Source organism: Populus alba, chromosome 14 (assembly GCF_005239225.2).
Source record: "Populus alba chromosome 14, ASM523922v2, whole genome shotgun sequence".
Lineage (NCBI taxonomy): Eukaryota > Viridiplantae > Streptophyta > Magnoliopsida > Malpighiales > Salicaceae > Populus > Populus alba.
This window is the reverse complement of record NC_133297.1, coordinates 15,692,805-15,764,893: the sequence shown is the minus strand read 5'-3', so window position 1 is coordinate 15,764,893 and position 72,089 is coordinate 15,692,805. Positions and strand designations below refer to the sequence as shown.

At 31.6% G+C, this 72,089-nt stretch overlaps 6 protein-coding genes across 12 annotated transcripts; 5 read left to right on the top strand and 1 right to left on the bottom strand.

Annotated features, from left to right (window-relative positions):
* Window positions 1-1,205: 1,205 nt before the first annotated feature.
* LOC118047509 (F-box protein SNE) lies at window positions 1,206-2,853 on the top strand. The gene has a single exon (XM_035056853.2). The coding sequence runs from the start codon at window positions 2,094-2,096 to the stop codon at window positions 2,553-2,555; it is 462 nt and encodes a 153-aa protein (XP_034912744.1). The 5' UTR covers window positions 1,206-2,093; the 3' UTR covers window positions 2,556-2,853.
* A 6,384-nt stretch (window positions 2,854-9,237) lies between these two features.
* Window positions 9,238-12,878, top strand: LOC118047585 (uncharacterized). Of its 3 annotated transcripts, none has more exons than XM_073404498.1 (2): window positions 9,238-9,584; window positions 10,301-12,878. In XM_073404498.1, the coding sequence occupies exon 2, from the start codon at window positions 10,413-10,415 to the stop codon at window positions 12,513-12,515; it is 2,103 nt and encodes a 700-aa protein (XP_073260599.1). In that variant the 5' UTR covers window positions 9,238-9,584; window positions 10,301-10,412; the 3' UTR covers window positions 12,516-12,878. The 3 variants fall into 3 exon arrangements, with proteins under 3 accessions (XP_073260599.1, XP_034912849.1, XP_073260600.1); XM_035056958.2 differs by having other exon boundaries at window positions 10,289-12,878; XM_073404499.1 differs by having other exon boundaries at window positions 9,762-12,878.
* A 9,877-nt stretch (window positions 12,879-22,755) lies between these two features.
* Window positions 22,756-28,190, bottom strand: LOC118047734 (zinc finger CCCH domain-containing protein 18). Of its 3 annotated transcripts, none has more exons than XM_035057134.2 (8): window positions 27,845-28,190; window positions 25,573-26,528; window positions 25,306-25,473; window positions 25,023-25,202; window positions 23,951-24,027; window positions 23,689-23,859; window positions 23,459-23,588; window positions 22,756-23,294 (listed from the first exon to the last, which is right to left on the bottom strand). In XM_035057134.2, exons 2-8 carry the CDS (start codon window positions 26,511-26,513, stop codon window positions 23,222-23,224), a joined length of 1,740 nt encoding a protein of 579 aa, XP_034913025.1. In that variant the 5' UTR covers window positions 26,514-26,528; window positions 27,845-28,190; the 3' UTR covers window positions 22,756-23,221. The 3 variants fall into 3 exon arrangements, with proteins under 3 accessions (XP_034913025.1, XP_034913103.1, XP_034913169.1); XM_035057212.2 differs by having other exon boundaries at window positions 27,849-28,190; XM_035057278.2 differs by having other exon boundaries at window positions 23,459-23,579; window positions 27,845-28,186.
* A 10,314-nt stretch (window positions 28,191-38,504) lies between these two features.
* LOC118047961 (vacuolar protein-sorting-associated protein 11 homolog) lies at window positions 38,505-43,066 on the top strand. The gene is made up of 5 exons (XM_035057478.2): window positions 38,505-38,906; window positions 39,184-39,357; window positions 39,496-39,819; window positions 39,909-41,681; window positions 42,052-43,066. Exons 1-5 carry the CDS (start codon window positions 38,682-38,684, stop codon window positions 42,439-42,441), a joined length of 2,886 nt encoding a protein of 961 aa, XP_034913369.1. The 5' UTR covers window positions 38,505-38,681; the 3' UTR covers window positions 42,442-43,066.
* A 12,373-nt stretch (window positions 43,067-55,439) lies between these two features.
* Window positions 55,440-59,595, top strand: LOC118048039 (uncharacterized). 3 transcript variants are annotated; one of them, XM_073404655.1, is made up of 4 exons: window positions 55,440-55,870; window positions 57,546-57,738; window positions 58,961-59,106; window positions 59,399-59,595. In XM_073404655.1, the coding sequence occupies exons 1-3, from the start codon at window positions 55,817-55,819 to the stop codon at window positions 59,089-59,091; spliced, it is 378 nt and encodes a 125-aa protein (XP_073260756.1). In that variant the 5' UTR covers window positions 55,440-55,816; the 3' UTR covers window positions 59,092-59,106; window positions 59,399-59,595. The 3 variants fall into 3 exon arrangements, with proteins under 3 accessions (XP_073260756.1, XP_073260755.1, XP_034913482.1); XM_073404654.1 differs by lacking the exon at window positions 59,399-59,595 and adding an exon at window positions 59,249-59,383; XM_035057591.2 differs by lacking the exon at window positions 59,399-59,595 and having other exon boundaries at window positions 55,441-55,870; window positions 58,961-59,383.
* Window positions 59,596-69,284: 9,689 nt separating this feature from the next.
* On the top strand, window positions 69,285-70,944 carry LOC118048115 (chlorophyll a-b binding protein 151, chloroplastic). The gene is made up of 2 exons (XM_035057714.2): window positions 69,285-69,529; window positions 70,148-70,944. Exons 1-2 carry the CDS (start codon window positions 69,384-69,386, stop codon window positions 70,797-70,799), a joined length of 798 nt encoding a protein of 265 aa, XP_034913605.1. The 5' UTR covers window positions 69,285-69,383; the 3' UTR covers window positions 70,800-70,944.
* Window positions 70,945-72,089: the final 1,145 nt, after the last annotated feature.

Below are 72,089 nucleotides of genomic sequence, written 5' to 3'. Positions count from 1 at the left end.
TTATTTATTTTTAGTTCTAGTTTTTTTGTGTGTGAACAAACACTACCTGTGGATAACTGGTTAGTGCTAATTTAAAATCCAATTACAAGATGCAACATGAAAAGATCAAGATGGGTAAAAAGACATTGATGTCAGAGTTAATCAGATAATATCTGGCAGTATGTGCTAAGATCATTTGCGAGCTTGAATTAGAAGTTTCCTTCCAAAAGCACCCCAAAAAACAAAGGAAAGCGCAAAAACCCCCAACCCCATGAAGGAGAAAGGAGAAATACAAGCATTTCTGGCTAAGTTTTGGGTGAAAAATGAGGATTCTAGATTCCCTGATCACTCACTTCAAGCTAAGAGAGCAGTTAGGGAAGAGGAGACATCATTAGAGCGGGCTGGCTGTAATTTCATTGTTTGCATTTCGAGTTCCTGTTCTGTTTACCTTTTATCTACTTGTTTCTTTGCCTTGTTCTTATTGCCTATAAAATATACATTTACTATTGTTATGCGTACCTGAAGATCAGGTGCTACTTTGATCTGATCGCTTAACGCCAAGTGAAAACATCTGCTCCGCTCCATTATAAAAAGAAACATGACATCCATGTAAGTCTGAGCAGAAAGTTTTTCTGATTTGTTTTTAGAAGGTTGAGAAATATGAACTCCTGACCATGCCTTGTGTTCAAAACACAACCATTTTAACACAGTCTCCAGTGAATTGTCGATGTGCACGCAGGAGAGTGTGGTGTTGTGGGTATCGTACACTGCATAGATGCTTAGGAAGGTGAAAGAACGTATGTCATGGTTAAGTCTCCTTTCCTCCATAGAAATGCGAGAGCTTTTTCTCTGTACAGGTTGACCTTGTAGCAAGTGGCACATACTTTACAACCACAAAGTACAAATGATAGTCGTCGAGTGAATCGATGAAAATACGAAATTTGCGAGGACTTCACGTGTCTCGTCTTGTTATTTTGCAATTATCAAGCCTTGCTGAGGCAAATCAATAAAAACAAAGAGGGCGTGGTGGCAGAGGACTGCTTTCTGATCAAGATCAGTTGATGTGCGTTGATGAGGCCCAGCAAGAGTAGCAAATCCGAAACAAACAAAACAAAACAACCTATGAAGGATGAATCTTCTCTCTAAATTATATGTGGGGCTACTGGTGCCTGGAACTACTGCTCATCCCCACAGGGCCTTTATAATGTCAATCTCAACCCTCTGTCTTCATGATATTATATTATGTGCTTTCTGTCTCAAAGGAATTGGGGTTTCCTTTCTGTGACAAAAGACAATCAAGTAGATACAACCAGATCCTCATCTGAAAGCTCTGACTTTGCTCTGGCTGCCGCACGAGATGCCTTAATTAATCATTTGAATCATTAGAGGCTGTAATTACTCGTCGCTAAACTGGCTGCAACACCATTGTGGTGGTTCTAAATTGCTAGAAAGTTTCTTTCTTTTTTGACATGTAATAAGAGTATAATTCACAGTATATCGCGTGCGCAGGCAGCTGTAGATTACTGAAAATGACAGCATTGAGGCCTCCTGCATCCCCTACTCAAATGGCTGACTACCTTGGTGGAAGCTACGTCCAATATAGAGTTGCCTTTAGGCTAAGCTAGAGACCACACCGTATAGACAGACTGTGGGCGTGGAAATGTAAACAGTACTCGCACAAGTTGGTGATTTCACAACGGGCAAACGGCTCTGTGACAAAGTCTCGATACATGAAAACAACAGCAAAAACAACGCAAACAACAAACAAGAAATACTCTTTTAAGTACTCCAAAACAATATATTATTCAAAAAAAAGAGAGAGAGGGGCAAAGCATCGGTTCCAGTTCCTTTGCCTTGGACCTTTTCCTTTGGCCCCTTCTCCTCTCCCATCGATACCATCCTACTCCCGTTTTTCTTCCTCTAATTCAACAAATTCACGTTGCAAGGGAACGTTTAGGTTTACCTCAACTACTATTTAAACCCACTTTGACTCTCTCTCACACTGAATTAATAACAGTCATCTTTTATTTCCTTATAAACTACATCCCTCTTTCTCTCCGCTGAAACTGAAACCCTACACCACCCAAGCAAGAATTGCGTATTCATCATCATTAATGGAAGACAATGTTAAAGAGAAGAGACCCAAGTTCTGCATCAATGACCACGTAGACATTCTTTTGGAAATCCTGAAACGACTCGACGGCCGCTCTCTCTGTGTTTCTGCCTGCGTCTGCCGTCTCTGGTGCACCATTGCCCGCAACGACTCTCTCTGGGAGCATCTGTGCTTCCGCCACGTTTCCCCTCCTCCCTCCTCTGGCGTCCGCCCCGTCGTCGTGGCTCTCGGTGGCTACAAGAGGCTGTACATGGTGTGCGTGCGGCCCGTGCTGAGTCGACTGGGCCGATTGAGGCTTGCTGGTGACTCGGACCGGGTCAGGAGGGTGTGGACGCGGGATGAGGTCCAGCTCTCGCTCTCTCTGTTCTGTGTTGATTATTATGAGAGACTTGGGAGACTCGGTGGTGGCGGGGATGCGTCCGGATCGTCTCTCATGTTCCTCTGCAAGCCTGTTAATGTTTGATTTGTTGACTTCTTTTTTTCTTGGACTTGTTCGCTTGATTTATTGGTTAGTGCTTGAGCAACAGCGATTTCATGGTGGTCAGTCCCGCACAATAAAAAAAAATGAAGAGTGGGATTTTAGGATATGCTAGCATACTACACATTAGCATTCGACCAAAATATTCATTAAAAAAATAATAATAATTTCTGTGTAGTCTAGATTTTATGGAATAACATGTGAACGGCTGTGTTTGTATAGTAAAGAGATAAGTATTTTAGTAGTGATGCATTCCATTTAGTATTAAACTATATTGATGACCGATGGCGATCTAATTTATTTGCAGCAATGTTAAAGTGCTATCATTATATTTTAAAGAATGAAAAAAAAAATCAGCTACTTGATATAATAATAATGATGAAATCAGGAAAAAAAATTAATGAATAAAAATATTAAAAAACAAAATAACAGTTAAATAAAGTGAGATTATCAAAACTCACGAATAGTATCATGCGGACATGATAATCCAATATATATATATATATATATAAACAAAGTTTAATTTTAAAAAGAATCAAAATTTGAAGAACAAAGTAAAAAAAAGATAAAAAAAAAAAAATTGACTTCTACAAAACCTGGATCACTCGGATAAACCTCTCACCTAGATCATAAGATAAGTATAATCTGATTGGAAAAAAAAAAACTGAAGAAATTAACAAAGTTTATTTTTTAAAAAATAAACAACTTTGAAGGATGTAATTAAAAAAAAAAAAAACAATGTTAACTTTTCAAATCTCTAATTTAAGGTAGTGATTAAATTGGAAGAACTGCATTTGAAAAGCAACTATTTAAAAACTTAGCTTTACCCAATGGGTTGACCCGTGTCCTAAGTAATTTTTGGCTTAGACCGACCTGAGTTTCAAAAGAAATGGGGGAGAGGGGGATTGATTCATTGTAATACGATAAAAAAAACCTGGATTCACTCATGTTTTGGTTAACCTGGGAAAAATCCTGTCAAAAATGGTAAAAAACCATTCACTATTTTTTAAAAAAATGATATCATTTTAATTTTTTTTATAAACACGAAAGGATTTGGATGACTTGGGCTAACTCGAGCCAATCCACTCGACTTGTGACTCAATAATTATCCTAGATTGACTATTGAGTAGAAACAAAGGGAAAAGGCAATGAGACTAAATCTCAATAAATAAAATGTTGAATAATGAACAAAAATTAAAAGATAAAAAATAATAATTAAAAGAATAAGAACCTCATTTGAAAAAAAAAATGAGAGGATAAACTAAAATTTTGAATTGAAATTCAAAATTGAAAAAACATTTCAAATTAACAAATGAATTGAAAATAAAAAATAAAAATCAAGAGAATGAGAATGAGGACCAAGTTTTTTAAAAATAAAAAATCAAGATAATGGATTCAAGGATGAAATTGAAAATAAATTAAAATTAGATAAAAAGACTACGAATCAAAATTAGAAATTAAAATATTGAGAGTCAAACCTTAAATATCAAAAAAATATATATTGAATTGAAGGGCAAAATAAAAAGAAAAAATCAAATTCATAAAAAAAATATAAAATTAAAAAAAAAACAATTCCCAATGAATTTAATGATGATGGATAAATGGTTAAAAGTAATTAAAAATGACTGAAGCCAACCCGGCCTTCAAAATTTATGACACAGATCATAACACCGGATCACAACGTAAAAGACAAACATGAAAAAATAATAATGTAAAATTTTAAACCAATCAAAATAATTAGAGATAAACATGAAAAAACAAGTTAAAAAATAGAGATTTGAAAAAAAAAAGAACCAAATTTGACACAAAAAAATAAATTCAAATTATAAGGGATGAAATTGAAAAACAATTTTACTTAATAAAAAGATAAGAACAACTAAAAATAACAATAAAAAAATAAGGATCATATTTGATATAACAATAAAATATTAAGAGCTGAAATCCAAAGATAAATTAATTCAAAAAAGGATTCAAAATATCACACTTAAAAGAATGAGAAACAAATCTAATATAAAAACAAAGTGTAAATGGATGAAATTAAAAAACAATTAACTTAATAAATGATCAAAGACTAAATACATTGCAAGTAAAAGAATGAGGACAAAACCTGATATAAAAATAAAATATAAAGGGATATAATTAAAAAAAAAATTAACTTAATAAATAATTCAAAATCAAATAAATTACAATAAAAAAAAAACAACTTAATTTAACTTAACAAACAAATAGCTAGATTTTAATTATTTTTTTTGTAATTATCAACACAAATTTTTAACAGGAAAGAGGGAAAAAAAGGTGGAATGAAAAAACTCATTACTGAAGTTCCTCCACGAGCCATCAAAAAACACGTGTCTCACCACCGTAATGGAATGGTGAGGAGTAACGAACATTGCCCTAGAAGACCGTGTTCGATACTATACGGGTGTTAGATGTGCCACCCGATAGCGTCTCGTTAATAGCCTTCTTCTTTTTCTCTTTTTTTTTTAATCTAAAATAGATTATTATGTTTGATTTTTTATATGCATTAAAATTGTTATGCTATATAGCATGATTTTTCTTTATTCACATTTTCTTTTATTAAAAACCACATTTTTCACTGTACGTCTCTTAAGTTTTAACAATATATATATATATATATATATATATATATACTCGCCTTGGAGACAATTATTTTAAGATAAAGAAAAAAAATAAAGAATCACATAATCTATTTAAAATTGATGTTAATAAAGTTTTGTGATAATTTTGTCTTACGAATTGAATATAATATATTTTGAACTGAAAAGCTAGGGAAGTTATTATTGGAGGGGACCATTGCATAAATTTGAAATGGGACAGAGGACAGCGATCCATCGGGTTCGTATCGTAATTTACACCGACACAAAATTAAGGATCCAAGATAAGACTGAGCAAAATAAAAGGCCCACAGAGAGGATTTTCTTACAGTTGCGTGTTCTGAGAGGAAAGTAAGGTTTTAAAGATCCTTCTTGTTTTTAGGAGAATGTAATTACAGTTATTTTTAATATTTTTTTTGAACTTTGATATAGTAACTTAAAATAATTTAAAAATATTAAAAAATATATTAATTTAAAATAAAAAATAAAATAAATTTAAATTTTTTAAAAAATACTTTTAAAATATAAAAAAAAATATAACTTTTATTTATTAAAAAATTTCATTCAAAATTTGTGTTTCTCTTTTAATGTTTTCAATTGCTACTTCGTGTATCTTTATTTTTTAAACTAGTTTCAAAACTTTAAAATTAAACAAAAATAACAACCATTTTCTCAAATAAATGTGTACTTTGAAAATGTTTTTAGCTAATAATTATGGAAATTTAAACTTGTTTTTAGCTAAAAATATAAATGTTTTTTACATTTTTATTTTATTTTGAAAAGTTCATTTAATTATATGTGAGACTGATATAAAATATGAATGCTAACTTTTGATTGTTTAACAGCGTTGATTTTTTTTTTTTTACAAAAAAAATTGAAAGGTATAAATTATTTTATCAAAGGAGTCAAAGGTAACATAGTACAATAACTAAGAGACCCTTAAAAAAAAAATCTAATTTAACAATTTTCTAATTTTGATATAATTTTATTAACTTTTGAATTTTAATTATATGTAGAAAAAAAATCAAAATATGGTCATGAATAAAATCTTTTAATATTAAATAATAATCTCAACCTAAAAAAATAAGTTATTGACTGAAACTAAAAATATATTTTTTTATATCAATATTCTATCATATCTTTTTAAATAAAAACTATTTTGACTAATGTTTGAATAACTACATCACTATTTTATATTTAATTTTAATCAAAAAAATTATTTTAATTTAAAAATTAAATTATTAGATAACATTTTAATAATAATTTTATGTTCTCTCTATCATTACAAATAATGCAACTTTTAAAATTAGTAGCGTTGTGAAAAGAAATAACAACAAATTATAAATTGTTTTTGTATAAACAAGTTAAAATAATATAAGAGAATAAATAATCAACGATTTTTTATATAAATATAAAATCAAGGACTCAATTTAACAGTTTAATAATTTTTCATTTATTTTTTTAATTTTAATATTATTGGTTTTTATGGGCCTATTTTAAAGTATTTATAGAGTTTTGATATTCAAAATAAAGTGTTAATAACTCACTGTTAGGAATAATTTAGAAATATTACAATAAGAGAGACAAAATGTTTGAGTCTATTTCTTGATTAGAACTTAGATATAAAATTGAATTTACTTGATGCTATGCTATAATAATTAGTATAAAAAAAGATAATAAGGCTATGTCATATACAAAAAAAAACAAAAAACCAAATATTTTCTTGTATGGAGTGTAACATCCAATATTTATATATAAGAGTCTAAATGTCATGTAAATAAATAAATAAATCCTTTCCTTTACGAAGTAGATCTTTTTTGCATGTTGGAAATTTTTCTAAAGTAATATATAATATATCACATTAAAATTGATATGATTTTTATTTCTATTTTTATATTTTGTTTTTATTTTCCTAAAATATTTAAAATCATATCAACTTTAAAATAAATATAATATTTTTTTCAAAATTTGTATATTGTTTATATTTCCATAAATCAATTAAAATCATATCAATTTATTGTGATTATTAATTAGCATACATGACTTAATTTAAGTGTATGGTTTCTACTCAGTTTTTTTGATTTGACTTGATTTTAGCTTGATTTTTTTTCGGTTTGGGTTCAGTTTAGTTCGTTTTGGTTTTTTTTATTTTAATTTTATAAAATCAAAAACAAATCTCTTTATTTTTTAAAAATTTTAATTAGTTTAATAAGTTTTTTTTAACAATTCGATCATTTTTTTTGCAGTTCTTAGTAAGTACTCTTAAAGTACTAGAATTATTTTTCAACTATAAATATAGTAGTACAATATTATTTATATAAGAGGCTAAATGTCACGTAAGAAAACAAAAATCAATCCTTTCCTTGTGTGATGTAGGTGTTTTTTGCAATTTGGAGAGTTTTTTAAAGATAATATACTATATTTAATAGCTACTAATAAAATACTCTTAATACCTAAAATTCCATATAAAATACTATATTTAATAACTACTAACATAATGCTTTTAATACCTAAAATTCCATCCACAAAAATATATTAAATCTCTAAAATAGGGAAAATGGTGGGTGTAATACCCAGCAACATGATTGCATCAGAAAATTCCATGAGCTATAATGATTCTCCCATCCCTCTCCTGATTTGTTTTTCTTAGAAGAAAGCATTTTGAAACAAGATTGTACATGTATTTTAAAAAAAATTAATTTTTTTAGCTAAAAATTATTATTTTTTTTATATGTTTTGAATTGTTTTGATGCGTTGATCTCAAAATTAATTTTTAAAAATAAAAAAATATCATTTTAATGCATTTCTATACGATAAACACTTTGAAAAACAACCACAACCACAACCACATTTCCAAACAACTCCAAAAAACTATTGGGTTACTCAACATTATATATGGATCACTACAAATTTCACATTAGAACTTCCTTGATTATTTTCCCTTTTTTTTTTTAGAGACAATGAGTAAGGATTAAACAGATGAAAAAAATTTCCAAGTCAGGATTTTATTTTGATTATCTCATGTGAAGCAAGAAAAGAAAGAAAGTGTAACTTGCCTTTTTACTCCACAATCAAATAAAGTAAATTACAGGAATATTTTAAAAGCAAAAGTAGAATGAAACCATGACCTAATTCCATATATACCCATCACCAAACCCTACCCTAACAAAAAAAAAAAAAAAAAACAAATTAAAAGGGCAGAACATTTACGATATTGTTTTTATTGTTGTTGTACACTCGTAATTATTACAGATTAAAACAATAAAATTATAATTTTATCCTTGACAAGAAAACACAAATAACCTTGAAAACAATGGTAAAGTGATCTTTTTATTGTTCTGTGTAAAGTTTAATAACTTATATACCCTCAGAAAAAAATGAGTTTGCTAGCGGGCAAGGTATTTACAATTTTTTCATTTCATCAGCACAATAAAATTTCAAGAACAATTGTTTTGATTATTAAGATGTTTTTTTTTAATAATTTTCTTAATTAAATTATATTTTTAATTACTTTCCTTAATATTTTATTTTATTCTTTTAATTGAATTATTTTTTCAATTGTTTCCTTTAATATTTTAGTTTATTTTATTTTTTATCAGATTTAGTTATTATTATTTTTTATTATTATTTATCTTTTTTTTTTTATTGAAATTTTTTTTCAAGTTTATCCCTTGCTATTTTACTTATTAGGATTTTATTAATCTTTCGGGTCACGAGTTTAAATGATTGAACCGGATTTACTTATATTTTATATGCTAAGTTACATGTTTTGTGTGTTAACCTAACTTGACCTTGATGTGACTTAATATTATTTATTTTAGTTATTATTTTTTTTTTATCCTATCATCAAGGTTTATACTCATTTTTTATTTTATCTAAATATATTTTTACATGTTAAAAAAAATTTGATCTAACTCAGGCGCACCACTAAATACCAATCTAGTATATTCCAAAAACAAAAAAAAAGGGCAATACGTACAATACGCACTCATGCGCACTATAGCAATATCCAACATTAAATAGTATTAACCTTTTACTTCCACTGAAAATTATCATTTTCCTTTTATTTATTAATTTTCTCTCATTTCTGATCGGCGATTAGCGGGAACCTCCCTTCTCCTCGCCGCCGACTCACCCAAATCCGACCTGAATTGTTCACCCAATTTCACAAATCCCTTAAAAACCCTAAATCTCTTACCACTTTGTACTTGTTAGCTTCCAAAAATAATAAATAAATAATCCTTAGTGAGTAACTTTGTGCTTTTGTGTGCGAGAGGTAATCCTAATAGTACACTGAAATTCTCAAAAAAATCAGGTCACTATCTTGATTTGCCCGAGCTCTCAAATACACGTGTCGATCTGGCTCTCGCTTCATTTCCCATTCCTTGCTTAAATCTCAGTTGAGTTTCTTTATATATATATATATATATATATATATATATATATATTTTCATTTGTTTATTTACTTTAAATTATTTGTAACTGAGTTTGTAATTTTGTTATTAATTAAGGATTTAGAGTTGATTATTGATATTCTGAGGTTAATTGAGGTTCGATCTATGTGCATTTGTTTCAGATATTAAGTAGTGGAACTTGGGGTTGATTTGGGGAATTTGAGCTAAAGTTTCTGCTTCTGGCTTTTGGTTTTGAACTGGGATTTTGGTTTGGGAGCTGTGTAATGAAATGGGTTTCGATTTCGGAACTGGGACTGTTTGGTTACTGAGAAAATTGAAGAAATTTAATGCAAAGTTTCTATCTTTTTTCTTCTTATTTTTGTTTCATTGCGGAAAGAGTGAAGAGAACGAGTAATTATCATTTCTTTGAACCTTTTGATTTGGATTATAAATTTTTTAATTTAAGTGAGCTCGAATGTTGGACATTTTTGGTTATGATTTACATCTTTTTTTCCTTTCCTTTCCTTTCCTTTCATTTCTTGAGAATTGAATCTTCTGAGAATTGAAATTCCAACAAATCGTGTCTGCATCTATAATGATCCTGAGAATCAATCCTTTGGATTCATATATTACTTGGTCTGTTTGAGGTATTACTTGGCATTCCCTTGAAGCTTAACACCTATAATAAAGAGCTAAATGTTTCTGACAGTAATTTGTGCAGATAGCTGATGTGGTTATGCATGAGAATCGCGTGTCTTGTGTTTTTTGGCATATTGGGTCGGTCATAGCTCTTGCTTCAAGATTTTGGCTTTGTGTTTGATTTGAAGCTCCAGATGGAACCAAACACAGAGGAGGCTGTCATGGCAAAAGAGATTGCTGAGAAGCGATTTGCTGAAAGAGATTTTACTGGTGCAAAGAATTATGCTTTGAAGGCAAAAACTTTGTGTCCTGGATTAGAGGGTATATCTCAGATGGTGGCCACTTTTGAAGTTTATATTGCATCTCAGGCCAAATGCAATGGTGAAATTGACTATTTCTCTGTTCTTGGATTGAAGCCTTCTGCAGATAAAGATGCAGTGAAAAGGCAGTATCGAAAGATGGCCGTGTTGCTCCATCCTGATAAGAATAAAACTGTGGGAGCTGATGGAGCATTTAAACTAGTATCTGAAGCATGGACTATGTTGTCAGATAGTCTTAAGAAAAACTCTTATGATATAAAGAGAAACAAAAAGATGGCATCTTGTGTTGTTCAGACAAACCTATCTTCAGTTCATGCTGCTGGGGTTACAGGATACAGCCATTGTTCCAATTCACCAACTGCTCATGGACTTGATACTTTCTGGACAGTTTGCACCTCTTGCAAAGTTCAGTATGAGTATCTACGGAAGTATGTGAATAAGAGACTTTCTTGTAAGAACTGCCGGGGTACTTTCATTGCTGTGGAAACTGGGGCAGCTCCAGTCAGTGGTTCTTTCCCCTACTGTCCTTGGTCATATGTCCCTGGTAATGGGCATAGAAGTCATGGATATGATGGGGTTGCATATGTCCCAACCACCTCTACCTTGTACTCAGGAAATGGGGTCTCAGGATTGCATACTGGACATGGGTACGAGCATGTTTCAAATTTATCATTTCAATGGAGCTCATTCTCTGGAACTCCAGGGAGTGTTGTTGGTCCCAATGGATCATGTGCATTATCTGCCGATACTGTTTATCAGGCTAATGGAAGTGCCAGTGCAGCAAAGGTTAAACCAGCAGCCAATGGAAGGCGATCCATGAAAACTGCCACGGCAAAGATATACTCTGATGTATCTGCAAGCTGTAACGAGTCTTCAGGCTCCAAGACTGGTAGACCTGATAAGAAAAGGAAGGTTGTTGTTGGATCCGGTTTTAGAAGTGGGTGTGAAGAAAAAGAACCTAAGTCCGGTCCTGAAGTAGGATTAGCTAATGGATATACAAATGTTGAGCATGATGCCAAGCTTTCCAGTCCAATTGAAGTTCCAACAAGACACAGCTCGATTGCTCCAGCTTTTGATGCTAGAAAGTTGTTGATTGACAAGGCGAGGACTGACATCAGGAAGAAGTTGGAGGAGATGAGATTAGCTTCAGCTGCAGCAGTTAAAGAGAACATGGAAGATCAATCCACAGAGGTAGGAGAGGCTCCTAAACAAGCAAATTCAGATGTTGCTGGTCATCAAACAAAGCCAAACAAAATAGGGCCAATCTCGATAACAGTCCCTGATCCTGATTTCCATGATTTTGACAAAGATAGAGCTGAGGAATGCTTCAAGCCAAAACAAATATGGGCATTGTATGATGAAGATGATGGTATGCCTCGCCTATACTGTTTGATTCGCCAGGTGGTCTCAGTTAAACCCTTTAAGATTCTCATCACTTACTTGAACTCTAAAACTGATGGTGAATTTGGGGCAGTGAATTGGATAGATTCTGGGTTTACTAAATCTTGTGGACACTTCAGAGCACAGAATTCTGATGTTGTTGATCAAGTGAACATTTTCTCTCATGTTTTGAAAGGTGAAAAGGCTGGTAGAGGTGGCTGTGTTCGGATATACCCCAAAAGTGGAGATGTTTGGGCTGTTTATCGAAACTGGTCACCTGATTGGAACATATCAACCCCAGATGATGTGAGGCACCAGTATGAGATGGTAGAGGTCCTTGATAATTACTCTGAAGAGCTTGGAGTTTGTGTTGCTACTCTGAACAAGTTAGCTGGTTTCAAAACAGTATACCAAAGGAACGCAGGCAAGGATGCCATGAGATGGATTCCAAGAAGAGAGATGGTACGCTTTTCTCACCAGGTGCCTTCTTGGTCACTTGAAGGAGAAGCTAGTAATTTGCCAGGAAAGTGCTGGGATCTGGACCCCGCTGCTACTCCAGACGAGCTACTTCATGCTGCAACAGAAGCGAAGGCTTAGCATAGCCAGGGTACCAGAGTCAAGCGGGAAAGCAATGTTTGTTTGGAGTTCAATTTACCATTCTTATAGAAAAATTTTAGGTTGACTGTACCATATTTCACACTTGGTTCAAAGCCATTGCAACATTAACTCCATATGATTTTAGACAACTTGATGTTTTACTGAGAACTGTTGTATCTGGAATTCTGAGTCTATTGACTGCTTGTAGACAGAATTGTACTTCTGGTGTTCTACGCGGGTTGTTGTAACATTAATTAAGTGGTCAGAACTGATTGAGAACTCAACAGAAATGTAGTATCTGTATCTCGGCAAAGATTTGATGCCAGAAATCGAAAGATTCAATATACTTGAACTTCTTAGCAATCTGAGAGACTCTTGAGTCTGCTACTCGGTTTCTCCTTTTTAAATTCACGGCAGCACCCAGTAGGACAAGCTGATTGTAGGCCAGCTGTCTGGATCGTGATTTTTATTTTATTTTATTTTTGGGTTCATGATCGTGATAGTTTTGCCGAGCACAAAAATGAACTTCGATTTATACTGTTCTTGTCGCTTGTCTCTTCATGAGTTCATGTTCATCTTCATATACCCCGTTTCGAGTAAAAATTATTCACTGCTTCCGTGCTGACTTGACTGTAAATTATGTTCCTCGCAAACAGTCCTTGAAAATTTCCATCAGGGTGGGTACACACAATTGTCTGAATCTCATGTTCATAAACTAATCTGGGTTGATGATGAAAAGTGAATATTTTACTGCCAATTAGTAATTATTGAACTGAGAAGAAACAGGGTATCGACAGGCGACAATAAATGGAACTGAACATGTGCATTTTTCATGCATGGATTACAGATCTGTCAACAAAAAAGGGATGATTTATGAAATGGGCCTCGACAATGATACACCAAAAGGGGGCCAGGGCCATGAACATTAAGAAAAAAAACCCAGGTATGGTAGCTTCAGATAAACTGGGCCAGACATAGTGAAGGCTAAGACAGGCTGCTCATTAAGGAACAAGCCTAAGACTTCGTGGTCAGCACATCAACAATATAATGTCCCCAGCTCGGACCCAAGGTGTCCCCTTCACGAAGGGCTGAAACCATGAGGAATACGCGGGCTCTCGCAGCATGCAATTTTCGCTATTCCAAAGATTGTGTCTCCCTTTAACACCTACAAAGAACAGGTCTCAGGTCATCATGGACGGGCTTCGTAAAATTAAATGTGTTGAATGTCCCCTGAACCTTCAACAACCGCCATTAAAAGCACGTCCCTTGTGTATAAATACTAGCAAAGGGAACACATATGGAGGCGAGACAATCCACTCCCTTCAGTTTTCTGTCATAATTTAAGCATTGGAGCGTCCTCTTAGTACGATGAGGGGCTTGTTTTGCATATTGTATTTTGATTCTCACTCCTAATTTAAGCATTACCTTATTCAAGAGAATTCAGGGCGAGATGAAAAGAAGGCTTCATCTCTTAGAAAAATGTAGTTTGCAAAAATAACGTATGTTTTTTTTTTCATAGTTTAATAATACTCTCAAGAAAATATCTTACGAAAACTAGTAATTATGACTTTTGAGTTTTGACTTTTTGAAATTTGAAGGACACCCCCTCCCCCTGATTTTCACCCTTAAACTATAAAGTATTTTGATCGACACCTCTTCCATCATATTCTGTCTAATTTGACTATTAAATATCACAAATTTTCTAAAAAAATCATTCAAAAATCATCTTTAAAATTTAATTGTTGATCAATCAAATACTTATAGATTAATTTTGTTATCTATTTTGAGAAACTATAATTAAAAACTAAGTCCCTATCATAGAAGGATTATAGCTTCGTAAATTAAATGAAGTGTAGGATTCTCTGCTTGACTTTAACACATTAGAAATAACATGGGTAGACTAATCTATAAAAATAAAAGAAATAAAAGAGAGATAAAAGTTGTAGAGGAAAAGAAAGATAAATTGCAAAAAGAAAATTACATAAAGAAATTGTGTATATTGGGATGGTCATCATTTTCAGCCAGTGGATGATTTATTTGTAATATTATAGAGATCGAATTTCACACATTTGAAATCATAATCATATGAAAATTATCTATGACATATAAGAACTTTATAATTTATATCTTAGTACAACTCAACTCATACTCCTTATTTATACATATCCTTCTAACAATTATATGTGTTATTGTTATACTACTGTATGTATCTGTCTAACTACTAAAGACTTCTATTTTGAATAGATTTGATAAATCAATCGCTTAATATGAATTCTAATCTCCTTAGTTGATGGTCAGTCTCAACTATCTTCGCTAGTTGATGGTCAAGTCTACCAAACTACACATGTTTGTTTATTTTTAGCATAAACAATGCTTCTTATATTTTTTTATTTTAAATAAAGGAATGTTGACCTACTATTAATAATAAAATCAATCAATAAATCGATCATTGTATAATTGATTAGTCTATTTTTATGATGAATTAGGTTCAATCTTGTTTTATAATGATTGTGTTTATGATCAATCATCAACAATAAATGTTAGTATTGTGATAAGTGTTTGTCATTGTTGATTATTGATCAAAGGAATTATCTTGTAATATCCCCGACTTTAAGCATCAAATCATTTTATGATCTTTATAAATGCATGGAAAGAACAAGAAATTTATTTTTATAAATCAATTTCACAACCCATAATTCTTAATGACTTATTTGTAATCTTGTTAAACATGGTTAATGATTCTACAAAAAATCTAGCAGAGTTTCACTTGCATCTTGACATGCCAAATTATCAATATTTTTACTTCTAATCACAATGTAATTCCCTAAAATTTCAATCATGATCCAACCATCCTGGATTATGTCTCATTCAAGACCAATCATTCTTTTTAAATTCACACCATTCATTCATACATTTAAGCAACCATACACATAAACATTTAAAGAACTTAAAGTATAATAGCTACCAACTTATAATCAATTCAAAAATATATAACCAACAAGTACTCATACAAACATCTATTTGGCACCTTATATTAAAATCTCTATTAACATAACATCTACAATATTACTTAAAATACTTTTAGTTTTTACAATATCCAAAATAAAATTATATAATTGTCCATGTTTTAACTACCAGTCTATTTACATTTTCATTTAACAAAAATCTATAATTTGATAATACTATATTGTTTTATCACAACAATTAGGATGATCATAACCTTACACTATACTAATCTTACTTGACCTGTGATGGATCTATAATTAAACAAATAAAGCATAAAGATTTAATTGCTATTTAAACCATGAATCTTATTATTCATAATTTATTCCTACATTTAATTTAACACCAACATTACACCTTCAATTTTTTAAAATGTCATTCATGTTTTTAGCAATCCAACACTAAATTATCACATCACAATGATAACCCCTCATGATCATCATAATTCCAACAACTTATTTAATTGTCATTAATCCAGTTATTCCTTTATGAATACCAATAAATCTATAATCCTTCTGATTGTCAACAATCCGGCTATCCCCTCACGAATGCCAATAAATTTGACAATCTTTCTGATTGTCAACAATCCAACAATCCTCTCACGAATATTAATAAATCTAATAAACTTTTTTAATTACTAATAATCCACATCATTATCATTTATTTTTTTCATTCTTTCACAACAATTATAACACATCTAATAACCAAAATATTGAAATTAATCATTAAAATAATTCTATAAATTCAAGTGTAGTAAATAACACCTACCTACTAATCGAGAGGATCTTTCTCCACCTGTATGAGATCCTTCTCTTGTGATCTCCTCTGAATTATTACAATTTTACCACATTAATTCATATCCATAAGGTCTAGGGTACTTAAATTTTAATCACACATAATTTTTTTATTCTCACATAACTTACCAAAAATCCTATTTAAATTCATCTCATCATCATCATCAATATTTTTATATGCATTACTTACATACAACTTGTATTTATTCATGAAATTTCACAATTCCTTATTAATATTCCCTTGTTAACCTACACTTCTCAATTAACAACATAGGTTTGTCAACAATCCAACAATCCAACATAAGTTCACAAGTTTGTTAACCAAATACAATCTAATTATAATAAATCTGTCAAAAGCCCTAATTCATCAACAATAATCCCTAACTAAAAAAATAAAATTTTCGACTAAAATATATATAAATCCCATGTAAACATGTTAAAATCAATATAAAAACACCTTTCCATACTATTGTTCAAGCTTTAAATGCCCTCTAAACAAATTTCAATGATTTCCCCTTTCTTTTTCCTTACTTGGTCGAATTTCCTCCCTTGATTTTCACCCCCACTCACTTGTTTCTTTCTTATTTTGATGTTTAAATGGATTGAACTTTACAAACTCTCAATATCTCCCCTCAAATATACTCTTACCTCATGTTTTTTTTTCCTAAGTTTTTCTCTCCATTTCTTTAAAACATTCAAGAAAAATCATCCTTTTTTCCTCCTTTAATGGTCGATCAACACGCTCACGTGCACATATATAGATAATAATTTGGTTAATTCCTATTACATCCCACCTTTATACCTTTTCATGTTCTCAAGTGAATTTTTAACTGCTCGAAAAGCCTATTTATGCCATTTTTGAATGGATGATATCAAAATTCATTAAACTTTATCCCATAACCTGATTTTCCTGATATATTATTTTCATTTGGTTTTTATTCACATTCTATACTTTTTTATTTTTCAGCTATTTTTTGTCATTCATTTTTTTTAAAAAAAACCCATACATAAAAAAATCTATTTTAATTTCTCTCATTTATCATCATCCCCTTTAAGTTAAATATTCATTCCACTCACTTAGTGTAATTTTTTAATTTTGTAAATTTTATCTCAAAACCTAACCTCTTAGTAAGGTATATGTTTTAACATATCCTTTCTTATTGGTGTGTTGAAGTGATGCATCCTTTTAAACTGCATCTTGATTAGCCGACCTTGTTGCCACTTTCTTCCTAGGTCTAGGAGTGTTGGTGATCTCTAGCCAATTCATCATCCTTATGTTTGGCATGACAAGCCCAACCTTACAGGGCATACATCCCACCACCCCATAAGCTTGGGCTGTCACACTTGAGTTCAACAAAGGGCATACAATGTATATGAGCCTATTTTTTTTTTGACATCTAATGGGCTTAAACAACTCGCTTGAGCCCAACACTTCTTTAGAAATGTTTTTACAACCCCATGTGGGTTCCTCAATATTTTATATTGATCCAACACATGTTATTTTGAGTAGAATAGACACAAAATATCATGAGAGTGAAATGACTATTCAATATCTCTTTTACACAAAAGAACAAGATTCATATGCTATAAAAACTACATGAATCCTTAAAGTTCAAGGCTCAAAATCTTTTCATTCTCTACATTTTCAACACATATATTTTCATAACATCTCTCTCTAAAATATTGTCACACATGGGCTTTCGGTGTAACAGGATATCATAATTGAGGAGTCGCCACCTAGTTGTTTGGTTCAAGTTCACTAGAAGACCCAGGTCTACTGGTCTTATCAGAAACTCCAAGGGTAAAAAAATGATATTATCATCCCTAACACACCTTACCTGAGGTAAATTGCATTGTGGTTTAAATATAGTTTAAAGGTTTTGATGAGTTCCTAGCCAATGGTGTGTCTATGGCGCAAAATAAAAATTTACTCTCATGAATAAATCTAACTTGAATTATTATGGGCTTGTATGCCCAGATAAATTCTTATAGAAAGAATCCATGTAGGTTTCCTAACAGGGTTCACCTATCTTGAAAGGAAAAAGTGTTTCCCACTCGTATATTATGGTGAAAATACTCCCAATTAAAATTAATGAATATTAAAAAATTATGAGAATTTTCTCATCAACCCCTGATATTTAAATATCAGCTTACTTGTAGGTCCAATATTTATACCAAAATATTGATCAATGATTTTCAAAGAAAAAAGAAAAAGAAAACCTAGGGTTATTAAAATATTAGCCAAATTCTTTAGGAATTTTATAAACTTGTTGTAAATTCCTCAAATACAAAGAAATATAAAAAAATTTCTAAAACATTGCTAAAACATTTTTCTCTTTTTTATAAATAAATTGCATTTTTTGTAAGGATTAGGCAATATACAACAAGCAAAAATCATTTCTTCTGTCATGTGCAATTAAAACATTGGATTAATTATTTTTTTTCTTTTTCCTTTTTTATAAAACAATTATTTAACATAAAATAAAACGCAAATGCGCACACACTTTTTTTTCACTAATTACTCATACACCCAAAACTACATGTGTTTTCAAACCATCAAAAATTCAAATTCTAACAATAATTTAAAACACATACTAAAAATTCAAAAGTTTGCAAAACGGTCTTCCCAACAATTGAAAAAAAATTAGAGAGATTGTTAGAAACTCGGGGAGCATACTAGAAGATTCTAAGATGGTTGAAACAGTGGCAATGCATGGGTCTCACGTGCCGCTGCCACTAATGGCACGTGCAGGTGATGATTTGTTGTCTTGAGAGGTGCGTGGCAGTGTGGATTGGACAATTCTTCCTCTCCTCTTCACTCTTATATCAACGATGTAACAAGGGGAAACTTGTAAAAGCACGAAACAAACACAACAAACTCCAGTTATTTTTCTTTATTTTTCCTTTTCTACATCTGGTTGTCTCTCACTATTTTTTCTTTAAATGGTCATCGCCACTACTACCATATGTGGAGCATTGTGTGTGAGGAGGGCTAGTTCGTTGGCTTTATGGGTCATTAGTTCACGGCTAGAAAGAGAGAAAAAGTCATTGGCAGTGGTTTTTACAATGGCAATGTTGCTGGAGCTGGCATTGTCAAATCTATTGTTGACAAAGGTTGTTTTGATGTTGAGGAGCTGGTGCCTGCTGGCGGAGGAATGTGTTACTTTTTTTTCCATGCCCAATTAGGAAATGAGATGCAAGGCTACTAGATCTTGGATTGTTGTTACTGTTCATAACTTCAATGGAGTCCAAAGACTCTTGGGTGCTGAAAGGAAAACATGTTGTTATTGTCAGTCATGCTCCTTTGTTGCTCTCAGTTAGATAAAACAAGACGCAAAGCTGTTGGATCTTGGATTGCTGTTGTTACTACTACTGCTCATGGCTTTAATAAAGACTAAATGCACTTGTACGTTGGAAAAGAAATGGCATGTTATTGTTGAGATATGGTGGAGTGGTCGGCAATAAGTGAAGGGAGAGAAGTTGTGCTAGTTCGGTGAAAGAGGTGTTATCACAATTGAAATAAATTGGAGGAAAGGTTATTGAGCTTGGTTTTGTTAAGAGTTGTTGAACAATGATTCAACCAAATGAGGGGTTGTTGGTAGGGAGGCTGGATTGTGGTGTTAGGAAGGAGGCCAATGTTGGCTGACGGCTAGGTTTAGGTATAATAGGGGCTAGGGTTTTTTGTGGGGAATTTGAAAAGTGTGTTAGTCTTTTTATCCTCTCTCCTAAACATTCCTTTTTTTTTGTGTGTGTATAACCACCTATTTATAGATAAAAATTTATCTTCTTCCCCTCAATTGCTTGGTTCCCAAGCAATCTAATTTTTCTTTGGTCTCCTCATTTTCTTCCTGTTCATTTATGGTCCCTTTGCCCATTTATTATAATTTGATTTTTCTTTTTCTTTTTTGTATTTTGAATTGTTTTCTTAAAAAAAAAGGGCAATATCAACGTTAACAACTGAATCCATTGAAAGTAGATTTTTTTAATTTTATATTCTTTGGAAAAGACGCTAAAAATGATGAAAATATATCAAAAACATGTTTTTTAGGTTTTTGTTGTTTTTTCTATTTGTTAGGTTTTTTGAAAAAAATTCAAAAAAAAGATAAAAATTCAGGTAGCAACAAATATTATTGCACATTTTTTTCTCTTTGCAAATATACTTACTTAAGTATCTAAAAGTCCCAACATCCACTAAAAAAACTTTTTACATGTATCAGCTATTAACTATCTTGGCTTACCAAGTATTGGGCACCAACTACTAGCCTTCTTAACTAGAGAAAATGTATCAAATTGCTAGAACTAAAAGATTAACCAATTATCCAATACAAAAGCCTTGTTTCTAAGTAACTCGGGTATTTTAGGACATCATCACTAAGGTCATGAAGTTGCCAGATAAAAGGCAACGATCAAGGCCTCCAAACAAACCCTACTGTTTTATCATCTCTAAAGTTTCCTCTACCAGTCGAGGTTTTTGTGAGAATGAAATGCTAGGCAACAATTCCAAAGGTATTTACTATATACAGAAACTTTCAAATGGTTGTGGAATGGGTATTAAATGTCTTTCTACTTAATTTTTGAGTTCAGAAACTGGATTGGATAAATGAAGTTTGCTCAAAGAAATCAGTATTTTTAGTTGTGTTCGACACTAAAATGTGGTTCCTATCATAGGATGATCACCTTGAACATAACCTATGTAGTTTAAAATCCACACATGAGCTATTGAAAAAAATAGAGAAATAAAGGAAACCCATACAACAAAATCTTAGTTACATTTAGGTTTGTAGCAGCAGCAAAGGGTGGTTTTTAGGCAAGTAGTGTAATTTGTTAAGCAATGCTAACAATATAAATGATATGCTTGTAGAAATACTTCGATAAAGCTATTTTATTTTTGGATGAGAAATCTATGAATTATTTGTGAATATAGTTTTTTAAAGTAAAATTAAAACATGAAATTTATTATAAGACAAGTGTATGAAAGGTGTGGTTTAAAACCCAATCAATTTAATGTCAAAATGCTTCTCTTCAAGCATGCATACAGCATATTTGTTAAAATGCTTATTTGAAGCACCACAATATGTTATTCCCAAAGCTCTTTATAAATTAAATTGAATATAATGGTAAATCTATAAATATCTAGATACTTTTTTTTAGCATTGCAAGGTTAAGGATATAAATTGTTATTTAATATATATACCCCGTGATGTAAAACATAATTTTTCAATGTACAACGGGAAAGTGAAAACAGGATAAAAAAATAGGTGTTTTGTAATTATTTATAAAATAAAAAATTAGAGCCATTTAAGAAAAAGTTAGGCGCTCTTGGGTTGGAAAGATTGGTTTGTGCACCTATCCAGAAATTATAAAGCCAAGGCAAGCTTGGAATTAAAATATTCAGCTTGTGCACTCAAGTTTTTTTTCTTTTTAAGTAGCAAACATTATGTCATCTTCTTACAATATTTTTTACCCTGTTGGAAAATTAAGATCCAAGTCTTTGCACTTCAAAAACACAAACTTCAAATTTTTTCTTATAGAAAAAATATGAAAAAAAGCCAATATATATATATATATATATCTCAAAAACCTAATTACTAACCACAAAACACACTTTAATTGAACAAAAATCTCAAAATCAAACCAAATTAAAAGTTCTTTTCGGTCCCTAATCAAACTCAATGAATATCATTAAGTTTATTTCTTAAAAACGGATGATGAGGAGACACTTGAATCATACTTGTCAGTGGTCAGGCAATCTAAAGCTGTATAGCAGCAGAATGTGTAAGAAAGTCATCGTACTTGTATAGCTTCCGCCTGAAATTGTTGTGCTAATTATGGAGTTTGCCGCAAAGAAAGTCAAGGATGCACGTCACACCACGTTTTGCTCTTGTCACTCTCTCTCCAAGGACTAGAAGATGACCCCAAGATGATACTTATCAGACTTAGCTGTACTTTACAAGCTTCCATCTAACATTTCAAGATACAGTTCAGTACCTTCTGGAACCGTGGAGCCCAGCCAGGTCCCACAAATCCTTTATAAAATCAAAATCAGGACCCACACTTCCTTATCGCATTCATAAACACCCACATCAGAGGTCGCTTTAAGAACATGCAATCGCGAGTCTGTGACCTCCTTTCTTTTTTATTTTTTTCGAAAAAGTCAATGATCTCATTGGCAGCCAGGGAGCTAGATTGCTATAATTATTGTATATTAACCACTAGACGTAATTAAAAACGTTGTGGGATTTCTTTTACAAAGGATAAATAAACCGAAGAAGAACACAATCATCCTGCATCGTTGTTTCCGCCGGTTAGGGCTGTCTTTCCGCCGGTTAGGGCTCTCCAAATTACTCTGGGAATTGGACAAGGATGGCAGCCAGCATGGTAGCTTTACAGTCTAGAAGGGGTCAGATGAAGATCGCGAATATGTAGAGGATAAAACCACTAGCTTTGTAAAAATTAGACTTATTAGCATTTCTTACTATTCTTGGCAGCAAGCTGCTCTACAGCTTTCTTGCTCTCTCTCTGAACCCTGCACATTGTTCTACTTCCTTAGCCATCTAAAGCAGACTATCTTACATTTTTTTTTTTTTTCCCTTCTAGAGAACAGTAGGCTCTCTAGATTGCTTTCTGTGATTACATCAATTTTTTTAAAAATAAAAAAGAAAAAAAAAGGCTCTCAAACCTGTAACATATTAACTTTATGTATCTGTCGTCTTTGCAATCTCCACCAAGTAACATGGAGAACAGTTCTAGCTTCTCTCCTTCAGTTGGTATCTGACCTATGACGCTCACCGATTAAGTTTAGGTATTTTTTTTTTTTTTTTTTAAGAAAAGGAGGTCCTGGTGTCTGAAACCCTCGAAAATGGTCTTGGAATTCAGTCCTCTAACTCTATAATTCTTCTGTGCCTTACTCTATATAACTGTTGAAATGCCTTTCCCTATTGCAGATGCAAACGGGCTCTCGGGAAGATTAACTCCTTGGTTGCTGCAACAAAAAACCCATATCAGAGATATTGCGCAGCAATTCTTTTGTGAATAAAACTAAGATGATCCAGTCCTTCCCCGAGAAAGCTGTATTTATACAAAGTTTCTAATTTTTTCCGATCATTAATTGATATTATATAGAACAAAATGCATATCCACTTGTACCTATCCTGCTCACTGCAATTGGTCCTTGCATGCCTATGCTTTTCCTCGCTGGTGGAACCATTATTCAAAACGTCAAACCAGTAATTGAAATGCTCAGCAGATGGGAACTGATCTGCTTGTTCTGCACAGGCTAAACCATTAAATTAGTAAACCAGAATAGGTTTAAGGTTTACAATGTTATCAAGCCACCCAGATAACAATGAAAACAAAGAAGCCAGTGTATTATAGACCTTCTGAGACCTTGAACTCATCCATAGAGTGGCCGTGATACGCGTGACGAGCCAGGGGTTTAGGCGCAAGCTGAAACTCGGAGAGACGCCTTCTCTCAAGTTCAAGTGCCTGCTCATGTTCCTCCATGAGCTGCTTCCTGAATATTCTTGAATTATCACAAACTCTAGGCACTAAAAAATTAACAAGAGAGAATGTTAGCTCCATAAATACAACACCAAAGCGAGGGGCTAGCAAGAGAAATCATACAAGGATTCTACTCACCAGAGTGAAGCTCAGAATCTCCATCTATGAAGTGTTGGCTGTAAAAGAAAGGGTGCTGTATTTTCTCAGCGTACTTCCTGCACAAAAATTCTCTTAAAATATCACCTCTACTTGAAAAATATATATAGCAGATAATCTGACCATAAAAAAAAAAAAAAAAAAAAAAAAAAACATGAACAGAAGTTCCAATTTAATTTTATCAACATCTTACAAGCAGCACAAAGATTTTTCTCGCATTTTAAAATCGAAAGCAGTACATATGAACTTGCAAGAGTAATTATTTTCAATCCAGTGAAAAGAAAAATGAACAACCATGCAAACGATCCATGCTTTCCTTAAACTAAGAAGCACGATCATAAGTTCAGAAAACAAGCAGCATGCTTTGTCAATAAAGGAACAGGAGCCAGCTGGAATCATTTTGTAATTCTTTTGTTTATATTTAATTTTGATGATTGGCAAGAGAAGCAAGAATGTCAAAATATATAAAAAACGAACGAGGTGACCCATTCAGACTGGAATCATTTTGCTTGTAACAACAGGAACACATACAGGTTGAAAATATCAAATATTTCATAGATAGGATAGGGATCCAACTTCATGATTGATGGATTATACAAAACAACGGGCCTACCACCTCATATGCAGTTTCACCAATCTATGGAAAGTGGGCAAGGAAAAAAATTATATTTTAAAATGAGCAAGTTATCAAATCCACAAAAGCAAACCATGGAGGAAAATGCACAATATTGTAGACTTCTTTAAGATAAAAACCACTGGCACCACCTGTCAAATGATAGTGTTAGCGTACATTACAGTAGCTAATTATGGACATGATAGCTGAAAATGACAGGACAATAACTACATAATAAGAAGAGATAAGGTTTAAATCAGTCACAACGATTCATTTAGAATCTCTTTTGCCATTTGGGTCAGCAAACCATCCAGCAATAATTACTCATCAGAACTCAAAGAAAGGAGATAATATTTTAAACCAAAAGGAATATTAAAGGAATGATAAGAGGGAGGAGGCGAGGCATCATTCTATAGCAGATAATAGGGTTTAAATATTTACCTGTCAACAAGCCTTGATTTTTCCCTGTAGGGTTTCACAAGAACACGAGCCCCGCAAACGTGATGAGGATTCCCCTTCGATAGTATCTGCTTTACAGTCTCCGCAAAAACAAAAGTCACAAATCCAAACATCCTCTTCTGCTGGCATGGAATCCTAACATCTTGAACGGGCCCAAATTTGCTACAGAAATAAAGGACCGAGGCAAAATGGAACATCTTTATCAGACAAAACACAGAAAAAAAAATTTGAGGATCTCCATAAAGAAACATTCAGATATACTAACCTGAAATAGTTGGAAACATCTTGCTCTGTAAAGGTACTTTCAGCTGGAAAGGTAAGATAGATCTGCCTAGAACCAGCAACAATTCCGCCGGGATCATTCCTCTCACCAGCATACTCCAAGTACTTTGGAACATCTTCTGTCAAAATCACTGAATGCTGCCCGTGAGGCCTGTCCCAAACAATGAAAGTTAGAGAAGTTAGACAGATCAGTGAACTTGGATAAAATTTAATAGGAATTATAAGCACTATGAATATGCACGTATTGCACCTGTCAATGAGACGAATGCTATTCTTCAATCGAGCTAGGAGCTTTGTTAGACTATAACCTGCCTTACCATGTCTCTGGCTCTCCGTAAGATACCCCTCGGCCTGCAGCATCCTCCCATACTTCTCATAATACATCATTGGCAAAGAGGCAATTGAAACTGGCACCCCTCTTCTTGATTTCAAAAGCTCAGTGAGCTCCAATTCAAGCTTTTCAAGAGAGCCAGGTGAGATAAAATGTTCATCGTTTGCAATCTCATTTGAATTCAGACTAAGAATCTGAGAAAAGCTTTCTGGCATGGGATGGCCATGGAAATACCTACAGTTGTTTCCATGCTTGCAGAACCCTTTATTGAAGTAATGGCAAATCTTAACAGGAAATTCCGGCAAGCTTGGAGACCTTCTACTAGTCCTAGGACCTAATGCGGGTTCTGGGTAAAAGTAACTGCTAGAAAAGTCAGAATTAACAAACTCTAACTGATCATCCGAAGTCAAGAACTGCATTTGGTTTTGAAGCCGGTAATCTTCAGGGAGCATTTCTGAGTACCCTGGTGGACCAAAATCCAGGTTGTGCGCCTGTTGCTGGTCACCAGTCACTTGGGCATCCCAGAAAGAACCTGCAGTCCTAATCTTTATTGGAGAGGAAATTGGGTGTGATGAAACTGCTGTGTTAGGAATGAATTGCAGATGAACATCTGAAACAGGTGCCGGGTTCACCTGAGAAGGTGAAATTGGATTCGGAACTGGTGTTTTGTTTAGCCCCAGATCAGATTTGGCTTTGCTAATCGTAGCGTAAATCAAATTATCAGGGCTAAAGGCTAGCCGAATCATTTCTCTCTCACCATGGTTTTGTAACAGAATATAGCCAATGATCTTGCCGACGAATTCAGGCTCTATCTCCTGGATTCTATTGTACACAACCTTTGTGGACTCTGAAAAATCCATTTCAAATTCTCAACCCTGCAAAAGCAACACGGTAACGACACCAGTGGCAGGGTCAGTAGAAAATACACAGAAATACCGTTAAAATTCCAAATTATTGTGTGGACAAGGACAAGTACATTTCTTTCACAAATTGCAAATATAAGTAAATGCAGATTCAACACACCTAGAAGACTCTGAATATTAAAAAATACATCGTCTGCCAAAACTTTAACCCTGTTATGGATAATCTAGAGAAATGAAAAATCACACGAAGAAAAGCATTGGTTGTGACATAATCATTCCATTTGTTCCCTTGTATTTACTTTGTAAATAGCGAGGCTTAGCATTTATGACAACCAAAAAGCCATGCTGTAAGATATTGCCGAAAAAAAAAAAGACAGGGGGATCCAAGATACATGTTGAAGAAATGAAAATTTGACAGCAAAATGTGAGGGGGAAATCACAAGAAGTGGAAAAAACTGGAAAACTTACCACTTCAAGAATAGCAACATCAGCAAGAAATACCAACGTTTTGTTTCTTTATTTAGCATAAAAGACAATCATTTAACATTGCATAAAAGTTAACCTCCCAACAAACACCAGGACAATAAATTTCTTTACCTCTACAAAAGATATCTGAAAAATCAGAGCAGAAAATGGCAAATAAGGACCCAATTAGAAACATCATTGAGGAGAAACTGTGACCAAAACCTCAAACCCCTTTCCATTCTTTTTACCAGAAAAAAAAAAAAAAAAAAAACCCCTTAATTCTCCGTCCAAAAGAAGAACAGAGAAGTCAAAATCTATATTTTAATATAACCCAACGCCGAAACAATTTTTCTTCTGCACCTTACCAATTTCTTCAAGAGAGAGTTGCAGGAACCATAAAATAAATATGAAAAAGAAATCAAATTTTCTTTTCAGTGCATCTTACTAATCAAATTTTGCTCAATATCAAAATAGTCAGAAGCAAAAAAAAAAAACAAAAGGAAAGAAAAGAAAGAGAGAGAGCATGAAAGAGTACATGAACCATGAAATAAACCAGAATTAAAGTTCTGCAAATCATCACGAAGCCAGTAGAACCAAAGTTTTAGCACATTTTAAATATAAAAAAACAACAGCACTTCCAAATTCAAATAAGAACCCACCCTCTAAAACGAGAAGCGGGAAAAAACCCACAAAACCAGCCTTTGAAGCCATTTTTTAACACTAAAAACACAGTTTTTGAACATTTTGAATAAGACCCACACCCAAAGACTCAAAAACTTGAACTGTAATTCACCATTTAAACAAAAAAGAATCGTAACCCTACTTCTCTTAAAGAAAGAAGAAGAAGCAAAGATCTAACATACCCACCAAGATTTAACAAGCTTCTGTGTGTATAAAGGATGGAAGAAACAAAGTCAAACAAACCAAACCAAAGCCTCAAACAATCTTCCCTCCTTCTCCATGGCCATGGTTGAAAGATCACTATGTCTCCCTTTCTCTCTGTGTGTGTCTATTTCTCTGCCTGCCTGTCTCCTCTGTTTTTTTAGCTATTTTTATCTTCTTCTCTAGCTCTCCATTCTCCACAAAAACGACACCATTCTTGAAACAAAAATATAAAAAACCAACCCAAGATGACAGAGAGGATATTGCTTTTAAAGGCGCCTTTGTCTTTAGTTCAAATCAACTCTCCCTCACACATAAATAAATACACCCACTGGAAAACCCCTTTTTTTTATAAAAAAAAGAAAAGAAAAAGAAATTGAAGAAACATTAAAACGCTCTCTTTCTTGATAAAACTCTTTTAAGATTTTAGAAAATCTACTAATATATTATTCTAGAAACTGTCAGTTCAGATAAAAATGCGCGAATTAGTTTAGATTTCGAAAACTGAATTCAAAGTCTAATGTCAATGCCACCCTTCAGCCCATTTCAATATGTCAACTGGTTTTTATTTATTTTATTATTTCCATAAACAATAATATATTTTTAATTCAACATTCATAATAATAATAATAGCATTAGTGTTTCGGAAAAATCTATGTGGCCGAGCTTTTTTTAGAAACATTTCTGTCTCCTCTTCTCTTCTGTCCTATGTACTCTGTAGTGGCAAATCTATGGTGTGAATAACTTAAACAAAAAAAGAGTTCTCTGTGATTAATCAGTTACCGTTGAATCAACTTCTTTTGTTGTTGAGCGCTGGAAAAGAGCTGCTGTTATGCACGAGCCTGGGAATTGATGCCAAACATGCAGTTAATTATGCCACGTGTACATGATTATCGGTTCTGATCTTGTGGTGCATCTCAAACGCGTATTGTTTTCTGTCCTATAGTTAGCCCATTGTGTGCCTCGTATCTATTTGTGAATCTTTGCATGCAAGCCACGTGTCGGTCTGTAGTGGTTTACAGTCTGGGTTTACAGGTACTTGCTTTACGGAGTATCTGTAACTGCAGTTGAAGGAGGAGGGGTTTTTTTTTTTTTTTTTTCTCTTTTCTTTTTAACCAAGTGGGGCCCACAACATCCAAGCTGTGTCTTGTTTGGCTTAACGTGGGTCCCACCCTGAAGTCCCAGTTCAGTCCCCGTGATTGGTGGCTATAAAATCACCGGATCTTTTGAGCAGAATTAACCTTAAAAATATTTATTTTATGGATTTGTTATGGTCGAATATATATATAAATATACTGACGTTGACATGGACGTAGGAAAATTACTATGGTAAAGAAAAAAAATAATTGGATAAGTTAATAGTCGAAAAATAAATAGTGAGTGACCTATTCAGCCGGCATGAAATAGCAATTCTGGAAGGGAATTTGATTAAATTAGAAGAATATTTAAATTTATAAGGAGAGAAAGAAGGCAACAAAGTCACAATCAGGCTCTGTTTAGAATTAAATTTTAAATAGTGTTTCATAAACATTTATTTTTTAAGAATTAATTTTTTTATATATATATTTAGATTATTTTGATGTGTTAGTGTCAAAAACAATTTTTAAATATAACAAATCAATCCTTAAATATAATTTTTAGAATTAAAAAATTAATGCTTAAATATAATAAATTATAGTAAAGATCATATGTCTTAATAAAAATATGTAAAATTTCAGACTAATTTTTAACATAGCAAAAGAATGAAATAATGTTATAATTGTTATGGTGAAATACCAATTTCTTAGTCTTTATATAATAATTTAAAAAAAAAGGAGTAAAGAAAAGAAATTATAAAATAATAAAGATAAGAAAAAAAAATAAATAGATCAAGTATAAAGTGATAAATAATTAAAGTGTAAAAAACATATTTTTTTTCAAAAAAAAGTATAAAGAAAAAAAAATAAAAAAATAATGATAAATAAATGAAGTTTAAAATGATAAAAATATCACATATAAAAAGAATAAAATATAAGAACAAGTTGTTTTCTAAAAAAAACCTGAAAATTATATTTTTGCCACCATTATAGTAAAAAAATAGCAAAATTTACCTTTATGTCAATTTTATATGAAAACATCATTTTCTCTTAACCATTAAAAATTTTAAGAAGGTAATTTGTTGATCCAATTTCAGATCATGAGATGTTTGAGAGTGTGATAACGGTTGTAATTTAAAGTATTTCTTATTTATAAATATATTAAAATATTTTTTTTATTTTTTAAAAAATAATTTTGATATTAATAAATTAAATGATATAAAAACATAAAAAAATTAATTTTAAATAAAAAAAATTTAAATTTTTAAATAACATGGTTTAATGATGTTTCCGGCCTAGTGCAATTTCGATTTCAAACCCCGATCACACGTTAAAGGTATTTTCGTACGATTGACAAGCACTTGCTCCATATAATAGAAAACGTTGGAGAATCGCTTTGTGTCGCGTATGATATACATCTTAATCTTATCTTTCTGGTTATTAACTTTCAATAATCAATACTTGGGCAGCTGTCCTTAATATATATATATATATATTCAACATCTATTCATAGCGTATTTAGGGTAGACTATTCTCTGAAGTTTATCTGATGGGAAGGTATTTTGTATTCATATATTTTACAGGTCAACTTTGTTCTTAAACTGTCATATTTAAGTTAAATATTCCCCTTCTATTTGATTTCTTATATTAGTTCAGCTGGTCAAACTATGACCATTGATCAAAACTCACCCTAGAAAAATTATATTTTGATTTTTTATATTAGAATTTTTCATATATACTAGTAAAAATTCATTCAACTTTCAAAAATAATTTTGATTTTTTAAAAGTTGTCATATTATTTTATTTTTTGAATAAACAAGTTAAATAAATTATATAAAAAATAAAAAGTAAGTTGAAATTATATCAATTTCTTTTTAGAAACCCTGGATTTGTGTTTATAATTTTAATGTGATTCTAAAAATATATGATTGTGTGGATGCTAAAATTAAATTGTTTTAAACCTTGATAATTGTTTTGCATCCATGAGCATCACAATAAAACTAAGCACATAAATGCATATGGTTTTCTAGGGGGCAAGATTTTTTTATATCATTCCATATTATTTTTTGTTTTTATAAATTTGTAAATATTTCTTGATATCAAGATTTTTGAAATTATTTTTAAAAGTAGAATGAATTTTTATTAGTATATGTTAAAATTTTTAACTCAAACATACAAAATTTTTAGCCATTGATAGAAAAAGTAGTCAAGCTAGGATAGTTGATGTAAAGTAGGCTTAGGCATAGCCATTAGTAAAAATGATGGTCAAGCTAGTTAAGTTGGTATAGAGTCAAGTTTAAAGATAATCATTAGTGAAAAAATTGGCTTGAGATAGTTTAAGAGACCGTTTGTCTCTGCGTTTGCACCTGCGTTTTGTGCAAATTTGAAAAAAAAAATTTTGTTAAAATTGAGTTCGGTTTGTACTTTTTGGATCGTTTTGATGTGCTGATGTCAAAAATGATTTTTAAAAAATAAAAAAACATCATTGGCATGTATTTCGGCACGAAAAGCTATTTGAAAAGTAACCGCTACCACACTGCCAAACACGCTTTAAGTGAGGTAGTTATTGGTGAGAAAGGGTGTGTATTATAGGCTATGAGTGTTAGCATAGGAGAAAAAACTAATAATAGTTGTTGGTGAAAAGGTTAGGTTCATAAAGTTCATTAGTAAAAAAGAGTAGCCATTGCAAGTTAGGTGCGGGGTTCAGTTAGGTTAGGGTTAAGCTGACCTTTTTTCACCTTCTTTAGTTAGGTTTAGGATAAGGGTTAATTAGCCTTATTATCAAGGCCTCAGTTAGGCCATTTTGGGTTTTTCCTTCTCTTTTTCTTTTTTCTTAGTATTTTTAGTGCACCATCATCTACCCCCAAGTCTTTTAAACTACCATGTTTGAAAGACTTAACTAATAAAAATAGGGAAAAAAACACTTACTAATAATATACGAAGATGAGTATAAAAATAAATAATATGGCATGTATATGTGTTCAAGAACACATTTAGAGAGAAATGCCCCATGAGCGGTCATAGAGACCTGAAGAAGGATCCACGATCCTTTTAGATATAAATGATCATAGAGACTTTAATATAAATGGTTATGAAGACCTGACCTGATTGTTTTTTAGGTAAGTGGTCATGAAGATCTGAAGAAAAATGGTCACAAAGACTTGAAGAAGAATCCCTGATCCATTTAAAGATAAGTGGTCACGAAGACCTTGAGAATTCAAAAGAGGCAAGGGATCTCATTATAGAGATTTTATTAGAAATATAGAGACTTGTGTGGAGACATGAAGAAACATTATTATTTTTATTTAAAAGTTCAAAAGATAGTGAGATATAATTTCTAAAAATTATATGATTTTGAGTAGCATAATATGAGGATTTTTCCATGTTTGTTTAGGTTGCATCCCATTGTTCATAAATTGTTAGGTGTATCCTATAGAGATCAATCTTTTTATCTTTTTTTTTTTTAAGAAATGACATTCCTCGGTGTTATAATTATGATCATAATGAAAGTGAAAGAACTTATTAGGGTTCTTTATATTTGTGCCACTCTTTATAAGTGGTGGGTATCGTTAAAAATCATTTTTCTGAATCAAAACCAATACCACAACACACGTAGTGACAAAAGGTATGGTTAAAAGCTTAGATAATGTTGAGCGATCATGAATAGATCCTTTGGTACTCGTTCTAGATGCCCTAGTAGGAAATTGATGTTTTTGTGAAGATCATGCTCTCTAAAAACAAAGGTGACCATATTTGGTTACTCTTGCTTCTTTTACTCAAATATGGTTCTTCACTGCCTATTTCATATTGAAAAGAGTTTTGTCAAAGAGAGTATACATGTGTTTCTATGATGAGTAGTTATAGACTTTATCAATAAAAGGATTCATTGACGATAGGTTTGAGTTGATTTTTTTATGTTTAGCATTCCTTTATTAATTCTTTAGGAGTATGCTTCGGTACTTTTATTTTTTTAATGGGTGATAGAAAAGAGATTAGTTATGCTTTTTTTTAGTTCTCATGCTAAACTTAAATTAGAGACAAGTTTAACATAAAAATCATAAAGGTCAAGTATAAAGCTAAGATCAAGGCTCCATAGAATGTTGTCAGGAGAATTTTACACATAATATTACTTTTTGCACTACAAGCTTTGGGATGTTTGTAATATTTTATATATGCTTTCTAGGATTTGTAAAACCATCATACTTATCCAAGTTGGCTATCACGAAGAAACAATCTTTGAAAAATATATGTGTAACACTTAATGACACAATATAAGATCTTCTACTTGGTGGGAATGATGTCCATTCGTAGTAACTCATGTAGTCACTAATCTTGCCTTGCTTTCTGGTTTTTCTCAATAAGGAGCATACGAGCAAGACTCAGAAAAAGATTGATGGTGGTAGCCACTCTTGTAGCTAGGACTTATTGAGAAGTACTTTTCATAATTAGAGTAACCCCTTCATAGAGTTATAGTATCGTTTCTACTTTGCATATCATTTTGTTTTGTTCCTTTAGGGAACTAGAGTTATATGTGCATATGATGTATATGATAAATCTATGTGTTTCATTTCTTATTGATATTACAGAAGAGTGTGAAGTTGTTTTTGTGTAGCTAGAATAATATTGTTGAACACTTGCATTTAATGGAAGATTTGGTGAAGATCTAGGTAGTTGAAGTTCATATGGTATGAAGATCAATTACTCTTACATGTCCTAAAGTTTTCAAATTGCCGCCCATGAAAATAATTTTTATGATTGATGGGAATGGATTAGCTCTTTTTCCCTCAATTTCCTATAAATATGCCACTCATAAAGTCATGAAAATTTCAGACTAGATCTAGGTTTTTCATAGTTGTGTCATGGGATAGTGACTGGCTTGAAAAATAAGTCCTTTTTTTTTCATAACAGAGGTTTTTTTTATGCTTAAATCAGTAAATGTATGAGAGATAAAATATGTGTGAAGAAAGAATTTATGGTACGAAGAACAATGTTGTATATGGAATAAGAGAGTAATAGAGTCAAGTGAGATTGATTGAGCTTTTTACCTTATGAATCGTGATATTTATCGATAACTCAGGTCTCATAAGCTTACTTGTTTAAAAGGAAAAAATGATGAGAAAGCTAGAAGAGTTAGTGTACAGTTAGGCTTATGGATAACCATTGGTAAAAAGGAGTGTCAAGTTAAGAGAGTTGGTGCAAAGTCTTGCTTAGAAATATCCACATGTGGAAATATTAGACTTGAGATAGTTTGAGAAAGTTCATTGTAGGTGAGACAGGATGACCATTACAGGTTAGGAGTGTTAGCACATGTGTCAGTGTTAGAGATAATCATTGATAGAAAAGTTAGTCTAAAATAGTTCATTGATGAGAGAGAGTTATCGTTATAGGTTAGATGTAGGGTTCAGTTGAACAAATATTGATTTGGCATTTTCTTCTTTTCTTTTCCACCTTTAATTGGGTTTAGGATAATGGTTGGTTAGGCCAATGCTAGAGAAGGTTCAATTGGGCTTATTCTAGAAAGAGTTCAATTAGGCTTGGCCAACAAAAAAGGTTTTAATTATGTATATATTTTCATATATCATAAAATAGTTATGTTATTGATATGTTTCCGTGTATTATTATATTTTTAATTGAGCAACAAAATAATGTTGTTTGTGCTTTATATAATAAATTAAGAAATTTATGAACTAATAAACCTAAAAAGAGGCACTAGTTAAATATTAAATGAGAAATTTAATATTCATAGTAGAAATAAAATATAGATGAGCATAGAAATATTTAAAAATATTTTTATTCATTTTATCTTAGTAGGTGATTGTTGTTACTAATAAAAAAACCATTTTTTTTTTTTTTAATAAAAAGTTCATTCAAATACAACTAATTCATATAAAATATAAGAGGAAAAAATCACTTGAAATCAAACTAATCTCTTTGAAGTATAATGCAACTAAAAATATTAAAAAATTAATCACTATTTAAAAAACTAAGTTAATTCAATTTGTTTGAGAAAACAAAGAGGGCATATATCACTATTTAAATGAAAAGTGAAAAACCCAATAAAATAAAATAAAGGTAAGGTGTTGATGGATCAGACTCACGTGCCTAGCCCATACTTGCCTCTATGTTGTTTTTTTTTTTTTTACGCATGAGCAAATGTTTTGTCATCCGATCTTTTTTTATTATTATTATTATTATTATTATTATTATTTTAAAACAATGACAATTCATTACAATGGCATATTTTGGATCCCAAAAACCCAAATTTGAAGTTGTTTTTATATGAAAAAAAAAACAAAAAACCACCATAAGACTTCATAAACCACTTATGAACTCAAAAACATCCTCAAATCACTCAAAACGCTAAATTTAAAAAAACTAACCGAACCATAATTTTTTTTTAACAAGGAGAAAGCAAAATATCACTACCATTGAACTCCCTAATCTCTTTAAAGTACAACATATGTGTGTGTGTGTATATATAAAATCAATCACTATTTAAAGATAATTCAATTTATTTAAGAAAAAAAAGACATTAATTACCATTTAAATGAAGATAATTAACAAAAAGAGCAAAAACATCCAATAAAATAAAATAAAGAGCTCGGGTGTTTATGGCCAAGAGCCATAATACAAAAGCCTCGATCTGCCCCTAGTTTTTTTTTTTTGTGCAAGAGTAGATGTTGTGTCATCTTCTCTTGTTTTTGTTTTTTTTTTTAAAATTAATGACTGGTTGACTATAATGACAGTTTTTGGATCTTAAAAACTCAATTTTAAAGTTTTTTTATACGAGAAAAACAAAAAAAAATCCTCCATAAATCACTTGGAAACTAAAAAACACTCTAAAAACAAAAATTAAAAAATCTCGAAATGATAGATGGTCTAAAGATCAACAATTCCATTGTAGTATTCTTTCCCCACCTTTTATCCCTACATCCATTGTAAGTAGACTTCATTTTAGAACATTAATCATTGGACTTCATAATTCTACCAATTCGAAAAACATTATTAATTAATTATAGTCTCGTTGGGTATTTTTGTGAAGGAAAATAGCAAATGCTGTGGTTTTGCCCATTTTGACTTCATTCACTTTAGTGTCAGATTACGGCACTTCAATGAATCTAGATGCCCTTTCATTTTCTATTTCCTTTAAGAAATTCAACATTAGGGAAAAATAAAAAGAATTATCGTGAGTTTTCATAGCCTTTTGTATTATTATTATTATTATTTTTTATCAATAATGGAAATTGGAAGAAGGGAGTTAGGTTGTAACCCCCTCAAGAAAATATAAAATGAATCCCGAGTATTTTTTTTATTTTTATTTTTTAGGAATATTTTGGAGTCCTGATACATGCCTTTGATAGCTGCTTCACATGAAAATGAACTTATCATTTAGTGCTTTTTCCAGGGCAACATGTGGTGTAGAACCTGCATGGAAACCGAACAAAGGCTAAAGGTGTGGCAGAAGAAAAAAGCTAGAGAAAAGGAAAGGATATTTTTTGCTTGCTTATCTTCATGCCAATCTTATCCACAATCCAAGAATCCTGAGCTGCTGAATTTTTGCTGCTAATTATGTATGATGTGGACATTTGACGGCTAGAATGTGATCTTATGTAGAAATAACCCTATTCATACACGAGTCTTGTGATTAAAATTGTGCATTTGAGGTCTTGCCCAGCGATTGAAGGGACTTGTTTTTTTTCTTTGTATCCTGGGTTCAAACCTCACCGTGCACGCCTGTCACCCCCGCGGTGCCTTGCATACTCATTGAGTTTGCAGGATGTTCAGTAAGCTGTGAAATTAGTCGTGGTACGTGCAAGCTGGCCGAACACCTACGTAAAAAAAAATTGATGTGAGAATTAATTATGACAGTAGAATTAACTCCCACACATTTAACCATTAATTACCCATGCAAAATACAGAGAAAAACCTGTCATTTTTCATTTAAAAAATAGTTTAAGTGGTGGAAGGTAATTAATCCGAAAGTTTAGTTCATGGGCTGACAAAAAAAATATATAAAACAAAAAATTATTTTAAAATTAACCCAAACACAAGCTCGAGCTTGATTTGAACACATGTAGTTTAAGTGAAAATAAGCTACGGCCATCTCCCCTCTCTTTCTCTTCATGATAGACTCACATAGCAGGGGAGGAAGGCAGAGTTCCCAGTTTTTCCGAAATTACCTAAACAGTCTTTGATAGCTGACGTGTAGCTTGCGTTTCTTATATAATTATTAAACCCAGTTTGTAGGTTGATTTGGCTAAAAAATGGGGTCCTGAATTTTATAAATGGATTAACTCGGAAAAATTAATAAAAATAAAAATAATATATATATATATATATATATATATTTCAGATGAAAAAATCCATGTAAATATATGTTATACATATTATAAACAATGAAATTTAAAAGAATATTTAAAAAAATAAAATTATCTCACATTAAAAAGATATTATGTTAAGTTTTCAAGTTGAAGTATTTAAACCAAAAAAGTTTTTTTATCCCACATTAAAAAAAACATAACTTCTTTCATGGAAACATACAGTATATATATAAAAATGTTTTAAATCCCACATTGAAAAGATACTATATTATCCTTTTAAGTTGAAGTATTTAAACCAAAAGATTTTTTATCCTACATTGAAAAACATGATTTTTTTTCTTGGAAACATATAGTATATATACTAATGGGTTTCAAATCCCGCATTAAAAAAACATAACTTTTTTCATGGAATATAGAGTATATATACAAAAAGGCTTCAAATCCCACATTTAAAAAATATTATGTTATCCTTTTAAGTTAAAGTATTTAAACCAAAAGGTTTTTTATTCCACATTGAAAAAACATGATTTTTTTTCTTAGAAACATAAAGTATATATACAAAAGATGTTATCTTTTTTAGTTGAAATATTTAAACTAAAAGATTTTTTATCCCACATTAAAAAAATATGACTTTTTTCCTCGGAACATAGAGTATATATATTAATGGGTTTCAAATCCCATATTAAAAAAAAAAAAAACCGAGTCTTGTCCGGGTTAGCCCGGGTCATGGGTCGACCCCCCGGGTCGCTCGGGTTTGGCCGGGCTATTGCCATAGCCAGTCTTTTATTAAACCCAGACCGGTCCAGCCACCGGGTTGATCTGTCGGGCCAAGCTGGGTTTAATAACTGGTTTCGTATATTGTAATGTTAAATATTTTTTAATTAAAAAAATATTTTCTTAGATTTTTTATTTTTAAAATTAATATATTAAAATAATTTATAAAATATTAATTTAATATTTAGTAGATAAATAATAATTTAAAAGGAAATTATAACACAAAAACAAACAATTATTTATTATATACCGCATCATGTAAATATAGTTTTTTAAAAGCCAATCCAGCTAACTTGGGTCATAACAAACTGAGTTTTAAAAAAATATAAAAAAAAATTAGTTGACGCTGTAATATATTGATTTTTTTTTATTAAAATATAACGGTGTTTTGATTAAAAAAAGAAAAAGATAAACTAAAGTTTACCCAGTAAATCTGGTTAAAATATATGATTCGGACCTTACTCCAAATTGGTCGGGTCAAGAAAATGATTTTACAATATCAAACGCAGTGTCGTTTGTCTATCTCAGAACGACGCCGATCATCCTGCAAATCTTTCTTCATTTCTTCATCTTCTTCTGCTGCTTCCCTTTTGATCCAATAATTCTGCATTCCATGAAAATCTAAATTATTATTACTGAAAAAAATCATGTATCAGTGGAGAAAATTCGAGTTCTTCGAGGAGAAATACGGAGGAAAGAGCTCCATTCCCGAGGATGTGACGGCAGGGAAGATCGAGTGCTGTTCTAGCGGCAGAGGGAAGGTGGTGATCGGCTGCGATGATGGCACTGTAAGCTTGCTGGATCGTGGCCTCAAGCTCAATTTCTCTTTCCAATCTCACTCCTCCTCTGTCCTCTTCCTCCAACACCTCAAGGTTTTTTTTTTTTTTTTCATTTTCTTTATTTTTCCTGCTCAATCAATTTTTGAATTAAATATTGAAAATAACTATAAAAAATAAAAAGGAAATTTATTTGGTTCAGCGTGAAGTTCAATTTTGGATTTTGAGATCATTGAAGCTTCTAATTTAGGGCAATTTGTTTAAAATGGAGAAAATGTAGGTAAAATACAATTGCTAAATGCTCGTAGTGAAACTAGATCGTGATTTGAATTTGATATTTTTGTTTTTTGTTCTTATTTTTGTGATGAATCAGCAAAGGAATTTTTTGGTGACTGTGGGTGAGGATGAACAAATATCTCCGCAGCAATCTGCCATGTGCCTCAAAGTATTTGATCTCGACAAGATGCAATCCGAAGGCACGAGTGCTACTACCCCTGATTGTATTGGAATATTGCGGATTTTCACCAATCAATTTCCCGAAGCAAATGTATTTAGTTCCTTTCTTTCTTTCTTTCTTTTTTCCAGATATTTACCTTGTTTGCTGCTTTAAGTATTCTTCGATTGTACAAACAAAATTTGTATACGGAAAGATGGATATACTAAAGAATTGTGGAAATCTCTGCAGATTACTTCTTTTTTAGTACTAGAGGAAGCTCCTCCGATACTACTCATGGCTATTGGTTTAGACAATGGTTGCATTTACTGCATCAAAGGGGATATTGCGAGGGAACGAATCACGCGGTTCAAGCTCCAAGTGGATAATGTTTCTGATAAAAGTCATTCATCGATTACAGGTCTTGGATTCAGAGTGGATGGTCAAGCCCTTCAATTATTTGCCGTGACTCCAGATTCGGTGAGCTTGTTCAGCATGCATAATCAACCACCCAGGAGACAAACCTTAGATCAGATTGGATGTAATTTCAATAGTGTTACGATGAGTGATCGTTTGGTAAGGAGTCTGTGAAACCTTGTTTGTTTTCTTTCTTATTGCTTTAGTAATTGTATGACATATTGGTCTTTATGTTGCTTTATTACCAGGAGTTAATAATTGGCCGGCCCGAGGCTGTGTATTTTTACGAAGTTGATGGACGTGGTCCTTGTTGGGCATTTGAGGGAGAGAAGAAATTTCTAGGGTGGTTTCGTGGTTACCTTTTATGTGTTATTGCAGACCAAAGGACTGGGAAAGACACTTTCAATGTTTATGACCTGAAGAACCGTTTGATAGCCCACAGTCTGGTGGTTAAAGAAGTTTCTCACATGCTGTGTGAATGGGGTAACATTATTCTTATAATGACTGACAAATCAACTCTGTGTATCGGGGAAAAGGATATGGAAAGCAAGCTAGACATGCTCTTCAAGAAGAATCTGTATACTGTAGCTATCAATCTAGTTCAGAGTCAGCAAGCTGATGCTGCTGCTACTGCAGAAGTTCTAAGGAAGTATGGAGATCATCTATATAGCAAGCAAGATTATGATGAGGCCATGATACAGTACATCTCCACTATTGGTCACCTTGAACCTTCATATGTGATACAGAAGTTTCTGGATGCACAGAGAATATACAACCTTACTAGTTACTTGGAAAAATTACATGAGAAGGGGCTTGCTTCTAAAGATCATACAACCTTGCTCTTAAACTGCTATACCAAATTGAAAGATGTTGAGAAGCTTAATGTATTTATTAAAAGTGAAGATGGTGCTGGAGAACATAAGTTTGATGTGGAGACTGCAATAAGGGTCTGTCGTGCTGCCAATTACCATGAGCATGCAATGTATGTCGCCAAGAAGGCAGGGAGGCATGAACTGTACTTGAAGATCTTACTTGAAGACCTTGGCAGATATGAGGAAGCCTTGCAGTATATTTCAAGTCTTGAACCAAGTCAGGCTGGTGTGACTGTGAAGGAGTATGGTAAAATTCTCATAGAGCACAAGCCAGTGAAGACAATCGAGATACTCATGAGGCTTTGCACCGAGGATGGAGAATCAACAAAGAGAGAATCCTCAAGTAGCACATACTTAACTATGCTGCCATCTCCTGTTGATTTTCTCAACATTTTCATCCATCATCCACCGTCCCTCATGGACTTTCTTGAAAAATATACGGACAAGGTGAAGGACTCACCTGCACAAGTAGAAATTCACAATACCCTCCTGGAGTTATACCTGTCAAATGACTTGAACTTCCCATCTATCTCACAAGCTAGTAATGGTGTGGATCACACTCTTAAAGCAAGATCAGGTTCATTGGTAATACCCAAAGCAGAATCCAAATTGAAATCAAGCGCTGATCACAAAGATACATCTAAGGAAAGAGATCGTATGGAAAGGTGTGAGAAGGGTCTGCGTCTGCTTAAGAGTGCGTGGCCATCCGACCTGGACCAGCCACTTTATGATGTTGATCTTGCTATAATTCTCTGCGAGATGAATGCATTTAAAGATGGGCTTTTGTATCTGTATGAGAAGATGAAACTATATAAAGAGGTTATTGCCTGCTACATGCAATCCCAGGACCATGAAGGATTGATTGCATGCTGCAAAAAGCTGGGGGATTCTGGTAAGGGAGGAGATCCATCTCTCTGGGCAGATCTGCTGAAGTATTTTGGTGAACTTGGAGAAGATTGCTCAAAGGAAGTGAAGGATGTTCTGACATATATTGAAAGGGATGACATCTTGCCTCCTATTATTGTTCTTCAGACACTGTCCAGGAATCCATGCCTTACGCTCTCTGTCATTAAGGATTATATTGCTCGGAAGCTTGAGCAGGAGTCAAAGCTGATTGAAGAAGATCGACGAGCTATTGAGAAGTATCAGGTTTGTGCTTTGCTTCTTTTAAAATTTATTTCACCTTAATTCTGTCCTTGCACCTATCGCCAATAAATGGTCATGAACAGTATTCATCCTCCGAAGAACTGCTTTTTTATTTTTGTTGCAGCCAATCAGATTCACTCGTGAAAGTAGACTTGCATATTCGATGCCTTCAGCCTCAAACGATCTTTATGAAACTTTCTAACTTTTGAGTTTTTAATTCTCCCTGACAATGTAGGGAATCAAGGCTTTTGTTTTTTCCCCACTGTTAATCTTGGTTGAGAATAGATGTTCACTTTCAATTCCATTGTGAACGCTAAATTGTTTATTTACCGAGGAAATACGAAAGTAGTTAATGAGTCCTTTGGTTTTGCAGGAAGACACTTTGACAATGAGAAAAGAAATTCAGGATCTCAGGACAAATGCGAGGATATTTCAGCTCAGCAAGTGCACTGCTTGCACCTTCACCCTTGATCTTCCTGCTGTACATTTTATGTGCATGCATTCATTTCATCAGCGTTGCCTTGGCGATAATGAAAAAGAATGCCCTGAGTGTGCTTCTGAATACAGATCTGTTCTTGAAACAAAAAGAAGCCTGGAGCAGAATTCTAAAGATCAAGATCGATTTTTTCAGCAGGTGAAGAGTTCAAAGGATGGGTTTTCTGTGATTGCTGAGTATTTTGGAAAAGGGATCATTAGCAAAACCAGTAATGGATCCACAGGCACTGGCAGGACAGGTGACACATCTTCCAGCAGTGGCTTCTAAGGTGTTTTACGGGTTGTTGGTCCAGCTTTAAGCATTTATCTCCTTCCTTCATTGGCTTGCAAGCCTCTGCCTAATGTTGTCTGGTAATCAGAATGGACAGGGTGACTGCGCAATTCCATGGCTCTGGCTACATCTGTCTGGAGTGGACATTAGTCAAGGTTTGTTTTATCTAATTAAGCTTGCTGTCCGAGAAAGAGAGAAAAATCAGAGTTACTCCACTGAGGGCAAAAGATGATGAGAGAAAAGGTAGTATTCATCTGCATTCTGTTTTGTGCGAAACTTTCTATCTAGGCATCTCCCTCAAGGGAACTTAAAATGATCAAACAACATGTTCAAACTAGGAGCAGGGTTTTCTTGCCAAATATTGCTTGGTTTCTTGAAGTGTGAAATTTCAGCCAGCGTTTGTGGTTCCTCATAATCTTCAAACAAATAATTTTGGGAGTGCGTATTCTAAGAAACCAATTCATTTTTTGTGTATGGTTAGTGAAACATGCGATTGTGTTGACTTATGTATAGCTGGTATTTTATTTTTTTGTATCAATTATCTATTTGAGTAGACTGGAAGAGCATAGAATTTCAGGTCATTGATGAAGTTGGCTGCCTTCTAATTTATGCCCAAAACCTCCATCCTCCATTGTTGGTGACTGAGTTTAGTTGTGCTTTTGAACTGTTAAAAGTATTTGAAAGCTGATAGGCAGAAAAGTGCGAAACAATGGGCCATGTAAACTTATTTGCGTGTACTTGGCTATAAATCAATTTGAGATTTGCTTGTCATACCTACTTGGAGGGAGTGGCCTGTGGAAGCTTTATGGTTTTCTTTAATTTCATAGAGTAATTATTTTGGATGGCAATTTTTAGTAGGGACCTACTGGCTGGTTTGAACTTTTTTCACCTACTCCTTGTAAGTGTTTGTATGTCTGCATGGATTGTGAGAATCTAAAATCAGACTAGTGGGGGTGTCCTTTAGGGCTCTTATGATTGTTTGGTGAATCGAATTATTAGCTAGTCCAATCAAAGGGTGGTACCATAAATTATTATGAACTTGACATTTATTTTCGAATCAAGTATTGTATTTCGCCTGCTCGTGGCTCCGAGTAGAAAAGGAGGTTGTGTTCCTGTAAGTTTGGAAGTATTTGAATCTTGAGTTTACTGTGTGAACGGATTTATTTTTATATATTTTTGGTACCTCTTGGACAAGCTTCTTGCAGAGACAAATTGCCTTTTACCCTTTTATTTATAGCTTATTTAGGATTAGGATTGTAGTTGATTATTTTTTTAAAAAAAATTTATTTAAAAATAAATTAAAATATTATTTTTTTATTTTAAAAAAATTATTTTTCACACCATCATCAGGATATTAAAATGTTCTAAAAATATATATAAAATATTAATTTGAAGTAAAAAAAAATAAAAAAAAATTAATTTTTTCAAAATGCTTTTAAAACATAAATTAAAAACAAATAGTGTTAGATTGTTTTTTGGTTACTATATATATATATATATATTCCTAGTATGGCTTTGTAATGAGCGGCCATGTTATAACTGTTAACTGTCAATTATTAGCACCGTGTAAAAACATTCATCCTAGAATAGTTATTAATACATAAAAAAAACTATATTATAACTAATTTTTGTATATTCAATGTGTTTTATGGATCGAGAAATATATAGAGTTAAATATAATAAAATTAAAAATTAAAAGATTTCATTGAAATTATTTGTTTGAAAATTTCTTGAAAAGATAATAAATAGAAAGAATTAAAAAAAAAAGACTCCTAAACTCATAAAATAAATATTAGTCCTAACAAACTAATTTAAAATGCTAAAAAATTAAAATTAAAATTATTGAAAAATATTTTATACATATTAAAAAGAAACCATACTCAATTAGTCTAATAATATTTGTTTTATAAAAGTTTTGATTGAAAAGATATATATATATATATATATATATATATATATATATTGTTATTAATTTGTTAACACTGTGTAAAAATATTCCTTCTAAAGTAGCTATTAATATAAATAAGAGAAACTCTATTATATCTATTTTTGTATATTCAATATTCTTGAAATATATAGAGTTAAATATCGTAAAATTAAAAATTAGAAGATTTCATTCGTTTGAAGATTTCCCGTAAAGCTAATAAGGAAATGTTTGGTCCGGGAAGGTATCATTAAAGTCTTGCAAAGATTTCATTCGTTTCATTCTTTTATTAAATGATTTATTAGATAATTTAAAACATATAAAATACTATTTGAAATTCAAAAGAACTACGCGGAGGAGCCATTGAAAGGTTGGAAAAGGCCCGGGGCCACTTACGGAAAGTGAAAATAGAAGCAATTAATTTTGAGTGAATAAATGCTTGAAATTCTATTTATTTTTGTGTTTTAAAAGTATTTTTTTAATTTTAAATTAATATTTTTTTGATGTTTTTAGATTATTTTAATATGCTGATTTTAAAAATATATTTTTTTAAAATATTATTTTGATATATTTATATGTAAAAAACACTTTAAAAAGTAACCGCAATCATACTATCAAATAGGCAATAAAAATAAGAAAAATTGAATTGAATTAATTCAAATTATTAAAATTTAAAACAATTAAAAAATTACAAAAAACAAAACTTTTTATTTTGAACAATAAAAAGTGATTAATCAAGTTTCACAACAGGTTTTCTAACAAGCTTTACAAGGAAGTTTAGAAATTTCAATAATTATTCGATTGAAGAGTGATCTTTATGTGCTATTGATATTGTTATTGGTATGTTTGGGACAATAAAAGAAATATAATTAGACCTACTACATCTATATCTACTAGAGACATTTTTTTTTTCAAATAAAAAATTAAGAAATACCGGTGGTAACCATTCAAGCTATTTATGTTTTTCTTTCATAATGTAAACAAACAATTGGATCTTGGATTCAATTGATTTTCAAAAATATTTTTCAAAACATGTAAAATTTTTTTTGGTCTATAGCGATTATACATCGCCAAACATCCATGATTGAATAGTTAAAGCGTGCAACTCATAATTAATAAATTTATTTTAATGTAATAAACAAATGTTAAATTTTATAACTATAACTAATATATTAGTATACTCTAAATTCGAGTATAAATCATTATATAATGTTAACCTTATAATTTAACTTTGAATTTATTACAATTATATTTATTAGAAATATAGAGTTTCTTACCTTATTAATTATAAATATTAATAATATCTATATTCCCCTTCAAATGGAATCTCCCTTCAAATAAAAATACTCCCATAAAAGTTTTATGAAAAAAAGACAAAGTTCCTTATCATATTTGAACTAATCACTTAAGCCACGATGTTACTCTACCATTGAGTTAAAAATACCCATTTAATTTAACGCTAAAATGAGCTAGTACATGGATAATCTATATTTATAGAAATAGATGCAAGTTAAATCTATGTAATGTAAATATATTATCTATAATTTTTCTATTTCTCTTTTTTTCCTTTCAATTAAATCCTTTTATATCTTAATTTGATGAAATTAGGCATAAAATTATGGTAAAAATACAAAATTAAAAGATAGAGGCCTAATATATATGGCTAACATCACATTAATAATAATTTTTATTTTGGTTTAAAAGGTTTTTTTTAGTTTATGAGTTTGAAAGATGAGAGATAAACTTGCGAAAATAAAAAGAGAAAGTGATAAGTTTCGTCATTCATTTTTAACGATTAAACTCATCGTTTTTTTATGGAAAAAAAGGGGTGCAATGATTATGGGTTTTGTCTATAAATATGTCTAAAAAAAGAGATTGAGTTCCGTTTAGATTTTTGCTTTTTTAGATGATTTGTGGTGTTTTGGGGTTGTTTGGTGGTTTAGGGTAGTTTGTATAATGTTTATTAGGTGTTTTTAGATAAAGATAAATTAAAAAATGGATTTATAACACAAAAAACCCATCCCCTGAATTTTCAACTATCATAATAGTGACTAGATTCCAAGTAGTTGCAAGTGACGGGTCACTTCTTTCTCTTTTTTTTTTTTTCAAAAACAATAAAGGAGGATGATATGTCGTCCGCCTGTTTAAAAAAAAAAAAGCATAGGCTCATGTGATTAGGCTTTTTGTAAAATGCCTTGCCATGTTGGGTAACCAGACCTATATGTCTAAGTTGATTTTTTTTTAGCTTGATTTTTTTTTCAAATTCATTATTTGATGTTGTGTTTTTTATTTTCAATTTAATCCTTAATATTTTTATTTTTTTTAATTTTAATTTTAATTTTAATTTTAATTGGTCTTCATGAGTTGTTTCAGTTTATTTTTATAGGGTTATTGAGATTTCAAATAAACATTATGATATTTGGTTGGTGCCCGATTGTTTTTTCCCAATATCATCCTCAAATGTTGGGTTTTTATTGATTTTTTTCCCCCTAAATTTTATCATTCAATAATTGGATGATTTTTAATTGATTTTCATGATTTGTTTCAATTTTTTTTATATAGGGTTATTGTAGTTTCAAATAAACATCACAACAATAGGTTGATGCTCGATTTTACAAGTATCTATTTTTTATTATATAATTAAGCAAAAATATTTTTTTTAAAAAAAATAGTATTAAATCTATTGGAGTCCATGACCTTGTTTGTGGATTTAAAGGGTCAAGTTACGTCAACCGAGTCAATCCAATATGTTGACATTTTAATATTAAAAAAAAGCTTTCATCTTGAAAAAAAAACTTTAAATGTTTTTTCTTGTTGTCAGGTTATTTTTTGACCCAATAATTTTGCTATGTCACACTGAACAATTTTCATACAATCTAATTTGAAACCTGAACTAAGCAATAATTGTTTAAGGAGTTTTTAGATTTTACCCACTAAATCATGTGTATTGATAATGCCAAAGACATCTCTTTGGCCTGAAAAATCTTAATACATTAAAAAAAATAATTAATATGACTTGCAACATACATGCAATAACCTAGTTTAATATCTATGATCCAAATATATTCATGAGTAAAACATTTATTAATTAATAACACAGTTTAACATCATTCCATTTTCCTTTATATATATATATATATAAAACATTTTTAATTGCACTATTGCATTTGTCTGTTTTCTAAAAATAATTTTAAAAATTATAATAGGTTTTTTAAAAACAACAAGCATGATTTTTTTTATTTTTTGTTTTAGTTTTTATTTATAAGATATCAAATTACTAATTTTAATATCATTATACCATTACAACTAGCATTAAACCATTGAAATCACCTCATTATTGCCGCCATCACCATCATCACTACAACTATCATGTTTATTTTACTTCTTCATTATCATCATCTCCTATAACATCACCTTTTAATGCAGTAAGAAGAGAATGATAATAGATTTGTTATAAATCAAAACTCTCAAATACTAAACACATCATAATTATTAGGACACATCCAAAATATTTGAGTTTTATTCATTCATGTCTCCCCTTGCTAAAAGGCTATTATAACCATTTATACAAAATATAACTACAAAATCCTAGTAATAACGAATAGAAAAAATAAACTAGAAAAAATTTTCACTTCAAATAGGGAAGAAAAAGCTAAAAAATCATAATACTACATAATAGGAAAATATAAAATTAATTATGAAAAATATATTTTTTCCTAAAAATCATATGCATCAGTCTCCTCAAGTTAAAAGAAACTCATCCTCGAGTTCAAATCTTAGCCAAAAACCATCATTCACCATTATCGCCATTTGACATATGGTTCAATCCATTATGAGTCCTGAACACCTTTGTACGAGCTACCTTATCAGGGGTCCCTAACACAACATATTTGTAAGAGCTTACCCTACTGTGGATCCTTAACAAAACAACTTGGTGTAGCTCGTGTTATGGATCCCATCATCAGGATCTCCAATAATAATAACACATACAGATGGAAACAACACTAGTTTTGGGAAGTTTGTTTCCCGAGGAGGAACCTCTATGTCCCCTAAAAAACAAATACATCTAGTTATGTAATCTCTTCCAACCATGGTTATTCAACAATACACAATAACTAACTATCAGGAATCATTGATCTCTGAAACACATCATCTATGACCTCCAACCGAAACCACAAAGAATCGTTGATCTCTGATACCAATTGGCACTGTCAAGAGCGAACAATAATGAGTTTGTTGAAACTCGAAACCCTTAAAGACCAAAATACCATAACTATGAGGAGAAACCCAAGATATTTAATTTTTATCGATCCATGTCTCCAATTTTCAAAAGGATATTACAACTTTTTATACAGAAAAAATTACAAAACCTAGTAATACTGAATAAGAAAAATAAACTAGGAAAACTATTCACTTCAAATAAAAAAACTAGAAAATCATAATAATACAAAATATAAAATTAACTAAGAAAAGTAAATATTTTTCTGAAAAGCTCATGCATCACCATCATTATCATTAACTCCATCATTACTATCACTATTATTTTCGCAAACATGTTATGATTGTCTTTACTATTATTACAACTACTTCTATCATATCAAACTTACTATAATCACCATTATTTATCAATGAGATTATAATTATAAAAAAATTGATAGTATTATATATATTTTTATCATTTTTATTATTATATTGATTATCATCATCGCTACTATCATTGTCGTATATGATCGTGTCATTTAATTATATTGATTAAATTACATAACATAATTACTTTTTATAATATTTTTAATTAATATTGTATATCATCGTATTTCTTAAATTAAGTCTGTATAAAAATTACTTTTTATATTGATAGTGTCATTGTATCATCACTACTATCATTGTCGTATATGATTATATCATTTAATTATATTGATTAAATTACATAACATAATTACTTTTTATAATGTTTGTAATTAACATTGTATCATCATATTTCTTAAATTAAGTTTGTATAAAAAAAGTTTCTTCATGATTCTTTGTTAAAAATATAAACAATGAAAAAAAAAATGTTTTGGTTTCCTAAAGACAAAAAATGTTATCAAATGCGCTCTAAGGTTAATTCTTTTCATTTTGAGCAAAACAATGAAGAAGATACATATATTCTTGGGTTGTTGAAGACATTGTCAACCAATGTCATACAAATTAGTTAACAAAAGTTTCTATGGTTTAATTTAATAAATAAAATAAATATAAAGTAAGAGAAAGAAATTTACTAAAAAATAGTAAAATTAAAGAACTTTAAAAACTTTCAAGGGAGAAAAAAAAAAGAAGCAAAATTAAAGAAGAAGAAGAATTGGTTATTTGTTTTGGCTTTATTAAAAAAAATAACAAAAACAAAACCAAGGTCACTATCATAATTTTTTTTTTTTTTTTATTATTACTATTATTTTGGCTTTGAAATATTTTGACAACCCGTTATTGAATCTCTATATTGTACACAACTATACATGAATCACATGAGCCTATATGATCGCCCTTAGCTACCGATCTGGTCTTGGATCAACTGTTCAAGGAGTTAAAGTAGTATTTGGTATAATGGATGGTATTATATGGACTGGAGTCATATCTTATGTTTGGTGTCCGTCGAGTTTGAATAGACTGAATAAATTATTTTATTTTATGTTTGGTGGACATGAGATAAGATATAATAATATACTATAATGACAATAATACTTCTATCTTGTCTAGTGTTTGAAGTGTAGATTATAAACATATATTGTTTTTTTTTTTTTTTTTAAATCAAAACATAAAAAAGATATTCAAATACAAGGTACAAATAAAATATGAAAAAAATTATTTTACTTTTAATATGTATCATTATCAAACTTATATATTTAAATAAAATAATTAGATATGATTTTTTTCACTTTATTCTATATTGAGTGTTGAAATTAATAATATTATAATAACCCTGGTTATAAAACCTGGACTAACATGGAGGGTCAACCCAAGACTCGACACACCCATGGCCTGGACAGGTCCAAGTTTAAGAAAAAAAATAGAGGAATAATTTATTAGACTTGACACTATCAAAAACCTGGGTTGACCCGCAACTCGATCAATCCGAGATAAAACACGAGTAAAAAATTCATTGATTTTTTTTTAATCAAAACTAGGTTGCTTTGATTCTTTTAAAAAGAAATTGGGTCAACTTAAATTGACCCTACCAACTCGTGACCCAGGCATTGCTTAGAGTGGATCTTAGAGTTAAGTTTTAAAATTATGATAATAACCATTTTTGTCCTTATCTTGACCCGGGTCAACCCGAGTTGACCCTCCTGAACCATGACCTAGACCTTGTCTGGGATTGACTTCCTAGTCAGGTTATGAAATTATGATCCACTCGGGTTAACCCTCCTAACTGTAACCCGAGCATTACCCCATGTCAACCCCGAGTCGTTTTTTAAAACTATAATAATAACTATTTTTATCTTTACACTGATTCGGGGGTCAACCCGAGTCTTGTATCAATTCAATCCCCAAGTAATGTTTTAAAACTATAACAATAATAATTTTTATCCTTATCTTAACCTAGGAAAACCTGGGTAGACTCTTTTGACCTATGACCCGTACCTTGTCCCTAGTTGACTCTTGAGTCGGGTCACCACTCATCAATCAAATTGATATGTTAATAACAAAAGTTTGGGTTTAAGAAAAAAAAAATAGAGAAAATATTTATCGAGGTTGACGTAGAAAAAACTTGAGTTGACCCGTAACTTGGGTTTACCTGTCAAAAACTCATTGATTTTTTTCTCGTTTTGATCCTTTTAAAAAAATTAATTTTATATTAAAAGATGTATAATTATTTTATAAATAACAACATTTGTGCAGAGAATTAGAGAACCTTATCGTACCCCTTTTAATGAGACAAAAACTTTTCCACTAGAATAGCACATGACAAAATTTGATTTTTATATTGTCTAAAGGTGTGCCAAACAACATCACACAAATTATCATGTATAATCCATCTTTATCTAACAAACCTAACACTACCTATGAGTATATAATACATCAACTAGATAGAGGCCCATACTATACAAGGACAGAAGCATTTATAAAAAATTGATGCTAAGGCGAGCAACAAAAAAAATATAATCTAAGACTTAAGTTATTAACTCGAATGTGTTTAATAATTGTTTTATAAAAAAAATTAACAATGTAAAATATGTCAAAAAACCTGACTCGAGCCTATTTAGGTTAGCATGTCAAATTGCAACTTGGTCATCATACTGAGGTAATCCTGTCAAAATTATATTGAATAAAACTATGAAGCTTCATTATTATATAATCTAATGTTGAAAAATTAAAATAAATCTGAATCAACTTAGGTTAATCCGCGAACCTTATGATCATGGGAAAATGATTAAGATAACCTCATAAAAAGAAAATTAAGAAAAAAGAAGCATAGAGACCAATTCCTAATAAATAAGATGTTGAAGAACGAAATTAAAAAAAAATCAATTCCAAAAAATGACAAAAAAAGATCAAAATCAATATGTTTCAACCATGAGCCTGCCCGAGACTAACCCTATAGAAGGCAAACCCTAAAAAATAACGAAGCAAAATTCTACATCATCAAAATATTAAGGGATGAAATTGAAAAAAATAATAAGAAAATGATCAAAACAAAGAAAACTTTTATAAGGGGGTGGGAAAGAAATATATAAAAAAAGGACTAAAATTAAAAAAAGCAAACAAAAAGAGGATGAACTTGCATTTTTTGGGGAGGAGAGAGAAAATAATGAAAAAAGAAAAGAAAAGGTCAACTGATGAAAAATTGTCATGCCTACGACCACACGTATAGTACCTGATGGAAGAGGACGTTGTGATGCATCCAATGAGATGACAGAAGGACATGTTTGGTCACCGATAGACATGGTACACGTCGCCTAAAAGACGTGACGCTTCCCATATGCCGACACGTGGTTATCTAATGTTAGTAACTTTATTGAATAAAAAACTAATATTGAGAGAAAAAAACCAAATTACCCCACACATATGAGATTCACTATAAAAACTTATTTGAAAACATCCAAATACCCTTTGGTGAATGGTTGATCTCTCCTTGACTGCAAAGGTAAAGATGATTTTAAACTGTACAAAAAAAAAGAAAAAGAAAAAAAAATACTCTTAGCCAACCATTTTTTTTTTAAAATTACTAGTAATTAAGTAATTTAACTATTTTAAAATATAAAAAAAGACATAAACACCACTATACAATTATTAAATAACCAACATACCATATAAACATATCAAAAATACCCCAAAACAAAGCCTTTTTTTTTTTTTTTTTGTGAAAGATAAAATCATCATTTCACTATAGCGGGGAATGGTTGAGTTTGCCTTCCATTTTAGTTTTTTTTTTTTTTTTTAAATTATCATTTTACCTAGTCATTTAATATTTTATAAAACACTTTTGTTAAGAGGTGATTTCTTATACACCCAAGCAAATCTTTGTCATTAATTTTGTTCTTACTTATTAAAGAAACATTGATAGCATTGATATATAAAAGAACATATTGAAAAAAAACCAAATTATAAAATTAATTCTAGACTTATTCTTCATGATTAGAAGTGAGTTTTTTATGGTGTAGTTTAAGTAATCAATGATATTATATTAATTATTTTCTTGGATCTATTTTGAAGAAAGAGACTGAGAGAAATGATCCATAAAAAATAAATAAATAAAAAATATATTTATTTATAATATTTCTTTTTTATTTGTATCTATTTATTTATTTAAAGTAAATTCTGATGAATAATCAATAGGATTTCATAAATTAATTTCTTAATATCATAAAATTTCCCGTGATTAAAATGAAAAAATATTTTGAAAAAATTTTCAAACATCAAAAGCATCTCGCCTCCGTATCGTAAAACAGATTCATCCGTGAGATATTATCTTTTAGAGTTCTCTCCTTTAAAGTCTTTGGTTAGTAAAAGTCTTCAAAACTATCAAATACCTAGGACGAATGATTTTCCATTGCAATCTAATTAGAGTATGATCCATAAAGAACATCATGGGACCCACTTGTAACATCATAATCTTCAACCTGTACGCCCACCATCAAGACAGCGTTGGCCTAAGTGGGACCTATTTGATCGTCTCAACGTGGATGTGTCCATGCCAATTATTCTTCTTTTGTTTTCATGTTTTAAAATTATTTTTTTAAAATATTAATTTTTTTTAATTTAAATTAATATATTTTTTAGTATTTTCATAATAATTATATTGATATTAAAAATAATTTTTTTAAAATAAAAAAAATATTATTTTCATATATTTGAAAAATAACAATTACTACCTACCAAATATTTTCATTAGCAAAACATTTATCCTTTTATCAAATGAGGGATTTGAGAAGGACAAATTTTGTCCATTTGGTCGAACGTTACTTGGAGATCAAGTTTTTCATAATAATAATAATAATAATAATAATAAAAACTTTGGGAATCATTATTTTTTTAAAATCCTCTTTCTGATGAGGTGGATATTTACAAGTACAATAAAATAAAATAAAATCACAAGACAAGAGTTTGGTTAATGAGATAGGAGTTGTGGCTGGTAATTTAGAATAAAATTCACACAAAACATTATTATATATTCTACGAAAAATAATGTTGGTATCTGCTGTTAAGATTTATAATTCTTTTTAAGAAATATTTTAATGTGCTTATTCTTGGATACTGTTGTTTTTTAGTATTAAAAATATTTTTGAAAAAAAATATTTATTTTTTTATTTTTTTCTTTAAAAAATAATGTGCATCTCAACTAATTTCTTAATGCCTTGAAGCTAGCAACTAAATAAACTTCTAGTAACTTTAAGATTTTTTACACTTAAAATAGTAATTTTAAAAAAATAAATGACTAATTAAACTATATTCCTCATTGCTTTTCTTTGAGGGGAGTAAGAGCAACTGCCTACACAAACACTTAAAGAAATTAGAGTATTTGTTTCTGTGGTTACTTCTGCTTTTGAAGCAAACCATATAAACAAAATGTTCGGTAAAATAGAAAACATTATTTACTATGTGTACGATCCACTATAGTTTACGTTTTGGCTGCAGGTTACCTGAAAGCAGAATTGATATGCTTCTCCCCCTTGTGTCGCGTCTATACAGAGTGAATTAATTCACTCTGCACTGTTCACTTTAATTCACTTTGAAGTGAACAGTGCAGGCCTAATATTTTTTTTACTTGTGTTTTACTCGGAAAAACTAGTGTTTAACTACATAAATTAGAAGGAGATTGTATGATGATATAACATTTACAGAATTTGATGGCAATTCTAATTTAGTTTCTGATGATATTTTACTTGATTTTATTGCATGCTCAAAAAACCATGAAAACTGTAGTTCTTCTCGGAAGAATTTTGTACGTGATGAAATTGTAGATAGTTTAATAGAATAATAAAAAAATATTTGATATAAAGTATTATTTATTTACTGATGTAATAGTAGTAGTTAAATATATAATATTTAAATTTAAAATAATCAATATATATATATATATATATATATATATATATATATATTTATTTTATAATCTCAGTTTGAAAAGTATTTTTAACAAAATATATTAAACTATTTGTTATTTAATCTTAATTTTAACCATAATTTTAACAAAACATATATAAATATAAACTAACCTTAGCTAAAAATATTTTTATAAAATAAAATTTTTTAATTTATAACTACAAAAACTATTATAATATCACGTGTTATTTATAATCTCGGATGGGCTATTAAAAAGAAAAGAAAAAAAAAGGAGAAAGACACGTGTAAATATAACATAGAATTCAAGCCATGGCTTTGGTAATTTTATATTTATTTAGAAAAGGAGTTTAAAGGAGCCCACCTGCCTCTTCCATTTATGGCACCCCAGAAAAAAAATGGAACCACTTACCCAGGTAGAGAAGAGAAGGCGACGTCAACGACCCGACCCGAACCGACCCGACCGACCCGGACCTGGTAATCAAATTATTGATTATTGTATCTGAAGTGTTTGTTAAATTGCAAAATCAAATTCGGCAACCCTTTCTCTCTCCTCAAAAAAAAAAAAAAAAAAAGAGCAAGAAAGTTTTTCCTAGATCTTAAACGTGAAAAAAATCCCACTCGCAGACTCTACGTCTCCCTCCCTCCCTCTCCCTCTCCCTCTCTGTTTGTTTCCATAGAAAACAAGAAGGAAAATCAACACAAACCTTGTTTTTTAAAATAAAGGGAATGAAAAAGAAAAATTGAAGTCCTGATTATCGATCCGTCACTCACTTACTCTCAGCTGTCTGTTTCCAAAAAAAATTAATTTCCTTTTCTTTTCCAGGGAATCAAAAACAGAGGTTTTGGGGATTTGGAGTGGGAATTGGGGTGTGTTCGGTTGTGAATGTTTGCTAAGTTGTTAAGGAAATGAGCAAAGAAAGGCCTCCTGAGCCTCTCGATTTCTTCATATGGACTGTTGAGGTATATTTCTCCTTTACTCTTTTCCTTTTTAATTAATTAGATTTTATTGGATCTTGTGTTAGATCCTGTCACTACTCGCATAATTGTGATCACTGCTCAGATATTATTATTATTATACTCACAGCTTCTAATTTCAGTGATTTTGATCGTGATGGAAATCTGTGATTGTGATGATTGATTGTGCAGGTTTTTTATTTTTATTTTTCATCTGTATTTTTTAATGCGGTTAGGCTGTGGTTTTTGAAAAATGAAATTGGTGTTTGTTCTTTTTTCTTGGTGGAGTTAGTCAATTGGACAACAGATGTATCACCTTCTAAGTTTCAATTTCTTTTTTCTGTGAAAACGAATCAAGAAAGAAAGACTCATCAGTCAAATCTATAATTATGAACTAGCAATGAATTTGAGGCACCTTTCTCTATATCAGTCTGTTATGTGCAAGTGCAATTCACTAGGATTCTATGCTAGAATTCTGCTTCACTCTGACATCAAGTGGTTATGGTTTTCTATTGTAAGCTGATTTTCTTTTAATTCCCCATTTCCAACCAATTTGACAAATTAATTGAATTGAAATCCAATTTAGTGTTTAGTGATCAAGTCAACATCGGCTTGTTTGCTGGATTGAATTGAAGATGAATTTCTATGCTATCCCTTGTAGAATAGTAATACCAACTCAATTCATTTAGTCCTACTAATGGGACTCCTTATGGGGGTGTTAGCAATCAACTTTTTTCTCAGTTATCTTGTTTTTTGTATGAAGTTCTGAATTTTTTGTTTTTCTAAATTTCAAGTTTGGTAAAATGATCTCTTGGAGAGAGCTTTTTGTTGAGCAATTGTGGTTGAATTGTTCAATCTTCAATTACTTATTCTCTTTTTTTAGTTATTGTGTGAATCTTTGTGTTGCCTCTGTATAAATAAATCATTACTCTCTTTTAGTGGCCATGGGATACCTATTTGCAATAATGCGGCTTCAATTTTATTCTGAAAGTTAGAGGTTGAAATACTCCAATTTGGGCACTTTAGTATATTGTACATCATGCATGGAAAGTTGAGCATTAAACAATGGAGTTTGTAAATAAGTTGTGTACGGGAAATTAAGAATTCTTAGTTCTACATATTTTCCATGCATTTGGGGATTTTTAGTCAAAACAGCAGTATTCTTTAGTCATCAGTTTCAAGCCAAAGTGCAAACTTGGTTTAGCATGAGGAGACAGGTATAAGTAATCTTATTCATCTAAAAATGCATGCTTCTCAAGTTACCCATCATCTATAAGTAACTTCACAAGTCAGCTCGAGTTAATCGCCAATTGTAAATAAGTTCATGAAATGATTTGGAAATGAGCACCGGCTTTTGAATAATCCTGCTGGAAGTAGATCAAACTCAATCTAGAAGCACCTCACGCCAAATAGATCTAACATTTTTTTTGGATAATCAACCATTCTTTGGACAATGTATAGGTGACAGTGATTATTTGTTTCCTTTTTCACATGTGAATTTTTGTGAAAGAAACTGCCTGGTAAAATATTTTTCTTGTTTTTTCTTGGTAACTGTTTTCATCCATCTACAGCTAACAAGCAGCCCACTATTTTACATAAGTGCATGTTTCTTGACTTATATCTGTTCTTCATGCCACTTTGAATGACATGTATCTTGTGTGCCTCTTGTTTTGTTTTCTAGGATGTTGGTTTGTGGTTAGAAGAAATAAATCTTGGCAGCTACCGCCAAATTTTTAAAGATAATGGTGTGAACGGAGAATATCTGGAAGGCATGTCCATGTTCACAACTGAACAGATTTTACGGTTTATAAGGCGGTGCCACATGAAGTGGGGAGACTTCATCACACTGTGTAAGGAGCTCAGACGAATAAAAGGTTCTCCCTCTGTCTCCAAACACTCATGTGCTGAGTGCAGACATACACACACTTTCCACGTGCACGTGCTGACGTGTGTAACTGTATCCTAGTTGCCATGTCAATGAAAAGTTAACCCATTGCTTGAGAACTTCTATATATCTTGCTCTTTGGTGATTCATTAGAGACCTGATCTTGTTCTTATGCTCCTTCTATTGCATTTTGGTTAAAATATGGGATTTCTTTCACGGATTTATGCCATGGTCATCTTCAACATCCTATAACTTGTTTTATGCATATAACTTAAAGAGTGAATGAATTAAATTTCTGTTACACTTTTAAGCAACCTAAGATCAGAAAAGTAGTACCTTTAGCAAAACTTCATTGCTTGTCATTGCATATTTGCCACACCAACCTTCGTGGAAAATGGATCTCACTCGTTTAAATGTGATGGGTGCTTTGATGGTTCTATATCTACTTTTGAAGCCTTGTTATAAAAAACTTCATATTCTTGTACTTGAATGAAGCGAAGTTGATTGAGATAAAAGGTTCCAAAGGGATTTTGCCCCCCTTTCTATGTTGAACAAAAAGATAGGTTTTACTGAAGTTGGGATTCTTTCACTTCAATGGGGCATCTCTAGGAAATTGGCTAGCGGTTCACACTTCATGCATCTCATGTTTTCTAATAAGCTGAAAAGTAAGCATTTGAAAACACATGCTGTTTGAAGTGCTTCATTAAACATCATAATGAGACCCTAATACTTTGAATTTGATTTTTTCTTTCCTTGTCAGACGTAGCTTAAACAGAGGAATGGATATACTTTTGAAATAAAAATGGCATGCTTATTCATCTCATGTGTCCACATCTTTGATTATTGTTGCATTTGAAAATTACACATCATGGTGCTATTTTCTCCAAACAATCATATATGTGCCCTGTTAGCTTGAGTTTGTTTTCCACATGCTTAGCTCAACCATGTAATGGATGTACTTTTAGAATAAACATTATGGCCTCCATTCATTCCATCCACCTAATCATTTTAACTAAATTGAACTTGGATGAATATCAATTGACTCTTAACTAGTAACTAATTGGGATTGAGACTTAATTGAGCTAAGTTGGGTCTTCTTGAGCAATAGACTTTTGGAATATGGTCAGGTAGACAATTTGCCTTTTTCTTCCATTACCCTCTGAACTGTGACTAGATTAAGCTGCATGTTACTGACACCAAATGAATTCCAGTGGCTTGCCTAAAAGGAGAGCAAAAGGTTCGCCGACCATGGTGGGTTCCGTCCTGCCTCTCCGCGATCTTTGTCAAGGTTGCAAAGCACAACAGACAGTCACGAGTTGTTTCCTTGAAGCTGGAACCATGAAGCAAGATGTTATATGTATGTATTTGTAGCTTTTGTTTTTGTTTAGGGAACAGAAAGTAGTGTACCAAACTTTTGTCTGGAATGTGGCAAATTCTTCACTGGAGAATTTCCTTTCACATAAAAGCCCTTTTATATATTTATTTCTGTTGATTTGTAGTTGTATTTTCCGCTTGATCTCTGGAGCTGAATACAATGATGAGTGTCGCATCAAAGAAACCACTGTAATATGGATCAGTTGTGAAGAAATTCACTCCTCAACAGTATCTATAGAAATGTTATAGCTTTTATTTTCCCTTTGGATTTTCAGGTTACTGGCAGTTCGCCCTATGTTTTTGTTGTTCGCTTGCTCGTGTAATTTTGGAAAACCCTTTAATGGGAAGAAAGAGCTCCCTTTCTCCGTGGTGTAACTTTCTAGATTATCTCTTATCAGATAAAAGGATGGTGTGGTCAGACCAGGGCGGATGCCTACAAAACATTACAGAGCTTAGGCTTTTTCACCTTTTCCATGCATGCAAATATAGAGCTTAGATTCAAGTAGAGGATGTCACTGTTGTCAATGAGAGATATGGACTGAAGGCATTCACCCACCTGGCTTGTTCCAGCTCCCCAGGTGCCATTATTACATGTTTGAAAGATGGAGACGGGAAGTGGGCTTCTTGTTCTTGTATCATGGATGTCCTGCCAAAAGCTGTCTGATACAATGAACTAGAAGCTGTAACAGTGGCACCGTGTGTTCAAACAAGTTGTATTTTGCGCTTGTCCTCTTCGCTACAATGCCTCCATGATCTTCCGTGATGCAAAGCTGAAGTGCATCTGCATTGTCAATTATGGGGGGCAGAGCTAGGGTTGGATGAACTAATTAGAAGTCCGATTTTATAAACTAATTCAAGGAAAATAAATTGTAATAAAAACATGAACTAATTCAGAAGTCTAATTTTATAAACTAATTCAAGTAAAATAAATAGGAATAAAAAAAAGAACTAATTCACAAGTCTAATTTTATAAACTAATTCAAGTACAATAAATAGTAATGAGAAAAAATGGATTACATTTGAAGTAAAATTAAATCGAGGGGTTGGCTTAAAAATATAGAGGGGCATGCATAAATCGAGGAGAAAATATCATTGATGCCAAACCAGAGGTTCGCTTATCACATGCGCTGTCATAGAAGGATGTTTTCGGCAGTCTTAATTAGCCACACGCATCGCCTTAATGTTACGGAGTGGCTGACACTTGTTTTGTATATGCCAATCATTTTTATTTATTTAAATTAATAATCTTACCTAATAATAATAAAAACCTCAAAACATAATGATGAAAGTGCCCTTTGCCTAAAGGCATATATATTTTCCTTCAAAGGATAATTATCTTTTTTCACAATACTTTTTAAAATGAAAAAGATGAAAAACCCCCTACATGCAAGTTAAATAATTTTTATTTCAAGGGTGAGTATGTCATTTTATTATGCATTTAAATGTAAAAATATAAAAAAGCTCGTCTACACGACTTATATATTTTGTTTTCAAGGGCATTTAAGTCATTTTACTATTCAGAAATTAGATGAAAGTAACATATTGTTCATGATCAATCTTAAAATCGCGAAAGGGTCCTTATATAAAGACCATTTTACCCCAATGAGTTAGCCTAATGGTTTTTTTTTTTGTTTGAAAAGCAAAAAAGTAAAAATATTGTTTTCGTCTACAATGCTTTATGTCTTGAAGAACAATGTTTTATCAATGGCTTTCATTTTTTATTTTAAATTTAATGGTGAGTTGTGCCACTTTTATTACATCCCCATTGGCATTCAATATTGTAAAGTGTATTAGGACATGATAGATTTCTTGATGTGACAAAGCTTATAAAAACTAAAGATTTTGAGTATTCAATTGAAAATATAAAACTACTAGTTATCTGACCTAAGTAAACTATGTGAATGGCCTAACATATGTTTTTATAGACTAGTAAAATAGATCTAGGCCTAAAAGAAGTGTTGGTCACACCAAACAAGGTTAACACGTTAAAATTGAGATAATGGGAGAACCGACCATTAAATCGGGTTTAAATTTCTCCAGGTAATTCTACATGCAGTCTTTAAATGGGAAACCACTTTATCACTTATCGGACCATTGAATATTCCAAAATTAAGCCTGTTTGGGTCAATTTTGTTATTTTCCAAGGATTTTTTGGATTTATTATTTTTATTTTAGATTATGTTATAGTTTCCTTAATGTTTTCGGACTTTAAGTTGTTTTCTAGTAGATGTAGGTTTTCTTGGCCTATTTAAAGGTTTTTTTTAATCCTTTTGAAGGGGCAACATATACTTAAATTTCAAAGAATGAAATTGTAAATTTAAAGTTCCCATCTGAATGTTTGTTGCTTATTTAAATTCATGTGTTTCCTATGTTATTGCTATCCTTCTACCTTTCACTACATCATTTATCCTTCTAAGGCAAAGATAGTAGTCAATTTGTTGGGGGCTAAGGCTACCTAAGGTCTCATATCTCATGCTTTTCGTCTTGTTCCATGAAAGATTCTAATCGACTTTTTTTTCATTGATTGATTATGAGATAGTGTTTTGGTATTAGATTTCATCTTGATTTTAAAGTTTGAAAGATATGGTCTAATAAAATTATTGGCATTGATAGTAATTCGGGCATTAAAAAGGATTTGGCTGTGTAGAATGTTAGAAGAAACTAGAGTGGTGGGAGTTTATGAATAACAATATAACAAGAAAAACTAAAGAACAAGAAGAAAATTTGAGAGAAAGGAATGTTGCTTTAAGTGTTTTCTCTTCTATACATATTTTTTCTTTATTACACTTATACTTTATGCTTCTGATTACAAGCCTATTTATAGGCTTAAAGTCCTAGACAATCAATGAATTAAACTATTTAAGGGAAATCCTATTTTGAACATGAAAAATAATTCTGCTAATTTAATCAGTGGATTAGTTCTTAATTGATAGATTGGTTCATTTAATTCAATCGATCGTCTGATTCCTAACCGGTAGATCAATTCCTCTATTTCTTAGAAAAGCCAGAAATCTAATTTATTTTCAACATCCCCTCTTAAACTTGATTTCTTATAACTCCCAACATCTCTCATCTTAGCAAAAACATCATGTTTGAATGGCTTAATGAAAATATCTTTCTTGATATTGGGTCTTTACATACTTCACTTTAATTTTCTTGTTTATAATGCAATCTTGTAGGTAATGAAATCTTGTGTTAATATGCTTATTTCTGTCATGAAACACAAGATTCTTTGCTAAGGCAATGACTGATGAGTTGTCCATATACATTTATGCAGGCTTTTATTGTGGTATTTACAACTCCTTCAATAATCCTTTTAGCCATATATAATGATAAACATATGTTATAGCAGCTACATATCCAGCTTTACAAGTTGATAATATGACTATAAATTGCTTCTTCAAACTCTATGTGAATGCTATGTCTCCAATGTAGAAGACAAAACTTGTAGTGATTTTTTCTATCATCCATATCTCTAACCCAATCACTATTACTATAACTCATAAGATCAAAGTTGTTAGAGTAACCATATAATAAGCTAAAATCTATGGTACATTTGATTTATCAAAGAATTCACTTCAAAGCTTTGATATGTGTTATAGTTGGTGTTTCCATGAACTTACTCACAAGTCCTACTCTAAAGAGAATATCTAGATAAGTGCATGTCAAATATCTCAACCTCCCAACTAGGCTCTAGAATATTGTAAAGTTTATCTTCTCTCCTTCATCATTCTATGACATCTTTACTCCATACTCAACTAGAGTATTCACTTTTGCATAATTCTCTATCTTGAACTTTTTGAGAATCTCTTTTGCAAACTTCTCTTGATTCATAAAGATTCTATCTTCTACTTGTTTGATCTCAATCCCTAGGTAGTAGGTCACAACCAATATTTGTCATCTCAAACTCCTTGACCATTTTACCCTTGAAGTCTCTGAACATCTTTGGGTTATTGCCTATAAAGACGCAATCATCCACATAAAAGCATATAATAAGAGTATCACCATTCACTTTAATCTTTAAATAGATAGTATATTTATGAGGGTATTTAACAAATCCTTTCTTTAAGAAATAACTATTAATACAACCATATCAAGCTTTTAGGGCTTGTTTCAATTTGGGGTGACATTTTAAGGGAATGTCAATTCAACCAGTTTTATAAAGTAAAAAAAATATGGACAAGTAACACGTCAAACCTAACCATACATTTTTCTTTGCAGGACAGTCTTTGCTAATAATCATGGAACATGGAGAAAAGCTAATGGAATAATTCAACTAAGAGAACTGCATAAAACAATTGGTCAGATCAAGTCGAATATGAACGACTCTCCACATTCCAATTCAAAAGCTCAAACTTAAGGTGCATTAAATGATCTAACTTAGTTAGTTGGTGAAAGAGCCTGCCTCAATATGGTTATTCTCATGGATAAAGACAATGTTGAAGTGTTTTACAGTAAGGTTTTTGATCTTAAATAAGTATTTTATTGCGTAGAAAGTTACTTAACATATATATAAATGAAGAACAACTTCTTGAGGTTCATATCCAGAGAGCATGTGAACTCTCAAATAGTATCTATATTTGGTTATGTTGTGCTCTATAGAAATGAGCACCATATATATAGTAGCCTCTATCTCAGGGCTTAACATCATTGCATTTTTAACTTATGGTGTGGAAGGGACTATGGAGAATTACTTTTTTAATGCTTTATCTGTTTAATGGAACATCTAGACTTGAACTTTCAGCAAAATGACTTATATGCTCATCTATAAGTATTGACTGTATTTATACTTGAGGCATGTGCTAGTGCTATCATAGCTAAAGTTGAGCGAGGATAACACAAGGGACTGCTAGATAAGTATTGGAAGACATGATTCCCTTCTTGACTCCCTCTACAAACAAATGATATATTTTATGGAAGACAAGCATCGGGTTAATCTCTATTTTCTATAATTTTAATTCTTATAATCCTGAAGTTGAATGTTTATGGATCTTTAAACTATTTTCTTATACGTTTTGAATGTAGGAATTGATGAGCTAGATGAAAAAAATCCTAAGAAAGCTAACTTCAAATTTGTCGTCCATTGCAAAAAGACATGAAGGGTACAATACTATGTGTAGCATATGTTATGCCATTAATGATTTAGTAATGCTTAGAAATTGATGTAGATGGAAGCAAAATAGGACAACAACAGCATAAAAATCACATAAAAAAAAACACAACAGGTTTAATGAGCAAAGAGGGTTGCAGATATGAACCCTGAATTCTCATTTTTATTCTTTTAAAAAATAAAGTATATGATGCTACCTTTTTAAAAGGCTTATAAGAATTTTAAATAGACTAAAAAACTCTATCTCTACTAGGAAACAACTAAAAACCAAAAAACATAAAGGAAATAAACAAAAAGTTCAAATTAAAACATAGAATAAAAAAACATAGGAAATATAATAAAATAGGCACAAACATGAGCACTAAGACTCAAAAAATGATTTTAAAAGATCTTACGGTCTTTTCAATGACATGGGGACTCGGAAAAATTGCCTACAAAATTATTTGTAAAAATTTAAGCTAAATCCAATAGTTAGATCTTCGTTTATTGTAGCTTTAAAGAGCTAACAATGCTTGATCATTTTAGATCTTTTCTTGTACCTAGACCTATCCCAATTGTCTATAAAAGCATATATCAGGCCACCTATATTATTTGTCTAGGTTAGATCCCCATTTATTTATGTCAAATTCCCACTCAAATGCTCAAAACTGCCCATGTCTACAAGCTAGGCTAAATCATTAGCTACATAGCTCTAATCGAGTTGGAAATAACTCATCCTAAAGTTTTGGATATCATATCCTTTAGGGGTGATTATTTTTTGTTTGGTTCGGTTTTTATCAAAAAAAGTAACCAAACTGAGACCGGTTAAAATCAACCAGTTTCGGTTATTTTGGAACAAAAACCAATTCAAACCGGTTTGGCTTGGTTTTTTTCGATTTGGCTTGGTTTTTTTTCCAGTTTGGCTCGGTTTGTTTTGATTTGATTTTTTTGGTTTCAGTCTTATAAAACCAAAACCGAACCAGTCGGTTTTTTTCAAAATTCTACTAATCAATTTAATCAGTTTTTTTTTACGGTTCAATTATTTTTTTTTTTTGGTTTTCTCGGTTTAATAAGGTTTTTAATTTTTTTGCTCACCTCTAATATCACTGATATTGTTGACCTTTTCTGGATCTTAGTCATACAATCAACTTAGATAAAATAATTGAAAAATCAATTCCCAAAACATTGGTAGAGCCACTACTAATTCTCAATGACTTGTTCCACAACAAACCCTCATTGCCTTTTCTCAGACTCTTCACCTCCTTCTTCTCTCATATCTTCAATTTTGTTTTCTCCTTCTCTATAAATATGGATAAAAATAACTTATTCTTGCTTTTGCCTTCAACAATTTCTTCCTCCTTTATAGGTGCCAATATTATACATTTTTTTTTTATATTGAGAGTGTACGTAGTACACCTCCCAGCGTACATGACATTCTTATCATATTGTCAATGTTTGCCCAACAATACATGACATACATTCATAGCCACCATATCACACCAAACAATATAAAAATATTTCTTACCTATGAAAAATAAAATATTTATAGACACCATTTCCACGATTACCTTATTGTCTTCATTCAACCATTTTAGTTTGTTTGGGGTGTGGTGTTTTTCTATTTTAAGCTGTAACTTCTCCAATACATAGGTTGACAATACATTCTTGCAACTATCATTATCGATGATTAGACTACATATCTTGTTATTAATAATACAAGTTGTTTGGAAGATGTTAGAAAGCAACCAATTCTATCCTGAATCTCCTTTTAATTAGAGCATAATCTTTCAAAAAACTAGTGTAGTACCACCATCTCGATTCAAAATCTCTTTGCTATTATCATAATCATCATACAGATGATCAGCCACACTATTCACTGACTTATCTATCAACAAATTCTATCTTGGATGACTCTTACATTTGTTACATTTACTAGGTTGATGCCTCAATTCTCCATAACTGTAACAACCAATCATAAAAGTTAAACTAGAGTTTTGACTGGTTATCTGTTGATTTTGCTGAGCATATTTGTTTCAGGGGGAGGTTGGTCATAAATTACTGTTGAATAATTTTCTATTATACTAATATATTGTTTTCCACCCTTAAAGCCCTCTGATATGCATTTAAATTAGTTTATAAAGACTATAAAGATATTATGTCTTGAATGGGCTGCCGTTACCCATTCAGATATCGCAACACTACTCTTCCATTTATGCCAGGTGTTTCATGGCTATCAATTGATAAAATTCATCAGTATATTTGTTGATAGATTTACATCTTTGTTTCAACATGTGGAGCTTATGGTACAAGGTTTGGGTTTGGCCAAAAAAGAGGAAGTGCTCCTATGTTTTATTCTTCATCTTTTCTTAATGATTGTTTTTTTATTTCTCCAGCGTCTTTTATGTCCTCTTCAACTATTCTTACCTGGCAGAAGACCTACCCTTTAACATGATTGAAATAAGCTTTACTAACATATATTTGGGATCCTCTCTATACTAAAAAATTTATTCCACCTCATTATTTCAATCTATGAACTCTTCTGCTTATACAGCTATGAATTTAAGGAATTTAATAAGAAATCTAAAATCTCCAAATCCATATATGAACTCTTCCTAATCAAGAGGTTTTCTCCGTTGACCATGCCTATAGTTTACAGTATTGGCCATGGACATATGATCATTATCTTGGTTATGATTATGTTTTAGTAGTTTTTTTATTCTAAATCAAAAGTCAATTTTGTGATTTGCCTTTATATGTCCTTCATGGAAAGTTCATGGGTGTTCCTTTCCTGAAAGGGGACTTCTCATCCCCTCTTTCGCCATGCCAAGCTCGAGTGTCCACGCCCAACCCCAAGGTGGGTGAGGTAATATAATAATATGTTTTATAAGTATTATTTTTTCTCTTATAATTCAAAGTGTTCATATCAAAATAGTATTATTTGTGTTATAAATATTGTTATTTTTATTATAACTCAAAGTATTAATATAAAAAATATTATTATTTGTGTTGTAATCATCCTTGAAATTCTTAATACAATTATTTATGTTATAAATATTATTATTTTTATTATAGTTAATAGTGTGAATATTAAAAATATTATCATTTGTTTTATAAATATTATTATAATTGATATTATTAATAAATTTTAAAAAAACAATTAATATTAATACTAAAAAATTTTATTTATGTTATAATTATTTTTATTTTTATTATGATTAAAAGTATTAATATTAAAAATAGTATCGCTTTTTTATTATTTTTATTATAATTAAAAGTCTAGGCATGTCCACGCCTAAACCCAAGTTGGGCTAGACGCATTAACGCCTAACTTAGAGCACCTAGCCACGCCCACTCCCAAATTGGATCTGGCCGCGTTCACTCCCAACCTCAAGTTGGGCTAGATATGTCCACACCCACACCCAAGTTAGGCTAGACGCGTCTACGCCCAACCTTAAGTTGGGGCTGGATGCGTGCTCGCCCAGACCCAAGTGGGCGTGGATCAACCCTAAGGTAGGCGTGGAGGATCCACGCCCCAACCCTAAATTGGGTCTGGACGAGTCCACGCCCAACCCCAATTTGGGTTTGGACACGTCCACCCCTAACTTGGGGCACCCAGCCATGCCTAAACCCAAGTTGGGGCTGGATGCTTCCACGTACATATCCAAGTTGGGCCTGGACGCGTCCACGCCTAACTAGGGGTTGGGGCTGGATATGTCCACGCCCACCACCAAGTAGGGCCTGGATGCATCCTCGCTCACCCACATGTGTTTATATAATAATGTGTGTTATAAATATTATTTTTCTCTTATAATTAAAAGTGTTCAGATCAAAAATAGTATTATTTGTGTTATAAATATTATTATTTTTATTATAACTCAAAGTATTGATATAAAAAATATTATTATGTGTTGTAATCATCCTTAAAATTTTTAATATAATTATTTATGTTATAAATATAATTATTTTTATTATAATTCTAAATATTTATATCAAAAATAATATTATTTGTGTTATAAATATTTTTTATAATAATTAATATTATTAATAAAATAATTAATAAGTTTGAAAAAACAATTATTATTAATATTTTAAAAGTATTTTTTATTATAAATTTTTATAAAATTAAAAAATAAACTCGCTGCGTTGCGTTGATATCCAACTATAATAGACTTAGAGTGTGTTTGGTATTGCAGTAGCTGTTGGGGTTGTGCTTTGAAAAAAATTGTTTTTATAAAAAGTACTTTTAGTTGAAGTTGGTTTTGAAAAAATAGGTGTTTGGTTAAAACTGTGGTTGAAATTGAGGTTGAATAAAAAGTAGTTTAATATGTTTGGTTAAGAGTGCTTTTGAAATTGAGGTTATAAAATAATTTTAAAAAATATATATTAATACTGATGGTTTTTAATTTAAATGTTATGGATTTAACTATTGCTATTACTTCATAAAATAAATAATACTTTATATAAAATTAGATAAAATATTATCAGGAATAAAATTGATTTGATATTACAGTGCAAGTGAATTTAATTCACTCTACACTAGTTTTTTCGAGAAAAAAAATATTGTTTACATGACAATGTGAGTAAATTTAATTCAATCTAAACTAGTTTTTTTTTTTTAAATATATATATAAAAAATAAACACACTTAAAAAAAAAAAAAAAAACTGGTCATGTGAACAGTGCAAGTGAATTGCACCGTGCATGTAAATTAAATTTTGAAAAGCAGCCAGGAGCTGCTTCTCAAAATTCGCGTGCAGAACGCGAATTTACGTGAGCCCCACCAACATTTATTTGTATTTTTAATATAACCAAACAAATTGTTTACTGTGGTTGCTTCAAATGCAGAAGTAACCACGCAAACAAATGGGCTCTTAGACATGTGACTTGTATCTTACTCTTAGAAGCATCCAATCAACAAGATCCTTCAATTCCACATGGCAAAAGAGTAGCCTATATTTTCTTCAAAACAATCAATATGGAAATCCACATCCAATCTTGTAACCAATAGGACACTAGCGACGAGTAAATTACCTAATCCACATCATCTTCTCATTTCTTATTTAACTATCGTCTTTCTGCCTTGATCATCGTATATCCTACTCGGGAACCTAGATACAGTAAAAGTAAGGAAGAAGAAGAAGAAGCAACTTAGGGCGTCAACAAAAGAGGGTCATGGCAACCTCTGCAATCCAACAATCTGCATTTGCTGGCCAGACCGCTTTGAAGCAGTCAAATGAGCTTGTCCGTAAGGTTGGTTCCTCTGGTGATGGTCGTATTACCATGCGCAGGACTGTCAAAAGTGCTCCACAAAGCATATGGTAATGTTTCTGGTCTCTAGCTATAGTAATTACTATCAGTTTTACTAGTTTTTACAAATCAATAACAGCACAGCACCTCTTTGAATTCTTCTTTTAAATGTTTTTAGCTTCGAAAGAGAGAAAAAGAATTATACCCAAGTCATTCTTAGTTTCTTGAAGTTGTCTTTGGTTTCTGATTTCTCGTCTTTTAAATTAAAAAAAAAAAAAAAAGGAAAAAAGATTTTTCATCCATTGCTTGCTTCCGAGTTTCTTAGCAGTGTACCTAGCAGCATTGAGCATTGTAGCTGTGTATTCACTAGCTTGCTAGAGCTTATACTTTTAGCACATTGTTCATCATGAAAGATTTATTTGAATGGTGGAAAGTAATTGCAAATGAATGCTGGGAAAAGTGACTACCAAAAGCATGATCTCTCAACTCTGATAATTTATCTTTATGGCTCTATCATTTGGAGGGAAATTTCCCCCAAGAAATCCTTTGTCTGGAGAAAGGGGACTGCTAGAGTGAACTTTAGGAAGATGTTCACCAACACATTTTACATCTTGTTCTAAAATCTGCATTTTAGGTTCATTTAATTGCAATAAAAAGCTGACCATGTGATTGTGGTGATCATAAAACAGGTATGGCCCAGACCGCCCAAAGTACTTGGGTCCATTCTCTGAGCAAACTCCATCATACCTGACCGGTGAATTCCCTGGTGATTATGGATGGGACACAGCTGGTTTGTCTGCAGACCCTGAGACATTTGCCAAAAACCGTGAGCTTGAGGTGATCCATAGCAGATGGGCCATGCTTGGTGCACTCGGATGTGTCTTCCCTGAAATTCTCGCCAAGAACGGTGTCAAGTTCGGCGAGTCAGTGTGGTTCAAGGCTGGATCTCAAATCTTTTCAGAGGGTGGCCTTGATTATCTTGGCAACCCCAATCTCATTCATGCTCAGAGCATCCTCGCAATCTGGGCTTCCCAGGTTGTGCTCATGGGATTCGTTGAAGGGTACAGAGTGGGAGGAGGACCACTTGGCGAAGGACTTGACCCCATCTATCCTGGTGGTGCCTTTGACCCACTTGGCCTCGCTGATGACCCTGATGCATTTGCAGAGTTGAAGGTGAAGGAGCTCAAGAACGGCCGCCTGGCAATGTTCTCAATGTTTGGGTTCTTCGTTCAGGCCATTGTCACTGGAAAGGGACCTATCGAGAATCTTTTGGATCACCTTGCCGATCCAGTGGCCAACAATGCTTGGGCATATGCCACTAACTTCGTTCCTGGAAAATGAAGAAACTCAGATGTTTGCCTTGTAGATTGCAATATTACTTGATCCTTGTGTTTTTGTTGAAAACAACTTGTTATGGACTCCGCCAGTACTTGTGTTTTTAGTAGTGGAACTGAAACTGCTTACATACATGGGAAGTTCTTTATCACCATGAATCCACTAAGAACATCAGACTCTTTTGTGCTTGGATCTACTTTTTTGCTTGGATTGTGCCCTAGACATGTTGCCCCCAGAATAGTTAGATCAATGTTTCAGACAAAACAACCACTAACAGTTCCATCACCGCCCAGTCTCTGATGGAACATGAAGGCTTGTAAACAGAAGTAAGCTTGTAGACCATTTAAGTAAGCTGTTAAGGAGGTGGAATGAGGAAGCAGAGAAGCTTGTTGATCTGCCTTGAGGATAACGTAGGGCAAAAGGTGAAGAGATGGGCCTGGCACTACCTTATTTTTCAAAACTCTGTATCTTCAAGTTCAAAACTCTAAATTGGATTAAATTAATTATTCTGTGAAGCAAATTTAGTGTATCGATAACGTTGAAAGAAAAATTGTGGAATGAACAAATATATGGAATAATATATTATTGGTGGAGTTAGAAAAATGCAGGAAAATAAAAGTTTTATGTGTATTGTGTGACAATTCAATTATGGTTTAAATAAATGAATTTTTTTGCATATTGGTACTTTAGTACAAGAGCCATTTTATAATTTGTTCAAGAAATTTACAGTCATGTTGGTTGCAAAATGTTGTAATTGCTAGTAAAATGGTCATAACTAGACAAACCGTTTCGTGTGTTGGAAACTAGACACACAACTTTTCATGCTCTTTTTTTTTGGTTCCTGAACTATTATGTCTTACCAAATTATTCAATAAAGTCTTTGAATTTTCTTTTTTAAGCAAATGTTGCTCTTTTAGTTTAACATAACGATCTTTAAGATAGAAACCTCAAATGGAATGACCTAGGGTTCTTACGTACACTCTTAATTTTAGAAAGACTAAATGAAAAGATTAGAAAATAGGAATGAAAAAAATATAATTTCAGAATTTATAACAAAAAAAATTGATATATATTGAAGAACAAACCCTAACTAAAGGCTGCCCTGTTGAAAGAATGAAAGAAGGATGGAATAGGATGACGAAATATGTCAATTGTGATCTTATTATGCTCTTAGAAAAATACTTGAGCTGAAATAGAAGTTTTACATATGAATTGAAGAACTTGCTTGATTATAGATTTAGAAAATTAATGTGTGAATTAATGCATGATAATATAGACATGTTTATTGTGAAAATG

Coding starts and splice junctions, on each gene's coding strand:
- LOC118047509 (XM_035056853.2), top strand. CDS start 2,094: ATGGAAGACAATGTTAAAGAGAAGAGACCCAAGTTCTGCATCAATGAC.
- LOC118047585 (XM_073404498.1), top strand. CDS start 10,413: ATGGAACCAAACACAGAGGAGGCTGTCATGGCAAAAGAGATTGCTGAG.
- LOC118047734 (XM_035057134.2), bottom strand. CDS start 26,513: ATGGATTTTTCAGAGTCCACAAAGGTTGTGTACAATAGAATCCAGGAG. Junction 24,028..25,022: donor AAATCAAGGCTTGTTGACAG/GTAAATATTTAA, acceptor ATTTTTGTGCAG/GAAGTACGCTGAGAAAATAC. Junction 23,295..23,458: donor AATTGCAGTGAGCAGGATAG/GTACAAGTGGAT, acceptor TTTTTGTTGCAG/CAACCAAGGAGTTAATCTTC.
- LOC118047961 (XM_035057478.2), top strand. CDS start 38,682: ATGTATCAGTGGAGAAAATTCGAGTTCTTCGAGGAGAAATACGGAGGA. Junction 39,358..39,495: donor ATCAATTTCCCGAAGCAAAT/GTATTTAGTTCC, acceptor AAATCTCTGCAG/ATTACTTCTTTTTTAGTACT. Junction 39,820..39,908: donor TTACGATGAGTGATCGTTTG/GTAAGGAGTCTG, acceptor CTTTATTACCAG/GAGTTAATAATTGGCCGGCC.
- LOC118048039 (XM_073404655.1), top strand. CDS start 55,817: ATGAGCAAAGAAAGGCCTCCTGAGCCTCTCGATTTCTTCATATGGACT. Junction 55,871..57,545: donor TCTTCATATGGACTGTTGAG/GTATATTTCTCC, acceptor TTTGTTTTCTAG/GATGTTGGTTTGTGGTTAGA. Junction 57,739..58,960: donor GGAGCTCAGACGAATAAAAG/GTTCTCCCTCTG, acceptor AATGAATTCCAG/TGGCTTGCCTAAAAGGAGAG.
- LOC118048115 (XM_035057714.2), top strand. CDS start 69,384: ATGGCAACCTCTGCAATCCAACAATCTGCATTTGCTGGCCAGACCGCT. Junction 69,530..70,147: donor AGTGCTCCACAAAGCATATG/GTAATGTTTCTG, acceptor ATCATAAAACAG/GTATGGCCCAGACCGCCCAA.